The sequence below is a fragment of the Sorex araneus genome, chromosome 3, assembly GCF_027595985.1.
Source record: "Sorex araneus isolate mSorAra2 chromosome 3, mSorAra2.pri, whole genome shotgun sequence".
Taxonomy (NCBI): domain Eukaryota; kingdom Metazoa; phylum Chordata; class Mammalia; order Eulipotyphla; family Soricidae; genus Sorex; species Sorex araneus.
This window is the reverse complement of record NC_073304.1, coordinates 39805179-39877267: the sequence shown is the minus strand read 5'-3', so window position 1 is coordinate 39877267 and position 72089 is coordinate 39805179. Positions and strand designations below refer to the sequence as shown.

Sequence of the window (72089 nt, the reverse complement as noted above, 5' to 3'; positions counted from 1 at the left end):
GTCCTGCCAAACCAGCCTAAGGCAAGGTCACAGGACTCCTTAGCAAGGGAGTTAGGAAGGGACAAGTAAACTTCTTCGACAACCCTTAGCAGTCCTGAAGGGGAAAGAGTACCTTTCCTGGGTTTGCTCTACTGAATTCTGGTGATTTCTTCCCGCAAGGGGACAAGGTGAGAGACATTATAAAATACATAAACCTCTTCAGGCTGCAATGAAAAATCCCTTAATGAAGTAAAAGATCACATGGGGGAGGAAGATGAAACATGCATTTTTGTCCACCTATTCCTTGTCTTTCAGTTAAATTTATGGAATAGTCAGATATGCTTCAATAGGAAAGGAGCATTCCCAATGGAAAAGTTACCTAAAGATAGGATTAAGCAGTAAACTAAATAAAGAATCACAAACTACAAAAAAAAAAAAAATTCTACCCTAAACATATCCACTTTCTCTAGCAAACACAATTTAGCAAATTAAAGAGGAAGGTACTATTTTTGGCCTATCAAACTGGCAGCCTGTGGTCTCTCCTGCCTCGTGAGTCTTGATGGAAGCCAGGACCTCTCTCTCTCCTCAGGCAGTGAGTGCCAACACTGGAGTCTCTCAGCCCAGCGCCAGGCGTGGGCACTCCCGTCGCATGACCTGAGACTGTGTCTGTAGCTTCTCACTGCAGGGAAACCAGGAAGGAGCAGAACCCTTTCTAGCAGCAACATCGGGTTCCAGGAGCTGCCAGGGCACTGGTGCCAGCAGCGTGTCTGCTTATCCTGTGTGTAAAGTCCGGGCCTGGTGCCAGCAGGGGTAGCTATGAGTGTGGCTCTCCATGGGCCTCTGTGACTCTGGTGGAAGAGTCCTCACCGTGTGCCCCAGTTCTGACCACACAGCCTTTCTGCCTATTGACTGCCTCAGCTCCATGCTCTGGCTTTTCTGACAAATCCCTGGGCTAACCCAACACCTTGTAAATTCCTGTGGTGGGTTTTTTGCTGCTTGACTGACAGAGTAATGCAGAGACGAAGCTCCCCAACCTCATCCATTCACCTCTTCAGGACACAAGTTTAGTAATAATTCAGAATGCGCATGTTGAAGAAAAAAAAAACACTTTCTCTGAAGTCCTATTTAGAATAGGAAAGTCAGAAGCCTACAAATGTGGTTAATGGTAAAGTGCCTGCTCCTCAGTGCTGCCTGCATCCCCTGTATGGCCACCTCCACCACCAAAGCAAACAAATAAAATTAGAGTACCAAAAGCAACCTGAATGTTCTACTTTAGGGAACTGATTCAAAGGATTATAATATGTCTATGGTATAAAATATACAGTAATTAGAAGTTGTGTTCTTAAAAAAATACTGAAATGCAAAAATAAAATATATTAATTTTTTTTAAATAGGTGTTTTTTTTTTTATTGTAGGGCCTCGCAGTGCTCAGGGATGACCTTGTTCTGTGCTTAGGAGATGATGTGGTACTGAGTAGCAAGCTTGGAGTACCCACATGCAAAGCTTACACTGCAGTCCTTCAAGCTATCTCCCTGGCCCTCCAGATCTAATTTTAGAAGCTGTTTATTTTGGTTTGAGGTACACAACTAGCTGTGCTCTGGACTTACTCCTTCTGGCTCTACACTCAAGGATTACTCATGGTGAGCTCTGGGGACCACATGTGGTGCCTGGGATCAAATGTAGATCAGCCATGTAGAAAGGTAAGTACCTTACCTGCCTTATGGACTACCTCTCCAGTCCCTCAAGTCCATTTTTTTAAATAATAAAACTATTTCCTGTTTTTTTAAGAACATGGCCTTCGGTATTGCTAATGAGGTTGATTTTGTCTATTTTGGGGTGCACAGTGGCTGTTGTAGGTCCTATGCTGTCTCTGGGCCTTAATTATCTTATGAAGAAAATCAATACCCCATTTTCTGTGTACTATATACTGTGCCCTACCCAAATGCACATGTTGCAACCCTGAGCCCAAGAGGGATCACTTTCGGAAGTGAGGACTTTTTGTGGGTGGTAGGTGATGAGTGTGAAGAGCTTATGAGCAGGATGTGTGCCCTTACATGACAGACCTTAAAGAATTCATAAACTCATAAACGGCCGAGGCCATGAAGAGAGCGTGTCCAGTTTTAATCCAGGAAGCAGTTTCAAAAAGTGCTTCCCATCTGATGCCAGTTTCACCCATCTTCTGGCATCTTGATCTTGGATTTGTCAGCATCCAGAGCCACAAGAGATACATTTCTCTTGGTGGGGGAATATGTGCACTGGTGAAGGGATGGGTGTTCAATCATTGTATAACTGAGACTTAAGCCTGAATGCTTTGTAACTTTCCACATGGTGATTCAATAAAATAAATTTAAAAAAAAAAACCCTAAAGGGGCCGGAGCGATAGCACAGCGGGTAGGGCGTTTGCCTTGCACGCGGCCGACCCGGGTTCGATCCCCGGCATCCCATATGGTCCCCCAAGCACTGCCAGGAGTAATTCCTGAGTGCAAAGCCAGGAGTAACCCCTGAGCATCGCTGGGTGTGACCCAAAAAGCAAAAAAAAAAAAAAAAACCCTAAAATGAAAAAAAAAGAGATACATTTCTGTTGTTTTTAAGCTATCATGGTCTATGGAGCTTTGTTAGAGCAGCAGGAACATTTGTTTTCTAGCCACTACCCAAAGAAATATCTCAATAAAACAATGGTTTTTAACTTACAGAACTTAGATTAAAAAAAAAAAATGAAAGAAACTAAAGTAGTCTGGAATGGAACCATAGTCTCATGGGCTGAGTGCAGGCTTTGCATGCAGATCTGAGTTTGATCTCCCACCAGGAGTGAGCCGACAACACAGAGCCTAGGATAGCTCCTGAGCACCACCAGGTGTGACCTGCCCAAGTAAATTCAATAAATATACAAATAAATAGTCTGGAATTCACTTACCCACTGAAAGCTGGATTTTAGATGAGTGTATAGGCCCATTAATAGGGAAGTTGAAGGATCACAGAAGTCACACAAACAAAAACCCAGGAAACACAAATAGATCATTCTTCTCCACTGAGAACAGGTTAATTATCATTGCTTTATGCCGATGCTGCTCTTGATAGCACTTATCATAATGGCAGGATGCTTTAGAGTTTTTGAACTACTTATACTTCGCATATATTATTATTAGGTTCATATTCCTGGAGAGAAAATTAATCCCAGGAGAAATTAAATGATTTATTAAATGTCTCAGACTTATTATGTGGTAGAACTAGGCCTAGAAACCAGGTCTTCTGCTCTTTTGATTATCACTAGAGCTAGAATAGTGATGAAATTTGGATTTTGGAGTCAGACAGTTCTGGGTATGTGACCCCACTTCAGCCCTGTCTAACCAGAAACTGTCTCATTCCTCTCAGTTTCCTCAGCTCTAAGGTAGAAAGAAGAGTACCTACCTTGGAGAATCCCTGTGATAAGAGAAAATGTTTATTATAATATTAAAGCTTATATTACCATTGACCTCTTTTATTATAACCTTTCCCATCACCTTGATAAGCCTTTTTAGTTTTCTGACACTGGATGCCCTTTAAGATTCAATTGTGTCAATTGTGTTTTTTTTTAAGAATATGGGATTAGGTATTGCTAATGAGGTTGATTTTGTCTATTTTGGGGTGCACAGTGGCTGTTGTAGGTCCTATGCTCTCTCTGGACCTTAATTATCTTGTGAAGAAAATTAAGGTTGTTTTTTCTTTATTTTGGAGGCTACACCAAGCAGTGGTCAGGGGTTACTCCTGGCTCTGCACTCAGGAATCACTCCTAGTTGTACTTGGGGGCCTTATGGGATGCTGGGGATCGAACCTGGATCAGCCATTTGCAAGCAAACATCTGCTGCTATTGCCCTCGCCCCAAGAATGTATACATTGAGGGCCTAACCCCAAGGGCTCCAGATGGTGATTCAATTAGGATCTTCCATGAGATAATTGGTTTTGAAAGTGGTCACTGGAATAGGCCCTGATCCACATGACAGGTGTCCTCATAAAATAACAAAAAGGGGCCAGAGATATAGTTTAGGAGATAAAGCACTTGTCTTGGATTCAGCTGACCCTGTTTGATCCCTAGCATACTTTGTCCCCTGAGCTCTGCCAGAAGTGACTGCCCAGCAAAAATGTCAGGAGTAGCTCTAGGAGCCACTGGGTATGGCTAGACAACTCCAAATACTCTCTTACCCACAAAAATACAGGAAAGGAAGGGGTTATAGCACATGGAGCTGGAGTGCATACCTTGGATGCTCAAAGCCCTGAGTTTGATCCTTGCTTCCACTTAGCCCAGCACTCATCTGGTGTAACACTCAGTGGCCCCCAATCCAGTACCACTGAGCCAAGCAGCACCATATTGCCAGGTTAATCGCTGAACCATGAACTCTGAGCTGCTAGTCCTGAAATAACCAGGACTTCCCCCGAGCCCCTGAGCACCAAGGAGAGCACACAAAAGTGGGAAGTTTAGGGCAGATACAAACACAGGAAGAACATCTTGTAAAAATGTTAGTTATGGGTCAGAGATACTACCTAAGGTTGACCCCTGTTCAGTCTCTGGTTCCTTGTAGCCCTGTGGATTCCACATAGTGTGTCAAGCATTACAAGGGACCCCTAAGCACAGAGCTGGGAGTAGCAGCAAAGCACCACTGGGTATGGCATAAAAACAAAAAAAGTAATGTGTTTTCTAACTCCAGGGATTCAATATGAACATTTTGTCAGCAGCTTTCTTTTGCTTACCCCAGTGTGAAAAGATAAGTTTTGTTATTTTTCCCAAAATTTTTAATTAAAAAGTTATTATCATAATATTCTAACAATCTGCACACTCTCTGCATATAATTTTGCACTCTTTAGGCCTATGAAAATTTGCAGAGCGTCTACTCTACTTTCTGACTTTCAATTAAGAACTCGCATTTTACAAGTAGCAACTAGGGATAGATTTGCAAGTATTTGGAGGTCTATAGAAAAGAAGAAAGCTTAATCTCCTTTAGTTAATTTGGTTTTCAAAATCATAAACTGTGGATTCTCTATATCAAAGTATGTTGTTAAACTTTTCAAAAATGTATTAAGATAAAATTACTTTTATTTATCTTAATTTTGATTTAAAAAATGTACCAAATATGTCTTGGGGTAGAAAACAAGCTGTTGTAAAAACATTTTTAAGCATCAGTAATGCATTATAAATTCTGGGAGGGAGCTGGGCCATTCAGCTGTGCTCAGAAATTACTTCTGACTCTGTGCACAAGGGTCACTCCTGACAGTACTCAAGGGCCCATATGTGGTGTTGTGGATTGAACCAGATGTGAGGTCATGGATTGAACCAGAATTGGCTGTATGTAAGGCAAATGCCTTAACTCCTTTTCAATCTTTCTGGCCCTAATACACCATAAAATTGCTAGGTGAGAGAGAAAGAAATCATGGAGTTAGATACCATTTTGTTTAATTATGGCTGCTTTAAAATTTCCCAAATTTTGTGGTTCACAGGAACAACAATTTCTTTTTTTAAAAAAATTTTATTGAATCACTGTGAGATAATTCCAAGCTTTCATGTTTGGGTTATAATCACACAATGATCAAACACCCATCCCTCCACCAGTGCACATTCCCCCCCACCAATATCCCCGGTATACCCCCCCTTTCCCATCCGCCCCCTGCCTCCATGGCAGATAATATTCCCCATACTCTCTCTCTACTTTTGGGCATTATGGCTTGCAACACAGACACTGAGAAGTCATCATGTTTGGTCCATTATCTACTTTCAGCACACATCTCCCATCCCGACTAATTCCTCTAGCCATCATTTTCTTAGTGATCCCTTCTCTATTCCATCTGCCTTCTCCCCTCCGCTCATGAAGCAGGCTTCCAGCTATGGGGCAATCCTCCTGGCCCTTGTATCTGCTGCCATTGGGTGTCAGCCTCATGTGATGTTATTCTATACTCCACAAATGAATGCAGTTCTTCTATGTCTGTCCCTCTCTTTCTGACTCATTTCACTTAGCATGATACTCTCCATGTCTATCCATTTTTAAGCAAATTTCATGACTTCATCTCTCCTAACAGCTGCATAGTATTCCATTGTATAGAGGTACCAAAGTTTCTTTATCTAGTAATCTGTTCTAGGGCACTTGGGTTGTTTCCAGATTTTGCTATTGTGAAAAATGCTGCAAAGAGGGGGCTGGATCGATAGCACAGCAGGTAGGGCGTTTGCCTTGCACGCGGTCGACCCGGGTTCAATTCCCAGCATCCCATATGGTCCCCTGAACACCGCCAGGAGTGATTCCTGAGTGCAGAGCCAGGAGTAACCCCTGTGCATCGCCAGGTGTGACCCAAAAAGCAAAAAAAAAAAGTGCTGCAATGAACATATAGAAACAGAGCAATAAGAATTTCTTATCTTGGGGCTGGAGCGATAGCACAGCGGGTAGGGCATTTGCCTTGCACGTGGCCGACCTGGGTTCGATTCCCAGCATCCCAAATGGTCCCCCAGCACCGCCAGGAGTAATTCCTGAGTGCAGAGCCAGGAGTAACACCCTGTGCACAGCTGGGTATGACCCAAAAAGCCAAAAAAAAATTTCTTATCTTATTGTTTCTGGTCAGTTTTCTGGATAGAATTTTGCTAGGTCCTTGGACTGATGATCTCTCATGGGCTGCAATTAAGATATTGGCCAGGGCTACATCACATCAAGGCTCAAGTGGAGATGAATCCCCTCCCAAGTTCATTTACATGGTTATTGGCAAAGTTCAGTTTTCCCTAGTTGTTGGTCCAAGAGCCTCAGTTGTTCACTTGCAGTTGTTAGAAAGAAGGCTGTCCCTAGTTCCTTGCCAGAAGGACTTTTCTACGGAGAAGACAGCATATGTCATGCCAGCTTGCTTCATCCGCACAAAGAACAGAGGGTAAGAGAGAGTTCTAGCAAGACAGACACTAAGCCTTTTGCAACCTAATCTTGGAAGTAAATCTTATCACTTTTTCCACATGGTGTTTATTTTTAAAAAAATTTTAAGTCACCAGGTCCAGGCTATACTCAAAAGGAAGGTCCTAAGCTACGATTGAATACCAGGAGGTGGGTGTGATGGTCATCTTAGGCTGTCTGCTCCAGGCACCATGACATCTGGGTTGGTTTTGTTTTTTGTTTTTTGTTTTTTTTGGTTTTTGTTTTTTTAAGATTCTGGCTGTCTGTCATACTGGGTTGTCATTATCACTGTAGGAAGGATGCAATGAGCCTTTTGACCCTGTCATTTTCAATGTGTTTTTAGATGCTGATAAAGTCTTTGATGACTCCCAACTGTGTGCATAATGTCCTGTCTCCCTGATTGCTGTCTTCCAGTCTGAATTCTATAGTTTCATCAGTGCAATCTTTCCAAAAATGCTTCTCTAATCCTATCATTTTCCTGCTTTCTCTTGCCATGGCTCATCAATGTCCTTCAGTAAAACTTTGACTTGGACTTCCAGGACCTCAGTTCCTAAGCCAAGACCTATCTTACCCTCCTGATTACTTACTACTTTACCCTCCCTTCCACACAAAATAACCAGATCCTATTGAATTATTTGAAATAACTCAAGACCTTCATAGTTTCTTATCCAATCGTATAAAATGTTATTTCTGCTCAAAACTTAGCCTCCCTTCCCACCCCTTTATTCCACCATCAATTTCTTCCTCCCTGTAATTTGTAGTCATACGTGACTGTTTCTGTCATGAGACTTTGTATCATAATTGTAAGCTTATGTGATGGACTATTCTATTCTCAGGAGAATCTGCACATTTACTATTACAGTTCATGCTTCCAAAGTAACTTGTTCTTCTCCATCTTACCACACTGCATTATATTCGCTCATTTATTTATTAGTTACTCCTCTGCAGCAGTGTGATGAACTTAATTGTAAAAATGAAATTAGGATGTTAGATGCAACTTTCTTTTTAAAGAATGAAAAATAAAAAGTCATAGTCAGGACTGGGAGATTTGATTCCTGGCACCACGTTGTACCCTGAGCATTGCCCTGGAGGGCCCCAGTCTCACCAGAGTGCTCCCAGCATCCTTGGGCCCTTGACCAAATCACAGGCCTGGTTAGCTGAGAATTGCCTGCAGGGCCCTCCTACCTTCTGAGTATCTCTCAGAAAGCCCCAGAAACAAACAAACAAAAAAAAACAAATCAGAGTGCATCTCTCTAGAAAGGATGTTGACAAGCTTCATTCTCCTTTCATGTATATATTGACAGCTAGAGAGGTAGTGCATATGAAATACTAACTGCCAGATTAAAAATAAAATGTATTTATAGGTAAAATGGAATAATTATCCTTTTTCTCAATTTCTCTCACCCTCTTACTCTCTACACATGTGCATACATGTTTGTACTAGATTATGATGGGGAAAGCCTGAAAAGCACGGCACTACAGTATACACTCCAGCACTGCATTACAGTATAAACTTTATTGGTCTGGGACCATTATCTGTCTTGTTCTTCATTATCTCTTGGCCCTACTATAGAGTATTAGTAAATATTCATAACCATCTCATTATACAAACAAAAGAATAAAAACCACATACAAAAGACTAATCCTTGGAATTTTACATTTCTATTTGAATTTTAAATTTTTTTATATGTCTGTTTGGAGAGATAGTATAGTGGGTAGGGCACTTGTCTTGCATACAGCTGATCTGAGTTCGATACCTGGAACCACATAACACAGCCAGAAGTGATCCCTGAGCACAGAGCCAAGAGTAAACCCTGAGTGCAACCAGGTGTGGCCTCAAATCAAACAAAAATATTTTTTATAGGTCTTCTTATAGATAGAACAGACTTTATCATTTGCTTAACCCAAGGTAAAATGAAAATGTGGCGTTGGTGTTGAAATTTTTTCAGTATAGCATTAAACTTTGTAGAGTGTCTTTCTAGGCACAAACACGGCATTGCAGTTTGCATGTCCATGATATATAACTACTTAAGCTAGATTTGAAAGTCAAAATGCCTAATTTAATTGGGATATGAAGATGCTTATAGATTGATACATGTAATGACAAGCAGCAATTGCAAATGTAGCCTCCTGGCCTACATAATGGTGCCAAGGAATCAGATTTGGCTCTGTGCTCCTCTTCAAGACAAGACCCTGACCCCAATTGTCACCTTCTCTTACTCCTAGCTGTTCATTTTAAATGCACCATATTAAGAACAAGTGACAATAAATGGGCTCCTTTCTGCTGTTTTTGTTGCTTTGGTTGGGGGCTATACTCATGTTTGGCTCAAGCACTTTAAGAAGCTTCCCACTTGCAAGCAAGTGCTTTATGTTTATTGGGGAAAGGTGGGTTTGGAGTTTACTTCCAGTGGTACCAGGGAACAAAGCTGGGTCAGCCACATGCAGCATAAGCACCGTAAGCCCTGTACCGTCTCTGTGACCTTGGAAGTTTTTAGGGAAGGCTCAGTGAGACCTGCCATTAAGATGCCGAGAGGGACTTTTGACTGAAAGGGAGTATTGTTGTAGCACTGTCGTCCAGATTCATCTATTTGCTCAAGTGGAGACACCAGTAACGTCTCCATTGTAAGACTTGTTGTTACTGTTTTTGGCATATCAAATATACCACGGGTAGCTTCTCCAAGAGGGACAGAGGAATCGAAACCGGGTCAGCCGCGTGCAAGGCAAACGCCCTATCTGCTGTGCTATCGCTCTAGTCCAGGGCCTAAATCTCTGTGACATCTCAACAGAAGGTTTAAAGCAACACTTCTTATTTATTTTTTAGACTTTGTTTTCCTCAATATTCTTGTTCTGTTGAAGGAAGCCACTTTTTTAGGTTTCACTGTCTACAGAAACTGGGGATACATAATTTTTATTTTAAATCCAGAAGGTCCTTTAGGGTCTTTTAAATTTCACATACTTCAAAACAAATATCTTTTCTCTCTCCTTTGACATTTTATTAAGGCACCTTAAAGTGAAAATTCCTGCCCATAACAGCTTCCAACAAAAGTGATCAAGAAGAATCTGTATAATCCAAATTAGATCAAATAACAAGACGCTTTTCATAGGTATTTAAATACCCTTGTGTGACATTGCCGTCAGGAATCTCAGTGCAGAGCAACAGTTTTATATGTGGTCAGTCCCATGTGTTTCTGTATTTTTACTTTTGCTTTTGAATTGAGACAGGGCTGACATGTGATGATGAGTTTAGTGATGACAGTCTAAATAGTCTGACCGCCTTCAAGCCAATGTTTATGGGTGGTACATAATCCAGATATGATACACATGACTCACCAGGCCTTATAAATCACTTGTATTTTGTATCAGGCCAAGATTTTTCTTTTGACATTATATGTTTCAAGTACCCACATTGTTCCCTTTAACCTTTCCATGTGTTTTGTTGTAATTGACACCACAAAAGAGTTTTGTATATCCTGCATACTGGACAAAGGTCAAGTAATTCTACTGCTCACCATTAGATGCATATATGATTCTTTGAAAATTTATATGTATATATTTTGTTAGCTATTTCTTTCAATAGCTTAAAATTGTAACTAATGTAATTTGAACACTATTTCTAAAAGACATTTTAAAAAGAATTGATATGACCTATAGTAGGGTCTGGTAAATAGATGATTTACAAGTTATTTACATCCATTTCTAGGTTAACTATCTCTGACACACAGTAGATTCGGGGTTTTTTTTGTTTGTTTGTTTGTTTGTTTTTTTTGGTTTGGCTTTTGGGCCACACTTGGCAATGCTCAGGGGTTACTCCTGGTGGTGCACAGGGAACCATATGGGATGCCCAGGACCAAACCCAAGACAGCCATGTGCAAGACAAGCAGCCTCCTGCTGTACTATCACTCTGATCCCTGATACATGGTAGGTTCTGATTAGTACTTGGTACGATATCTGCTGAATGTGGCACTATTCATAGAAATTACGTTCAACACATCAATGAATAAATCTAAATTCTTAGTTAAAATATAACAGACATAATAATTTTATTATAATTTTTTTGTTACCTATGATACATTAGTGATAAGATTAAACATAAACTTTGTCATTGTCCTTTTCCAAAGGTCTATTCTAGGATTACTTTGAAGATACCAATATATGGCTATTAAATTAGGTTGATAAAAATGCTGTAGCAGGGATGGAGCAATAGCACAGCGGGCAGGGCATTTGTCTTGCATGTGGCTGACCCGGGTTTGATTCCCAGCATCCCATATGGTCCTCTGAACACTGCCAGGGGTAGTGCAGAGCCAAGAGTGACCCCTGTGCATCGCCAGGTGTGACCCAAAAAGCAGAAAAAAAAAATACTGTAGCAACTAAGAAAGTGAAAATAAAACATGTAGCTACATATTTCTTTCCATGAACAAAACTGAACCAAGGCACAATTATAGAAGTAGAATTTATCTTTTGGTACTAAAGTGATAGTGCAGTGGGTACAGTGCTTACCTTGCATGTGGTCAACCTGGATACAATATGACATACCCTGTATAGTTCCCCATGCCCTGCTAGGAGTCACCCTTGAGCACAGAGCCAGGAGTTAGCCCTGAGTACAGCTGGGTGTGGGCCAGAAACAAAAACATATACAAAAAAAAAGAAGTAGAATCCATCTTCAGTGTTATTAATTTTTTATCTAGATCCTTTCTCTCTCCTTTCTCTCTCTCTCTCTCTCTCTCTCTCTCTCTCTCTCTCTCTCTCTCTCTCTCTCTCTCTCTCTTTCTCTGTTTGTTTGTTTTATTTTTGCCACCCTTAGCAGTGTTCAGGGCTTAATCCTGGTTCTGTGCTCAGGGATCACTCTTGACAGTACTTGGGGAGCCATACGTGGTATTGGGGATTAAACTACAGTCAGATGCATGCAAAACAAGAATCTTAACCCCCACAGCCAGAAAGTTAGTACAGTGGGTAGGGTGCTACCTGATTCAACCTCCAGCACCCCATATGTTCCCCTGAACCCCACACCAGGAGTGCATAAGCCAGAATTAAGCCCTGAACTCTGCCGGGTGTGGCCCGCAAACAAACAAAATCATACAATGTTTGGGGCCTGAGTGATAGTACAGCATGTAGGTGCTTGCCTTACATACAGCTGACCCGAGTTTGATCCCTGGCTCCCCATATAATTTCCCAATCCCCTCCAGGAGCGATTCCTAAGCACAGAGCCAGAAGTAAGCCCCGAGCACACCCGGGTGTGGTCCCAAAACCAAAAAGAAAAGAAAATAATTTTAACCCATGCGTTATCATCGCTCAGCCCTCTAAATCTTTTTTTGAATTTATTTAACTATCTCATCAGTGCAGGTCCAGGCAATTTCACTGTGTAAGAGAGCGAGATGTCAATGTCTGCTGCTATTAAGAATGCCCTAATGATCATTCTGCCTGGATAGCAAAAGGCAGAGATTTAGTTTTCAGATTACAGATGCATACTGGAGAGACAGCACATCGGGGATGGTAGTAATGATAGTAATGATGTTCTTGGAGAATATTTTTGAGATTAAGTATTCGCCTGAAATTGAACTATTTACATTAGCTACATATTACCTACTCCTAACATTTCCTACACTTATTTTTTCTATATTTTACTAAACTTATGGAGAAAGGTTACTTGAGATCTTTACAAAAATATCTAAGAGTGGGTCTCAGAAAATGACATCATGAGTCCCAATAAGAGCTCTCTAAAAGACCACATTCCTACCACCAAAATGCAGTCACTTGATGCCATTTAAAGCTGAAGGCTAATTTCGATTCCTCTTTAAGGATTTATGAAACTAACATGAAAGAATTTGCCTACTTCCACTTTTGCTTTGGTAAAATCTCTTCTCCTTATTGCTGTAAGCGCAAAACATAAATCAGATTACGTCACTCCCCTACATAAAAACCTCCAGTGGTTTTCATCAAATAGAAATAGAATCCCCAACCCCTGCTGCAACCTATAGGCAGCTTACCTCCACAGCACTTCCGGCCTTCACTGTGCCCAGGACATCTTTTTTTGGAGGAAGTAGGGGATCTGCAGGAGGAGGGGCCACACTTGGTAGTGCTCAGAAGGTACTCCAGACTTGGTTCTCTGGGGTCACTCCTGCTGGGGCTCAGAGGACCATGTGGTACTGGGGATCAAACAAGGGCCTCCTGTATACAGCAGGAGCATTTAGCTCCTTGACTTATCTCTCAAACTTAGAATATCCATTTCCCAATATGCTATGCTCATTCCTATCCCAAAATCTATGATCTGGCTTGAGATCAGATTTTACCCCTCTCAATGCGTGGTGGGCATTTTCCTGTCATTCAGGTCTGCCCAGCTACCACTTCTTTAAAGAGTTATTCTTTGACCCTGGTCAAAAGCAACCTCTCCTCTACCACTCTCCCTGCCTGATCATGTTATATTTTTTCTAGAGACTTTCCAGTTTTAGCCTCTCTCTCTCTCTCTCTCTCTCTCTCTCTCTCTCTCTCTCTCTCTCTCTCTCTCTCTCCTTTCTAGACTCTCTCTCTCTCTCCCCTTTCCTAATGGCCTTGTTTTATGTTCTAGGGCTCCAAATAATCTGGTGAAAACTGCTACTTTTTACCACAAAACCCCCAGCATGGAGAACGGTGCCTGGCAGATTCCAGGTGCTCTATACTTACTTATTGAATAAAATACATGGTGACTTGAGTCTTTTATATATAAGACATATGATTTAAATAAATAAAATATATAAGTTAAATATAAATGTATATAAATTTTATATATACATTTATATGATATACATTCAAACATATAAAACACAGTCCTTGCGAAGCACCATCTGAAGAACCATCTTGAATTTAGGATCAGAACCAAATTGTCACTTTGGATTACAAATGGCAAGAAGGAGAAATTCACCAAAAAAGGAGGGGGGTTAGGATGGGTTAGCAGGTGAGGGGCAGAGCACTGCAGATGCAGATTCTTGTCTGAGGTGCACAGACATTCCACAGGTTCTTACTAAACCAAGGACTGATGTTAAGACGAGCTTTAAAGGCACAATTTTGTCCTGTGGTTGGGAACTCAATTGTGAACTTATACCTGATCTTGGGAGAGACAAAATGTCAGTTTGATGGTGTAATTCACTTATAATATGTTCTTATACTAAAAAAACTTGGCATGATCTGCCTAAAGGAATATAGAGGGTCATGAGATAGTCAGGGTTAAGGTGGCTCAAGCTCTGTACTATATGACCTTCAAAGCATTGCTGTGTGTGACCCTGGAAGCTTCTGACTATCACTGGGGTGACTTAGGTGATCCCCAAATCTCAGGGCCCTGGTATTGAACTGGCAAGCATTGCTGGGAGGCAGGGCCTCAGAACTCCCAGAATACTGCTTCAGAGGCCCTTTTTAAAAAAAAAAAACAAAAACATACATCTTCTTGTGTATGAAATATCAACTGAAATATGAAGCAGTGTAGTAGGTGTTTTTATGTACAGGATCATCTATCTCTACAGGGTGTTAATTATCACATTCCAGAAGAGAAAACGAAAGCTAGAGAGGTTTACCAATACATCTACAGCTAGACAAATGAGAGATGTGCTTTGAACTCAAATCAATCACTGAGGTCAAAGGATGTCTTCTTTGGCTTTATCTTTTGTTCTTTGGTGGGAGGTGTGGGCCACACTCAACTGTGGTCAGGGCTTACTCCTGACTCAGGGCTCAGAAATCACTCCAAGTGGTGCTGGGGAAGCATATGAGATACCAGAGATGAATCCATGTGCAAAACAAGTACCCTAACCCCTATACTATTTTTCCAACCCATACTCCAACAGTTCAACATTTTTAATTGATCATTGTTCTGAATATCTTTAGATGAGACCAATATGATCTTCACATTTCCATCACTTTCTAATTGCACTATTCCTAATCCCATTATAGTAACTGCCTCAGCCTTACCAAAGAAACTTGGATTTTCAGTTCCTGATGCAAAACTGAATTCTTCTCACTCATTATCTGCTGCTATTTCTACAGAGACCTCAGCCATGTTTGGATTCATGGCAGGATGACAGGCCCTTTGAGGATCCATGAGGTCAGAATCCATGGATGTTGTGTTAGTTATTGTCTTGCTATGTGTACTCTTTTTATTTATTTTTAATTTTTTAATTTAATTTTTTTTTCTTTTTGGGTCACACCTGGCAATGCACAGGGGTTACTCCTGGCTCATGCACTCAGGAATCACTCGTGGCGGTGCTCAGGGGACCATATGGGATTCTGGGAATCGAACCTGGGTCGACCGAGTGCAAGGCAAACGCCCTACCCGCTGTGCTATCGCTCCAGCCCCGTGTACTCTTTTTAAAGGAGTGTGCCAAAAAGAAAAGTGAGTGCGTAAGGAGAAGGGAAGAGAGAAGTTTTTCTTGTTTAAAGAGAGCGGGAAAATGGAGGAGGAACCCATTGAAAGCAAAACTCTAGGTACATGGAAGTTGCAAAACACTTTCATGTGTAGGGGGCTGGAGCAATAGCACAGCAGGTAGGGTGTTTGCCTTGCACGTGGCCGACCCGGGTTCGATTCCCAGCATCCCATATGGTCCCCTGAGCACCGCCAGGAGTAACTCCTGCGTACAAAAGCCAGGAGTAACCCCTGTGCATTGCTGGGTGTGACCCAAAAAGCAAAAACAAAAACAAACAAACAACAACAACAACAAAAAAAAACAGTTTCCTGTGTAGCATTCAGTCTAATTCCTTTCTCATCCTACCAAGACACCCAGAGTAAGGACACCTTAGTCAAAACGGTTCTTTTTCTCTTTGATGGGCAGATGCAGTAGAAAAGCAGAGTAAAAACAGAAACCCAGAAGGCCTCGGCAGTTTCTGCAACACATAAAGTGGGAACTTTGCAAGTAGTTGGTGATTCTAGGTCTGCCAAAAAAGATTCTCACCCTACCCACCCCATCCTCTGGCCTCAGTTTCTTTGTTTGCAAAATGGAAATATATTATCTTCTTGCAAAGTTATTGAGAGAATAAAGTAATACCCAGAAATGGCCTGATATAGAGACTGGATAATTTTATAATAAGTTTGTTCCCTTTTCTTTAAATTAAACCCAAATTATCTTCTCTGTAATTCCTGACTATTTCTAGTTCTACTCTGCAGAACACAAAGGGATTCTATCACCTTTTTCACGTGATAAAACTCGTCTAAACTCTTAAGAAAATATATATTCACATCTCTGTATTTATTGCTCTCAAGTCTAAAATAACTTCATTTTTCAGTTATTGCTTTTACTATCCATGTGAGAAAGAATCAACATTGTAAGTGCCAAATAAATTCCTCACATACTTAAAAAATAAGATCAGTACATTTCTGATGGGCAGTTTTTCTATAGGCAAATGATCTCATTTGGTGATTAATGAGCCTTACTGAATACTCACTAAGTGACAGGGATGTCCCAGCTCTCCTGCTATATTTGGGGCTTTTAGCTACAAATATCTGAACACAAAAAGAAAAGTGGTTTAAACAATGAGGAACATTAATTATCTGCTTCTAAATATAAGACTGCAAGCTGGGCAATTGCAGGATGGCTCAGAGGTTCAGTAACGTGAAGGGCTTGACTTCTTGTTCTCATCTTCCTTCTGCAAAAGATGGTCCAGAAGTTCCAGCCTCGCATACAGATATACCAACATAACACTGAAGAAGGTGGGTTTTATTTCACTTTTGATCAGGCAGGGAACTTTTCACAGATCTCCACTGTCCCCGACCCAACCCTAAAATTTTTCCTCAGGTCCTAATGTTCAGAATTGTATCACCCGAGCCACTGGCTTCCCAACCGGTCACATCATGATACAAATAGTTGTTTTTAATGAGACAGGGAAACCTGAGTGAGGTTGCTTATAACCAGACAGAACCATCCCAGGATTTCAGGAGACACTTCTATTGTCTCTAGGCCTTAATGAATCAATATGTTGTGACGTCTGTTACCCTTTTAAGACACACTAGTATGCATTGGCACAAAGATCTGGACAGTCTGATCTGCTCTAAAAAGAAAACAGCATAGATCCATCCACATTCAAACTCTGGTGAGATGGGCCCGGGGCACCTCATTTTGGCCACAAGCAAGGTAAGCGCCTTCCCCACTGTATTACCATGCCAGCTCCCTGAGGCTAATGATTTAAATGACTAGCTTAAGGTCACAGAGTCAGTAAGTGGCCACACACACAAGTGTGTTAGTCAATGCTTAACAACCAGCTCTCTAAAGGTAGTTCTGCTATGCCTGCTGGCTAATATTTTCACCTAAGACAAAGTGAAACAACAGAGATGTAGAGGGGAACTTACTCATGAATAATAACAAGGACTTTGCTAAATTGGGAATTTTTGTGCTATTCATCATGTGACAGCTATAGACAAAAGTTACATAGAGAGATATAGTGAAATAATTTGGAAGTGAATGAGTTTTCACCATACATTATCTTTAGCATTTGTTTAATTGAATGGTCCTACAATTTTATTCTTTTAATAACAACGGTGTCTAATAGCTGCCAAGAGCCCTGAAAATGTCAAGAGACTTTTTATAAGCTAGTACAAGCCAGCTACACACACCACCATTGATTCGAAGTTCTTTCCACTCATGACTTTCCTTGCTGCCTTTCCAACTGGCTTGTAAAAACTAGTGATGATCTGTAGAACACAGGGCAAACCTGGGTATTATTTGTGGGTCAGTGGCCCTGGGAGTTGCTGCCTCTCTGATACTTGGTTTCTATAAAGGGTGATAACAATTATCCCTTACCTACCAGTAGGGTAGTTGAGAACTAAATCGGTTGGTCCAAGCAACAGTGCTTTGTAAACTACAGGAACAGGTATGGATAAAAGCCTGTATTACAATGCTCATTTCCCCACTGGTGTTCAACCAGGTTACTATAAAGATGCAAAATGTGCCACAGCTCTCAAAGGTTTGGTTTAGTTTGAGACTTCAAATAGACAAGTAAGCATTCAAAAAATAAATAAATAAATAAAACTCCATTGTTCTCAAGAAGTCCATATTTTTACTAGCCTTTATTCATTAAAACATCTCAAGATATGTGGGACTGGAGCAATAGTACAGTGGGTAAAGCACTTGCCTTGCATAGGGTGGACCCAGGTTCTATCCCTGGCACCCCGTATGGTCCCCCAAGCCTGTCCAGAGTGATCCCTGACCCCAGAGCCAGAAGTTAGTCCTGACTACTATTGGGTGTGACCCAAAAACAAAGAAAAGCAACGCTTCTCCTTTAAAATGTCTTTAAAGAATAACTTTCAGGGCAGGAGAGATTATACAGTAGGATGTGTGCCTTCTCAAACTGTGCTCAATCCCCGGTACCTGTTATGGTCCTTGCAGCACTGCCAGGAGTGATCCCTGAATGCAGAACCAAAAGTAAGCCATGAGCACTGTCAGGTGTGGCCCAACAACCTCCCCCCCCCCACCAACAACAAAATAACAGCTCTGTTTTGAGAGAAATATAGGGAGAAATATATATCTTTCCAAAGCTTATTATTTACCCCCTCTTAGCTGCTATTAAATTATCTGAAGGGACCTCTCTTCCTGAGTTTGTGGAATGTCAACTTTTTAATATAAGTCCTTTGATTTTTTTCCTTTTGATTTTTGAAGTTGCTTTTCCTTTTTGGGCCAGACCAATTCACTGTTGTATTAGTTGTGGCCCCATATAGTTTCCCATCATAAACTGAATCAAGTTCCCCAGATATTCAAAATTGAAACTCTTGTGACTACATTTTACCTTGTTTGCTGACCTTTTTGGTCTGTAGATAACTGTCTTTTTTTTGGTTCTGTTTTGTTTTGTTTGCGGCCACCCCTACTGATGCTCATGGTTTACTCCTGGCCCTGCACTTTGGAATTACTCCTGGCAGGCTTGGGGAACCATATGGGGTGCTGGGATTGAACACATATTGGCTGTGTACAAGGCAAGCACCCTACTGGCTTTACTATAACTCTGGCCCCTGTGGATAACCCTTTTTTGATAACTTTCCTGCATCTTGATAACTGTCTCCAGCTCCTAGACATGGTCTGCATCAGACCTTTTGCCCAGGCTAATCCTTCAATCTAGAATGGGCCTTAATTCTTGGGAAAATTGATTTATCAGCTCAGATGTTGTTTCTTAGAAAGGTCATTTCTGAATTCTCATTTCAAGTCCCTTCCCAAATCCATTTCCTTCAGAGCACTAACCACAATCTGCGATCTCCTTATTTCTTTGTCAGTCTCCTTCATTATGTAAACAACTTGGGGTTTGGGACCTTATCCATGAATGTCATTTGCCCCCAGCATCCAACAGTATCTGCTACAGAGTTTTTTGGACAAACTCATCTGGCAACATCCACACTAGTGACTTAGGATTGTGGCCCTATATACTTCACAGCAGGCAACAGTCTAAAGTCTTCTCAAGGTCTGTCTGACCCATGTTACTGGGACCCATACATCTCAGGATGCCTCTGGGGTCAGGAGGAGTCACAATAGCAACCCTAGTTCACTGGGCCTCCTCTGCCCCACCCCACTCCACTCAGTGATGTCACACAGGCCAGGGTTCTCTGATCCTTCTCATTCTGTGGCTGTCCTGAAAACAGCTAAGTTTTCACGACCCACTATGGAGGGTGGGTGGAGGGAGGGGACACCTCCCACCCCGTTAAAATAAGTTTAGGGACACTATAAGTGCTCATAAGTACGGCTTCAGGAGAAAGTAAGTAGCAGAAGCTGTAATTTGGACTAAGCTAAGGAAAGAAGAAGAAAAAAATGGGGAAAAGAAGGGTAAAGGAATTAAAAAGACAACAGAAGAAAGGGAGAAGAGTGATAAGAAAAGGCAAAGAGAGAAGAGGAGGATACGCGAAGATGTTTTCTATGAGAAAAAAACACGGACCAGGTAGTAAAGGAGGAGATGGAGTTGCATTTATTTTTTGTTTGGCTTTGTAACTTTTGGGGTAGTAACTGGCTTCTGTGTGAAAGGATGGAGGACCTCAGGTGAGAGGGATTCTCAGGTATTCTCCCTGAGGGGTCACTGAAGTGGCTGAGATTAATTTTGGGGGACCCAGGTGAGGTTATCTCCAGAGGTAAGTCTATTCAAGGCTCCCTTGAAGGAGCATGAGGAACATGAGTCCCTAAACCATGATTGTGGAATGAAAAGGGGGGAACATACTGCTGACTAGATTGTTTTCCTGTCAACCCCAAGCATCCCTATTAGGCAAATAGCATACAAAATTAGTACTTCAGTGCCATGCTTTTAGAAAACCTTGTTCTTTGGTAACTAAAATGAAAATAAATGCTCCAGAGTAGAGCAGAAGGGAATACCTCACAGAAGGTTCACAAACATAAGGCCCTGTACTGAAAGGAAGGAAAATGTTCAACCCTCTTTCTTCCAATATCCTTTTCTACCTTCTAAATATTTGTGTTTTCCCCTTGGAATAATGTTTTGGAAGAATTTGGTTTGATATGTAGTGGACAAAATATTTACTAAATTAATAAGAGACAATTAAGACTTTATTTTGTTTTGTTTTGTTTTGTTTTTGTTTGGGGCCACACCCAGTGATGCTCAGGGCTTTTGACTTTGCTCAGGGATTACTCCTGGCAAGGATCAATTCCTGGTTGGCCACCTGCAAGGGAAACAACCTTCCCACTATACTCTTTCCCTAGATGTGATCTTTGTTTCATGAACTTTGTTTAAACTTTAAAATGTGAATCTTCAAATCTGTGAGTTTCTTAGTGCAAGCTGAATTCAGAAATAAATAGAAACGTGCTCAGTTTCATCAGCACTCTGAAAACTCCTGAGATATTCTTTGTGGCCATAGTTTCTGTTCTTCTGCCTTTGCTATTACAATCCAGATTCTCCTAAAAGTTTAGAGCAAAGAACAAAGGTGTGAAAGCCTAAAGGAAGCTAGCAGAAAGACAGGCAGGACCACACTCTCTGGGTCTATTCTTGCCCTCCATGGCCTAGGTTGGGCCTTGTGAATCAGGAAATTTGCTATGTGAGGGAGCTCCAAATAGTGGTTGCCACATGGCTTTTTATTTCAGAATAGTTTTGAGTCCACTAGCATGCCAATCATGCTGTTACTTGTCTGAAGTATTAAGGACTCCCATAAGGCAGAGTTTCAAAGATCTTTGATCTAATTTCTTTTTTCTTTTTGGCAAGTGTGTATAAAGTAATTAGAAAATGTGCCCTCTGTTGATACAAGAACCAAATGCATAAGTGAATTTTATTTTTACTTTGTTCACCTGGAAACGATCCATCCTGTTCTTACTCTAAGAAATTCTAACTCCATAGACAATTGGGTTGTGATTTTTTGGATTCCTTGAAGAATTGGCCTGCCAGCGATCATTTGGGAATTCTCTTTGATCCAGTTGTTGGGACCCAGCCCTAAAAGCAAAGGGAAACAGATCCTTTCCTAAGTCTTGTTGGAAAAAAATTGGATATCACTTTTACTTCTAAAATGTTGCTAAGTGTCAGGGAAAAAAAGATTGGTTTTGATCTAAGAGTTCCGGTAACAAAGTGGCTTTAGGAGATACAAAGTAGCAGGATATAAGTTGCTACAGTAAGTTTCAGATAAAACAGAGAGGCCTCAAGACAAATTTACCTTTTTATCAGACAGAACACAGTTTAATATTTGCAGGTGTTTAAAAAGTTTCTGCCTCCTACAATGAAATATTTGGGTTTCTTTCTTTTTTTTATATGCCAGAACATCTTTTCTAAACAGGGGAATTGTCTTTCAACCTGTGACTGAGAATGTGGTGTAGGTCAAATCCATGAATAGGTTAAGCTTCTGACAAGAGAGCAAAGACACCCCAGCCAATGGGAGCCCGTGCTGGTGATGTACTGTTCCCCGGTTCTGATTCATTGGACGCCTAGGGTTTGTCATTTTATCCCGGCGTCTGCAAACAGCGTGGGTCGAGTTTTCCGTAGTCTAGCTAGCTAAACTGGATTTTGACCGCCTGCACGTGCAGTTTCAATTAGAGTTAGCTGATCCCTAACTCTTAATAGAAGCAGCTGTTCTGTTTCTGATTATCCCCCAGTTTTTTGGGGAAAAAAAATTCTTTCAACTTCACTGGAGGTCGGCGGAGGTCCCCAGTGACAGAATCACGTGACTCTAACACGTCCAAATAAATACAATGTAGAATTCCTTGAGTTCCTCTCTGAAAGCCTGGTAGAAACCCAAAAGCTTGAGCCCTGTTTATGTCTAAGTTGAACTTGTGTGTGGGTGGGTGGTGTAAGAGAGCTGCTGACCCTTGCGGCATGAGGTGTGTAGCTGGGGCTTCTGCGTGGGCCTCCCGGTCACTTCTAGAAAATGAGGGGATCTGGGGGGAAGGAATCTGGCGTCTTGGGGATCCACCGAGCTTTGAACCTAACAGCCAGGCCGCGATAAGGCTAGGGCTGGCCTGACAGAGGTCAGACATCCAGGATGGTCCTTTGGGTTCTGTGCTCTGTGTCTCCGCAGGAGAAGAGTGTGCATATAGGTGGAAGTGTCAGGCAGGAGGCCCTGGGGGCGGGGAGCTTCTGCCTTCTCGGTCGACTGTCGCTCTCCGAGGGGCCTTCAATTTTCAGGGCTCCTAACAGTCGTACGTTTGGTCTAGACGCCGGCGCCGGGGGCAGCAGACCCGGGTCTGGTTCCGATCCGGCATTTGGATGGTCCCTTTGGCCACGGTCTAGGCCCACCCCCGTCTTTCACCCCCCCTCGCCCCCGGCCGCGAGGCAACTGCGGCAAGAGTAGAAGGGTAGGGCAGTGACGTCATCCGCGGCCGCCCCTCCCCCGCCCTCCCACCCTCGCCGCAGTTCCTGTTCAGCGACATCCGGGTCTCTCCAGCTGCTTCTCGGCGCCGCAGCTGTAGCGGCGGCAGAGCCGGCCCGGCCGGGCGGGGCGGGGCGGGCCGCGCGGCGGGGGGAGGGGCGGCCGAGCGCCCTCGTGAGCGCGCCTGCGCGGGGCCGCGCTCGAGGCGGCGGTGGCGCTAGGGGCGGGAGCGCGCGCCGGGGAGCGAGGGAGCAAGTGGTCTCGGCGGCGGCCCGGCCCGCGGCTTTGGGTGGCTCGGGCGGCTGGGGCGGGGGGGTGGGGGGGCCGCCAGGCAGGTGGGGCGCGAAAGCGATGAATCTTCGGCTCTTCCTCCTCCTCCTCCGGGACCCGCTCTCCGCCTCCCGCTCCAACGCCCGGATGATCTGAGCCGCGAGGGCGCCGAGAGCCGGGGGCCCGGACGCAGCCCGGCTCCTCCCCTCCTCCGCCCCCTCCCCGACCTGACCGGGTCGGCCGCCGCGGTGCTGACCCCCCACCCCCCCCTTCCCGCCCCTTCCCCGGCCGCCGTCGCCTCCGCTGCCTCGGCCGACCAGGGACCTGCCAGCCCGCGGCTGCTCCGGGTAAGCGCGACGCTCGGGCCGGGGCGGGCGGGCGGGCGGGCGCGGGCCTGCGCGGCGGCGGCGGCGGCGGCGGCCTGGCCTGGGGCCTGGGGCCTGTAAACAAGCCGGGCGTCTGCCCGGGCGCTCCCGGGAGGAGACGCGACAACTCCACCCCCTTGGCCCGGCCTCCTCCCCGGAGCCGGGCGGCGGGCGGCGAGGGGTTAACGTGCCGCGAGGGCGGCGGGGGCGGGGTGTCGGTGGCCGCGACGCGGGGAGGGGGCGCGACCCTCGGCGCCCCGGCGGCGTCCGGGCGGGGTGTTGGTGGCGGCGGCGACGAGGGCGAGAGCCCGGCGGGGCCGAAAGCGCCCGGCGGAACTTTTCCCCGGCGGGGAGGGGGCGGCGCGGTGGCCCGTTGTCCCCCCCCACCCCCCACCCGTCGGGCCGCGCCGCCTGGGCCGCCGGGGGGCTCCGACCTTTGAGGGAGGAGGAGCCCTCGGGGGTGGGGGTGGCGGGGAGAGGCCGCCTGCGACCCGAGCTTCGCCTCCAAAGCACCCCCCACACCCCAGTACTTGGAGAATCTGCCTCGGGTGTTGGGGGTGTGGGCGGCAGGGGTGTGGGGGTGCAGAGCTGAGAGGCGCCTGGGAAACTCAGGACTGCGATGCTTCCAGTTCATTCATTATTAAGGCACGGAAGGGAGATCCTCGAAGTAAATTACACGGATTTCTTCTAGTCTTTTGAACCGAGCCAGTGGTTTGGGGTGAAAGTTCTCGATGTTAGAGTTGGACTGAGGTCTGAATGTGTTCTGATGGGGGGGGGGCGAGGGTCGGGGTGTGTGTCTGTGTGTTTGGGGTGAAAGTTCTCGATGTTAGAGTTGGACTGAGGTCTGAATGTGTTCTGATGGGATGTGTGTGTGTTTGTGTGTGTGTGTGTGTGTTGAGTGTATGTTGTGTGTGGTGTGTTTTAAAGACAGCCGTGTGTGTGTTTGGGGGGGAGGTTAAAGACAGCTTTCTACCCACCGCAATTTTAGGTACCTGGTGAGAATTAAATCCCTCAAGGTAGTTTCCCCATCTCTTTCCTAAAGCCCCGCCACATGACACTTAAAAATACAGAAAGGTCACACTTGAGTCGTCTGGCTCAGAAATATTCTCTGGCTCTCCCCACCATCCCTCCACCAGTTTTCTGCTCATTGGAATAATGAGTCGAATGTGTTCAGAAAGTCTTTGGAAGGGTATGTGAGAGTGTTGAAATCTTCGGAAGATAACTATTTCGCGCCCCCCCCCCCCCCGCTCAATGATGTTGACCCCGAAAGAAAATTAGAAATACAAAAAATATGTCCTGAAGGAAAGGACCTAACTAGCACTTTGGGATTTGAAACAGAACCCCCCGGCCCCCAACATGCAAAGAATTCTGGCGTCAAAGGATTTATTTTTTTAAAAAAATATTGAGCCTGAGGGCTTCCAGAATTTCTTGGAGTCTAGCAGAGATACCCCCTCCCCATTGAAAATGGAACAATTTCACTTTCATACTTTTATCGTGAAGCCTTTCCCAAAGAATCTCTTTTTGTAGCTCTTAATAGAGTAGAAAATTGACCAGGAAGATACCCCATATCACCCTCTTCTAATCATAAATGTTACTTTTTTTGATGAAGTGGTTCCTCGACCAATAAATAATTTCAAGTACAAAGTAATGTTCCTTGCCTGATATTATAATTCTTAAGCATAACTCACATATATCTAATTAAACATTCAATCCTGTAGGGATGATTGCTTTTAACTTGCAAATTGAAACTAATGAACTGTACCTCAAAGTTGCTTATGCTTGATATTTTTTATTTTAAATCATTAAACGTTTTTCAGATCAGCGAAGTAATTATGGAAGAGGTATATTAACTCTGGTAGAGTTTTTGCTAGCATCCTCAAGTATATATTTGAGAAATTAAAAAGTTGAATGCCGGAGTCATCACAATTTAATTTTACATGCACATAGTGAATTCATACACATAATAAACAATGAAGGTAACATTATATTTTAGTTTCAAGGATTGAAATGATGACTGTAATCACAGGATAACCTGTTAAAGGGAACATTGCTCTAAGAGACAAGAATTGTTTAGTCATGGCTCTACTCCAGAATACCTGTGATCACAAGCTAGTCTTTGAATCGAAGTTTCACTTTACAAATCAGTAAAGCCAAACGAGTAGATTACTTTATCAAATTACTGTCCAGTTGTGTTTTTTTTTTAAGTCACTTTTACTATCTATTCAGTGTGTTCTGACTAAATGCCCTGTACGTGCTAGAATACTTATTTCAGTATTCTGTAATTATTTTTCTAAATTGATAATTCCAAGTATTCCTGATAGTAGGTTAGTATTTTCTTTTTTTGTTTGTCTTTGAGGCTACCTTAACAGTGCTCAGGGTTTGTTCTCCTTGCTCTGTGTTCAGGGCTCACTCTTGTCTCTGTGCTCAGGGGTCACTGACTCCTTACAGTGTTGGGGGATCTAACCATAGTCGAGCACCTTAACTCCTAAACTCTCTCTGTGATCTTTTCTTTTGAGCTTGGGAAATCTAGGCAAACTCTTGGGAGGAAGAAGGATGGCCATTCCGCAGGAGACAGAGTGATTGAGACTACAGGTTTGAACAAGCTCACGACCCTTGGTAGTTTGTGAAAGGCATTATATGAACATATTATGAAAGTTTTTCTGTTCAAGCTGGGTCTTGCTTGTGAAAGGCATTATACGAATATATTAGGAACTTTTTCTTATTTGTCATTTCAAGCTGGGTCTTGTTTATCTTGTTAATAAATGTTCATTTGAAAATCAGTTCCCTAATATCTTTATAAAGAATATCTATAGCAACGTCTTGTCACATGGTACATATTGCTGTACTTAGCCAAAATTCTCTGCTTTGAGTTTGTCCACCTGGACTATTTATTAAAATGGCTAATAGAATGTGTAGCTGATTTAACTATGAATTCTTATTTAATGGTTTAAGACTAAAGAGTGACATGCCCACAGGGAGCTTGTTATTCCTGAAATATTTCCCCTTGAGAACTGGATTAATTTCTTAAGGTGTATGTCTGTGATGATGTAGAAATAATTACAAGGTGATATTTTGATGATCCCTTCGAATGTTTATCTAACTCTTAACTGGGTACCTGATTCTGAGTGGTACTCTTGATTACTTTTCATCCTTAATCAAATCAGAGAAACCAGGCAGTTCTGTTAGAAATTGGCTCAAGTAAATTAAGTTCTGGGCTGGGGAGATAGCACAAACGCAGGGTGGAATGCATGTTTTACCTGCAGGAGCCCTGAATTAGGTCCCTGCTGCTTCTCACTCATGGTCTCCTGAGCATTTTCAGGAGAAATCCTCGGTACGGAGCTGGAGCAGCCCCTGCATACAGCCAGTTGTGCACCTTCCCCCAAAAAAGTTGAATAATAAGCAAGTTGTGACCCTCTGAAATACATGGATCTTAGAGAGGCGTGAGGGTGATATTGTGAGGCAACTAAGCCCAAGTTTACATCTTAAACCTTGGGTGGTAACTTCAGGCCAGAATATGTTGTCTTCTCAAATAATGTTGATGCCAAAATTTCATTTTTGTTTTGTTTTGGCCCACACTTTGCAGTGCTCAAGGACAACTCTCAGCTAATGCCAGGGCATTAGTCTAAGGGTCAATCTTAAGTGCTCAGGAGATTAAGGGGAGGAGATCATGTGGTTTTGGGTCTTGAACCAGGGCTTCCCCCATACAAAACATCCACTGAGCCTGTTGAGCTATCTTGCTGGTCTCTTGACAATTAATTTTTTAATTTAGCTGCTTTAATTTATTATTAGAATTTATAGGGTGTGTAAATTGTAAGAAACTTGACTTAATCTGTATCGGAATAAAAAGGTTGATTATATATTATTTATTTTTTTATTTTACTTTCTAATATTTCCCATTGCACAATTAAAGTGACAATTTTATTATGAGTCTTCAGAAAATATTGTTGATTTTGACTCTTGCATATCCTAACTATATATATATATAGTTATAATATAACTATATATATATACTGCCCAGAAAATCTCTTTATCGTGTTTTCTTTAGCTGAGGTAGGTAGGTAGCAGCAAAATAATATAAAGATTAAGAAATGTGAGCTTTTATATGGATTTATGTAACAGGTCAAGGCTTTAGAATTTTTGTATGAAACTGAGGGGAAGGGGAAAGATATTAATATATTAGACTATTGACAACTCCGGATTCTATCCTCAGTACCACATATGATCCCCTGAGCACTGCCAGGGCTGGCCCCCAAATAAAAAAATAAATATAACCTAAAGGGACAGTATCACTCTAGACAAGAAGCTGAATAATAAAGGTCATATTGTATCAACTTTTAATTTATCCACAATCCTCAACATTATATGTTGATTGCTGGAGGTAGAGAGCTGAAGTACATGTTTTGCCTGCATAAGTCTGTGTTCAACCACCAGGACCTCATGTTTCTCAAGCAAGGGGAGCCTCTGAGCACTGCTGGGTGTGACCCAAAAACTAAAATAAAAAAATTTTCTTTCTTCCACAAATAAGATTGTCTCAAAGAATCTAATCAAAGAATTTATTATGCCAGGATCATATATGTGCATACAAAACTATTACTGTTGTTATTGTTGATTTTGTTTGAGTTTGGGGGCTTGGGGATCCTTGAAAGCTATCCCTGGTTCACTCCTCAGAGGACCATGTGGTACCAGGAATTGCCTCCAGGCCTCCAACATACAGAGCCTATTGCGCTGTCTTTCTGACCCCTCAACATTATTTAAAAAATATTCCTAATTGGAGCTGGGGATATAACTCAAAGGTTTGGAGCCTGTGCTTTGCGTTTAGGAGATTGGGGTTTGGCCCCTGGCACTACTTAATTCCCTGAGCACTAAGCAGAAGTAACTCTAAGGGCTAAGATAGCTCTAAAACAGGAAAAAAAAAATCCTGAGTTGATATTTCCCAATTAATGAGTCTTCTTTTTTATAAGGATAAAATTTTGTGATGCTGGGTGTTCACATAACTGATTTAGAATCCTAGAAGTAAGAGACCTTATCCATGTGTGTAATTGTCTTCCAGTATAAATCTTTTCTAAAATATTCACAACAGATTTATGAAGTTCTAAGTTATTTTTTGTTGGTGTTTTGTTTTGTTTTGGGCCACGTCCAGTGGTGCAAGTGCTGGGGAACAAAGCATGCACTTAGTTCATTGAGCTCTCTCTACAGCCTCTGAGTTTATTGTTTTATACCCAAAGTTTCTGAAGTCAGTAGATTGTGTCTTTAGTGACCATTATCCAGATTGAGGAATGAAATCAGTATTCTCGATTGATATTCTTAAAGGCAGGATAGGGGAATTGTTTCTTTGTATTTTTAGTCAATAGAGCTACATTGAAAGCTCCAGAGGAGAAAAGGTAGTAAGAATGACAAATAGGATGATCTTAGGCAAGCAACTTCATTTCTCTGAACCTGTTTTATCTGTCAAATCTGTCTTTGTCCAGTGGAAAAGTCAAGATAGTTTTGGATTTGTGTTTTGTTTTTTTTTTAATTGTTTTGGGTCACACCTGGTGGTGCTCTGGGCTTACTCCTGACTCTGCTCATTGCTGGTGGGGCTTGGGAGACCATTTAGGTTACCAGGGATCAAAACCAGATTGGCTGTATGCAAGACGAGTGCCCTACCAACTGTGCTGTTGCTCTGGCCCTCTTGAGATAGTTTTGAAGAATAGATGAGGTAATTTGTTATCTTATGATTTATTATGTCATATATCATATATAATGTACTTGATGTTTTCTACTTTGAGAAAATAAGATAAGTGGTAATTGCTGTTACTAAGTACTGGGTGTGAAATTTTACGATTCTTAGGGGAATAGAGATATTAGAGGGTATGAAAGGTTATGTTGTTGTTGGGTTTTTTTTCTTGAGAAAGTTGTTTTTGAGTATAGTTTTAGGAAAAACCTGGAAGCCAAACTACGAGTCGGTAAGTATAGAAGGAAGAGAAAGTTGATTATGAGTAGACTTGACTACTTGACTGTAAAACTGGAAAGAAGTCATGTGTTTGGAGTTAATGATTAGGTGGGAGTAGATGGGTAAATAGAGGATAAAGAGTAAAAGTAATAAAGCAAAGGTGAATGTTCAGACTAGAATGATCTGTAAGTGAGAAAGGACAAGGGTTGGTGTTTTGAAGAGTTACAGTTCGTGGTTAGAATGGGTGAGAAGATACTGCAACAGGAAAAGATACAAGAGTAAGGAAGCTAAATTATTCTAATGAACGCTCTTTTTGTAAAAAAAAAAGTCTTTATAAAAGGCAGTAAGGGTAGGTCTGGATTATTTAAGGTGATTTCATATGTGGGTTTGGGTAATTTAAGTTTTAAAATTGTATTGGAATTTGTCAGAAATTATTACCTCAAACAATGTTACTAACATTTGAGCTAGTCTTCCCACTTGTATCTTACACTCTTTTCCCCTCCCATTTTATAAACAATCTCAAATTTCTTCTTAATACGCTGTTTCTATTATCATTAATCTGCCTAGTCTGGATATGGATTTCCTTTTGTGTCCAAAGTTTAGAAATTTTGGTTTGGCTTTTGATTCGTTTCCAATATTGGACTTCATTGCTGATCTATTTTAACCAAACTGGTACACTTTCCATCTTTGGAACACACCCTGTACTTTTCTCTCTTGGATGTTTGTTCATGCTAATTTACAGTTTGGAATTCTTGCCCTTTCCATTGCCAGCTTTTGTTTTTACTTTATCAAAGCTGGATGCTGATATTTCCTCCTCCAAACCTTTCCCTGATCATCAGTGTTTAATTTCTCTGTTCTCCGTATTTTATAACAGTATCTATTGTATCTGTATGACTTTAATCATATACTTTACTTCTAGGTATTTGTTTTAATTATGATTGTGTATTCAACTTAATTATAAACCTTTGAAGGAGGAGTACAATAACTTTTTATTATACCCAAAGCCTAGCATAGTGCCTTGTGGCTAATAGGCATTCAGGTTTTTTTTGCTTTTTTTTTTTTTTTTTTTTATAAGTTTTAGGCAGAAATCTACCCAGCAGTGGGAGTGCTGTGGGAGGTGGTGATAGACATTAAGTATTTGGTAGTAAACATTTCTGACTTCCTATGTTCTATTTTGACTGAAACTGGATGTTTCAGTATGAAGTTCATAAAAATTTGAAATGTGGTAGAGTTATTATGTTGGTATAGAAAATTAGGCTGACTGAGTCTTTGCTTTTAAGCCTAAAGATTTCATTTTAATTCACTGTTTTGGCTTTGTGAGATGACAGAATATTCTTAATCATGTATCTTTTTCTACGGTTGAATTTAAAAATGTTATGAATTAGACATTCTTTTAGGCAAAAGGGAATTGCAAAATCATAATTAGGCAGTATATTTGTTAAAGAAGGAGATAACTATGAATTGATTTAATTAGAGCCAAACATATCTAGTATCTGAATAATTTGTTTTTATGTAAATCTCTGTGCCTGACTTTATTTGGGGGTATCTCCTAGCAGTGCTTGGGAAACTGTGGTGCCTGGGCTTGACCCAAGGGCTCTCTCATGCAGAGCATGTCCTCCAGCCCTACGAGATCTTCCTGGCCCCAGATTTCATGAGGAAGAAGGGTAGTGGTGGAAGTCAAATCCAGGGCCTTGCACATTCAAGGCAAATTGTCTACTAAGCTATACCCCTGGTCCCCAAATTTTATTTCTTTTTTTTTTTTTTTTTGGTTTTTGGGTCACACCCGGCGATGCACAGGGGTTACTCCTGGCTCTTCACTCAGGAATTACCCCTGGCGGTGCTCAGGGGACCATATGGGATGCTGGGATTAGAACCCGGGTCGGCCGCGTGCAAGGCAAACGCCCTACCCGCTGTGCTATCGCTCCAGCCCCCAAATTTTATTTCTATATTTAAATTGTTTTCCATTGGCTTATAGTATGGAATTTCAGGGATTTAGCTTTATACCTGCCAGAGCGATAGCACAGCAGATTGGGTGTTTGCCTTGCACGAGGCCGATCCAGGTTTGATTCCTCCACCCCTCTCGGAGAGCCAGCAAGCTACCCAGAGTATCTTGCCTGCACCGCAGAGCCTGGCAAGCTACCCGTGGCATATTTGGCATGCCAAAAACAGTAACAAGTCTCACAATGGAGAGGTTACTGGTGCCCTCTAACTCCCATCACCAAAATTTCAGTGCTATAATACCATTAAAACCTTTCTATTTATTCCTTCCACTCCCCTCTTTTCCTCTAGTAATGCTCATCCTTTCTTTGTGTCTCTAGGACTTGGCTTTTTTTTTTTTTTTTTTGGTTTTTGTTTCTGGTTGGTTGTTTTGTTTTTGAGGTCGGGTGGGCAGTTCTGTGCTTTAGTTATCGATAGCCCACGTTTAAGAAACCACAGTTAAGAATAATTGTCTTTCACTTCCTTATTTAGTATAATCACCTCTGGATCCATCCAATTTGTTCTTAAGGGCACAGTGTCATCTCTTTGTTTCAGGGACACATTGGGTAGTGCTCAGGGAATCCTGCAGTGCGAGGGATTGAACCTGGACCTCTTGCATGCAGAGCATGTGCTCCATGATCTCTCTGGCCCCAGAATTTTCTCTTGAGTTTTAAAATTCATATTTACTAAGTAGCAACCCAGGGGCATATGTCATTTCATCAGTGTTTTATTCAAATGAAAGTCTTAACATGTTTAAGAAGTTAATCTTGTAATAGAGGTTATACTATAAGTAAAACATTTCAATAATATTTATTACAAGTAATTTATTGAAAGCAGGAACCAGATTTTCTTTTAAACCAGTATTCAGTATATGATTGCTTAATCTTCTGCTCATTTTCTAATGAACACACGAAAAACAGAACCAAAGGTTAATCAGAAATAAAGCAGAATTTGAAAGCACATAGGTCATGTATAATCGAGTTTAAATGTAGTTCGGTGCATTATATTTATTTGTAATATGCCTCACACAGGGATGTAGAGAAATGGATTTTTGTTTCACTTTGGTTTTTGAGTCATGCTATCTGTGGCCCAATTTTATTTAAACACTGGACTGGAGAGATAGTGCAGCAGGTAAGGTGCTTGCCTTGCTTGCAGCTGACCTGGGTTTAATCCAATCCAGAATCCTATATGGTCAACCAAGCCTGCCAGGAGTGATCCGTGAACACAGCTAGGAGAAAGCCTGAGAACTTCCAAGTGTGGCCCCCAAATCAATGCCCCCTCACAAAGGAGAAGGAGAACATATTATTTAAGAACTATCTTTTTTTGGTGGAACGGCACCCAGGAGGGGGACACAAGTTCGAGGTTTTCTTCTGGCTCTGTTCTCAGATGTCACTATTGGCAGACTCTGGGGACTATATGGGGTGCTAGGGATCAAATCTGGGGTCGCTGCATGTAGGGTAAGTAGCTTACCACAGCACTATCTCTTCAGTCCTGTGTTCCAGGCCCAGAATATTGCTTAAGTTAAGGGGATGGAGTTGGGGGTGGTGGGCAAAAGATTGAAGACTGCGACTTCTGAGAATGTTTTTCTAAAATAATAGCAAGTTTTTTTTATAAAGATGAGAATTAATGGATAGCTGAAGAAAGACTGCTACTTTAAAATTTAAAGTGGCAGAAATTAGTGCACATTTGTAAACAATAAAAATAATAGAAATATAAAGTATGAAAATATGTAGAACTATTGATCCTCTGGAACAGTAACCTTGAATTGATAGAGGAAATTAAATTAGTGCTAGACGGATAATGAGGGGTGGGATGGATCAGGGCACTGACCTTGTATGTGTTGACCCCAATTTAATTCCTGGCACTACATGTCGTCCCCTGAGCACTGCCAGTCGTCACTCCTGAGCCCAGAGCCAGGAATAGCCCCTGAGTTCTCCCAAGTATGTCCCATCTCCCCTCCCCTCCACGCTCCTGCCCAAAAAAAAAAAAGAATGAGATCTAGTACCATAGTGAAAGAGATTGTCTTGCCAGGAACGATAGACAATTTAAAAATAAAAACTATTATATGTCTTCAAAGTACAGAACATAAAGTTTTACTGCATTTAAATGAGTGTTTGGGCTTGTTTGCACAAGTCATTTTCTTTAACATAATGGGTTAAAAATTGTGCCAGATTTGGTACTAGGGTCATGAGATGCAGCTTAACCTTTGTCACCAAATTCAATAAATGAAAACATTATTAAGGGTAAGCAAGGAGTAGCTGTATTTTGTTTAGTTTTGCAAACTCTTGCAAAATTTACCAGGGTTTAGAAAGACATTTTCCTAATATGCTGTCATGCTTTAGAATGTAAATAGGTACTAAGTAAAATCTTACAAAGCATTTTTTGATCTTAAAGTATTGATCTTAGAATTGACAGCTCTTTTTCTGTGACCAACCCTCTGCTTAACCATGTGTTATTCCTTATCTGTCATCTTCATTTTTTCCTGTCTACTTGAGTACTTTCTGATACTACAAACAAATATTTCCAATAACTCTTCAACAATCTATTGTGATCTTGTATTGTTTTGTTACAATTACTAGAAGAAGGAGCAAATGGATAACTCATTTTACATAGTAAACTACATATATGACATCATAAATTGATTTCCTAACACCTAAGAATTATTCTTTTATGTCTCGATTACATTATACTTTGTTCCTCACATAGAAATGACTTTAAAAATGGACTTAGTCATGAAAGTTGAATGAAGAAATAAGTAAATAGCTCAGGTAAACAATTTATTACATCTAATCTCTAATCAAAGCTACATCTTTTTTTATTTCTTTCAATATATCTTATGTGGAACTTTTCAGAATGATAGTATATAATGATATTTAAAGTCTTTAGTGAACAATCTGAATATAAAGTATTTGGTTGATAAATTGCAGATTTGCTCTAAAGTCCAATATTTTATTTAAAGAAATTGGTGGAAGGTGGGGGCCATACTATTGACTGCTCAGGCCATACTATTGACTGCTCGGTGGCACTTTGGGGACCATATGTGTTTCTGGAAATCAGATAATTGGCAGCATTGAAGGCAGACACCTCAACTCCTGTACTATCTACCTGGCCCAGAAGTCAATATTTTATTAAAAAACAGTAATATTTGTATAGAGACTTTTTAAAAAATAGGACTGTTTGGCCAGAGAGCTCAAAGGGCTGGAATGCGAGCATTGTACACTGGAGCCTGGGTTCAATGCCCAGCACCCTTTGTTCTCCAAGCACTGAGCTGGGAGTAGCCCCCTGTACTCACCTCCATAATGCAAGTGTGGCCCCCAAACCAAACATGAGAACTATGAAATTTATAGAATAACAAAGTGGAAATGACTGAATATTTTACAGTTCACCTTCTATGAAACTTTTTCTTCAGTTGAAAATAATTCCTAACTGAAAAGGGAGAAGTAAAAATGATGGCTGCATATTATTCACTTGTTAAATACTGTGAACTAAAATAAATGACATGATTCTTTCCCTAGTGGATAAAAATGAAAAATGCCAAATACATGCATGATAAGAGAAATATAGGATTCTGTGAGTTTATGACTAATGGTTTCCTGAATTAGTAAACTACTGGGTAAGAGAAATGACAGAGACTTAAGAAACTCACTTTGAGTCATGTCATTTGAGGTGTGGTAATCCAGTAATGGGGAGTGATCATCTTCCCTCCCTCCCTCCCTCTGTCCCTCCTTCTCTCCCTCTCTTCTTCCCCAAAGAATCTAGTGTGGCTGGAAGAATAGAGCATTTTTTCTATCCCTGGCACATCTGAATACTGCCAGGAGTAATCCTTGAGTATCACTCTCCCTGCCCCAATACCCCACAAAAAAAATCCCACAAATAATCTAATGCTCCTTAGCTGTCATTCCCCTATCTCTTCTTCCATAACCCTTGCTAATTGCATCTACTTCATTTCTATAGATTTAACTTTTGGATATCATATATAAATGGAATCCATAAAAATTTTGATCAGTGATTTATAAATATAAACAAACTATTGAGTCTCTCCAAGTACCTTATATATATCATGAGATAGGCAGCAATAAATAATTTAGCCCCCTTTTTTTTTTAGCTTAAATAATGACTGTTCATTCCTTCTCTGATGAGGAATAGTTAATCAGTAATTGGAAGACTATTCAAATTTAAATAAGTGCAGGAGTCTTGCTGATTTACAAATTCAAAGAATTGTATCATCAGTCCGAAGCTTAGAAGTGTTTAGAAGAACTACAAATTGCTCGGCCTCCCAGCCTTTCTCTAAAATGTAGCTATTTCTTGGTACCTCTTAATCTTATATAAATTCACCTAGTACTTCTTTTTGCAGCTAATTTAACTGAACTCTTCTTCATTCCCCTACACACAAGAATGAGGAAGAGGTCAGAGCAAGAAAAGGGCAGTAGAAGAAGGAAATGTTTAAGGAGGGGAAGTTGTAAGTGGTATAAAATTTGCAGTCCAACTTATTTGTGGGCAGAATAAATATAATGTGAAAATTGTTCAGGAGTGACTTAAGACCAGGGAAAGAAACAGAAGGCATATATGTCATAGTGTAATAGAAGATAAGAAGGTAGTTGATATATATTTTTTTAAGTTTTAGTTCTAAATCTTGCATTTATATTTTACCATTCATATCAATAAAGCAAGAATGGTAATTTCATTTTCTGACAGTTTTATATTGATTCTTTTATTTCTTCTCCCATCCTCCTTCCCTTTATTGTTGATGTTGCAAAGAAGGGGTGGGAGAAGAGGAAGAGAGACTAAGTAAGTAAGTACACATACTTAGCTGAGGTTCTCACACATTTTGCCCTGGTGCTCAATGGGGCCACACATTAAGCTGTAGCACTTACACACTTAGGCACAGTGCACGATGAGATCTGTACTCATTAAGTTGCAGTCCTAGCTAGGGATTACTTCCACTGTTTCTACATGTTAAGGCACATGTTCTGGTTGTTTGTCCTGGTACTCTACAGTGCTTGTAAAATATTCACCGGAGGTTGCATTTTCTTTCTTTTTTTCCCCCCAATTTTATCGAATTACCGTGAGATAGTTACAAGCTTTAATGTTTGGGTTACAATCTCACAATGATCAAGCACCCATCCCTCCACCAGTGCACATTCCCCACCACCGATATCCCAGGTACACCCCCCCTTTCCCACCCTTCCCCTGCCTCCATGGCTGACAATATTCCCCATACTCTCTCTGTAGTTTGGGGCATTATGGCTTGCAGCACACATCTCCCATCCCGACTAATTCCTCTAGCCATCATTTTCTTAGTGATCCCTTCTCTATTCCATCTGCCTTCTCCCCTCCGCTCATGAAGCAGTCTTCCAGCTATGGGGCAATCCTCTGGCCCTTGTATCTACTGTCCTTGGGTGTCAGCCTCATGTGATGTTATTCTATACTCCACAAATGAGTACAGTCTTTCTATGTCTGTTCCTCTCTTTCTGACTCATTTCACTTAGCATGATACTCTCCATGTCTATCCATTTTTAAGCAAATTTCATGACTTCATCTCTCCTAACAGCTGCATAGTACTCCATTGTGTAGATGTACCAATGTTTCTTTAACCAGTCATCTGTTTTAGGGCACTCAGGTTTCCAGATTTTGGCTATTGTGAACAGTGCTGCAATGAATATGTAGGTACAGATGTCATTTCAACTGTGCTTTTTAGAGGTTGCATTTTCTGACTGGCACTCACGTCAGTTTTAGTTGTGTTCGCTGGGGCATGCACTTAAGTTAAGGCACTTTTACATGTGACTGCAATGTGTCTAGAAATCACTGTGGCACAGGGATCACCAACAGCAGGTTTGCTCTTGATGCATGTAAGACATTGAGAATTTGAACTCTTGACTAGGTACTTACAAGACAGTTATTGTAAGCCCTTGTATTATTCCGCTGGGCCCTCTGGCAGTTTTTAAAAAGATCCCTTTTGGGGGCTGGAGGGAGTACAGTGGGTAGGTTACTTGCCTTACCTGGGTTCAATCCTTGGCACCATATATGGTCCTCCAGGCCACCAGAAATGATCACTGATTGTAGGGCCAGGAGTAGGCCCTGACCACTGCCATGTGTAGCCCAAAATCCAAAATAAAATATAATTTAAAAGTTTTTCAAATACAAAGTTTCCTTTTATGTTTCCTGTTACCATTGTTCACTGAGTAACCAGAGGCAAGTTCTAAACAGAACAGAATGACAGTCTGCTGTAAGGTTGTAGTGATAGTTACGTTGTTTTCTAACATTTTAAAGCTTAGATATTTTAAGTGTGGTACAGATGTTAGTATTGTTTTACCATTTTGATGTTGTGAGTACATTTCTCTGGTATGCCTAGGCATATATATGCATATGTGTATGTGTATATATGTTATGATTATATGTATATATATGTTATGTGTATGTATATGTAAATGCTTATTGAAATATGATGTATCAATCTGAAGGCTAATCTTTAATTTCAAAAAATTCCTTAACCTTGTCATCTTTGAATACTGATTTTCCAATATTCCTTCTTAATCTCTGTTAAATTACAGACACTTCACCATCATTTTCTATTTTACAAATTTACTTTGAATTTGTTTAATATTCCTTCTTAATCTGTTAAATTATAGACACTTCACCATCATTTTCTATTTTAAAAATTCACTTTGAATTTATTTAATTTCATGGTAGTGGATATTTTTCTCATACTCAAGTTCTCTCATGGACATTCTTATAGCCATCTATCCTGGTTTAATACCTGTTTTAAAATTCCTGTTTTGATGTCTTTTAATTTTATTTAAAAATTTTTTTTCTCACTTAAACATCATAGTTTACAAAGTTGTACATGATGCATTTGTTACATGCATTCAATATTCCAGCACAAATCCCACAAGCACTGTCACCTTCCCTTCATCATTGTCTCCATTTCCCCAATCAGTCCACAAGGAAACTCAAAATAATTTATTAATTGTTCAACACTTCTTCCCATTTTTTGGTTTGGGTTGTATGTCATCTAATTATTGAGTTTGTGATATCCTAATAAAATTTATATGGCAGAGCTTAGCAAACTACCCGTGACGTATTTGATATGCCAAAAACAGTAACAACAACATGCCTAGAGAAAGCAGACACCATTGGGCTACACAAGCACGCAACAGGGACAAAAGAAGACGCTACTGGCGCCTGCTTGAGCAAATTGATGAACAACAGGATGACAGTGATACAGTGATTGTTACTTAAATGACTAATGGAATTATAAAAAAAGTACTTGAATAAAAGAAAATTTGTGAAAATTGTTATATCTCACCATGGGAACATTAAGTCTTTGTTAGAGTGTTTACTAAGCTGTTGTTGCTAGTTTAGCCTTCTGTGTTAATGTTCTTATTAATCAAGTTTAGTTGGATTCTAAGGTACATTTCCATCCAATCTGGTTTGCTCTCACTGGAATGTTAGTATTGTAGAGTTTTGGAGATGTTGCAAGTGGAAGTGGCATGCTTCAGAAAATCCAGAATATTTAACTGGGCAGTGAACTACTAGCGTGGTGGCAGTTGTGGGATGTGAGTGTGGCTGCCAGGGCTTCCAGGATTGTGGGGAGTGGGAAAGGCTGCTCATCCCTACTCCTAAAAGGCCCTAGAGTTCTCAGTCAAAACACCAGAGTACCTGAAATTTTCAGCAGTTTGGCATCACTGAGGAGCTCAGTCGTTGTGGTAGAGTCCAGCTGTGGGCATGGCAGCAGCTAGTAGGGTGTGAGTGCGACTTCCTGGGGCTTTGCAGGGCAGGGACGTGGCCACCTTTCAAAAGGACCCCAGCATTCTCAGCTGGGGACCCGGGTATCTAAGAGATTTTTGCTATAACTTGATCTCTTCCTAGATTTAATCATGAGTCTGTAAAGCTGGGCCAGTAGATGAGCTTACATGGTGGTGGTTCTGGGATGTTGGTGTCATCACCAGCCATTTAACTTTAGGAGGATCCTAAACATACATATTTTAAATTGTTTCCAAGTTATATTTTTTTCTAGATGGAATAACAATTCTTGATCTTTTTTGCCATCTATTCTTCAGTGTTTTGAAGTTTAGTTTCCGAGTTTCATATTGAATAGTTTTTTTGTTTTCTTTTTTATCCTTACCAGTGTTTTAACTTTTGCCTACATCTTGACCCTGGACACTTGTGCCTACATTTCAGACCCCAGTCTGAAACCATGTCTTACTGAACCCTCAAGCTTGACAACATGACTGTCTTTCCAAGAATGAGACACAGAGATCTGTAGTTCTGCTCTGCTCAGCTGTAGTCCCAGGCATTAACTTGTTAGTTAGTTATTCCTCGTTCCTCTTACAGACTTGAGTTCCAGTGGGTACATTCTATCCTAGCCTTGGCATGGGGGCATTTTTATTCCTTAGTAGTAATGCTATAGAATGTGAATCTCTGTCCATCTCTGTTACCTTGGCTCAGGAGGCTTCACAGTTTTTCACAAATTATTTTGCCTTTTGTTTGGGGGGGGGGGCGGAGGGATCGCATTGGAGATGCACAAGGGTTACTCCTGGCTCACGCACTCAGGAATTACTCCTGCCAGTGCTCGGGACCATGAGGGATGCTGGGAATTGAACCTGGGTCGGCCATGTGCAAGGCAAAACACCCTGCCCACTGTGCTATCACTCCAGCTCCTCACAAGTTATTTTGTAATTTGTATTTTGTATTTCAATAATTTTGTCTTTTAACACTGGGGCGATAGCATAGTGGGTAGGGTGTCTGCCTTGCATGTAGCCGACCCGAGTTCCATTCCTCCGGCCCTCTCGGAGAGCCTGGCAAGCTACCCATATAGCATATTCAATATGCCAAAAACAGTAACAAGAAGTCTCACAATGGAGACATTACTGGTGCCCGCTCGAGCAAATCAATGAACAATAGGATGACAGTGCTACAGTGCTATCTTTAACAAATGATTTAGTTTTAATTTTGTTTTGTAATTTTATTTTTTAATACAACAGACATTTCAAATTATTAATACTTTTAATTTAACACTTTGGAAATCAACATTTAAAATTAATATATGTTGTACATATCATTAGGTACTATTTTACTCTTTCTTCCTACAATTATATATATTTTTCTCTTTTACTAATTGTGTGGACTGGAGCGATAGCACAGCGGGTAGGGCATTTATTTGCTTTGCACAGGCCGACCCAGGTGTGATTCCTCTATCCCTCTGGGAGAGCCTAGCCTGGCAAGCTACCGAGAGTATTCCGCCCACATGGCAGAGCCTGGCAAGCTACCCGTGGCTTATTCAATATGCCAAAATACAGTAGCCACAAGTTTCACAATTGGAGACGTTACTGGTGCGCACTCGAGCAAATCAATGAACAATGGGGTGACTGCTACAGTGCAGTGCTACTAATTGTGGACTTCCTAGTCTCTGATAAAGTAATGTCAAAAAAATTGTTTTGCTAAGTGATACTGATGATTGCTTTATTTGTATTCTTTCTTAAGTTGAATTATTTGTGGTTTTTGTATGTGTGTGTGTGTGTGTGCATTTGCCTTTCCTGTTGAGTTATCACTCCAGTCCAATGCATAATTATTTCTATAGCTAACTTGACTTTCAAGTTTTAGACATTTTTCTCAATTTGACTACTAGAGTGTACCTATTAGATTCATTTTCTTTCATATAACATTGGAGACTGATGGGCCATACCCTATGTGCTCAGGGGCTGTTCCTGTCCCTGCTCCCTGAAAGTGCCTGGGAGACCATTTGCAGCCTGAGTTAGCCACATACAAAGCAAGAGCCTTAAACCTCTGTATTAATCTCTCTGGCCTCTCATAATAACATATTTTACCTTAATCTATCATGATATGTTTATTCAGTTCTTGGATTTTCTGTTTGTGTTTGACTGTTCTTAATTCTTGAATTAAGTGTTATATACTGGCTTTATTTTTAGGGTCATTGGAAATAGTTAAGTCACACTTGATAGTGCTCAGGGCCTACTCTAGGTTCTGTGCTCAGTATAACTCCTGGTGGCACTCGGGGGACTAGAGGTGGTGCTAGAATTTGAACTGGGTTAGGTCACATGCAGAGAAAGTGTCTTAATTCCTGTACTTTTTTACTTTTTCACTGAGAGGGACTTTTCCTGAGTAATGTTGGACAAATCTCGACTTTGCTGAGGTTTTTCAAATTTTGTTTCTAAATATTCTATAGTTATTTTGAAACATAGCAATTTCCATATGATCTGTTGTTGCATATTACAATCACATAATAAGGGTTTTTTCCTTTTTTTTCCCCCTTCGAGTGGGTGGAAGTGTATTAGGTAACCCCAGGGATTTCATTTTACAGTATTATCCAGTAATGGTAGACATTAAAATAAAGTTTTGTTTTAATCTTATTATTTTTCAAAATTAGTTAAGCACAGACCTTTCTGTAGTGGAACACTTAGCAGTTTCTTAATATCTTAATACCTCTTAATATTTCACAGTCATTGATATTTTCATGTTATAATTGGGAAACAAATAATGCTTAATTTGGGTTGCAGATTGATATGAGGCAGTAGACATTCTTCAGTTGGATATTCTAATTCTGTGAAAATGTTTTGATTTATCGTTAGTTTATGATATTGGGGATTTTCAGGGATTTACCTTCATATCCTCATAGGTGTATACTTTTCACAGTTTTAACCACCAAAATTCCAATGCCATCGAAACATCCCAAAACCTTTCAGTCCATTTCTTGCACTCCCCTCCCCTTTCACTTCCTTATTTCGTTCAGCATAGTTGCATCAAGATCCATCCACTTTGTCCTAAAAGGGGCAATTTAAAATGAGAGTAGTGTTTTATTTGGTACATATATTATAGCTTCTTTATCCAGTTGTCTGTTAATGGGCATTTAGGTAGAGTCCATGCTTTGCTTATAAATACAGGAGTATAAATATCCTTTTAAAATTGTATTTTTATATCCTTTGAATAATTACCAGCTAGTCAGTTTGCTGGATCATATGGAGAACCCCCTTTTTTTTTTCCTTAAAAAACTTTTTTGTTCGGGGATCTCACCTGGCTCTGTTCAGGGACCATTCCTGGGGTACTCTGGGGACTATATACAGTGTGAGGGATCAAATGGGTTGGCCGTATACAAGGCAAGCACCTTAACTCTCAGGTGCTGTCTCTCCAGCCGGAATTCTCCTTTAAGGAATCAATATACTGTTTTTGGTATAGATAGGTTTCTCCAATTTACATCCTACCAGTAGTATATCAGAGTTCTGTATTTTTTGTATCCTGGCCAATACTTGTGTCTGATTTTTGGATACAGGCCATTTTCATAGTGTGAGATGATACTTCATTATGTTTTTTTGACTTGTACTTCTCTAATAATAACCATTTTAAGCATTTAAAAATATGCCTGCGAATCATCTGTTTCTCATTTGGAGAATTGTCTTGTCTATTTATGTCTTGTCCATTTTTTTTATTGGATTGCAACATTTTTTGTTGTGTGAGTTCTCTATTAACCCATTGTTGGTTATATGATAAATATCTTCCACAACAAAATAGGCACCCTGTTTGCTACTGTGATAGTTTCATGTCCTGTGTCAAAACTCTTTAACTTGAATTTTGTTTTATGAATTTTGCCGTTGGGGTTGGATATTCAGATACATCCCTTATATTAAAGTCTTGGAGTATATCACCTATATTTTTCTAATATGGTATCAATAAGTCTTTAAAAACATTTTTAATTGGCTTATATAGTGATCATGTTTTAATTAAATCTGATGTGGGCACTGCAATTTGTTTTACAATATTTTATAATATAATTTTATATAATTATGTTTTTTTGCTATATTGAACATTAAGTAAATGCATAAATAGCAGCCATTAGCATTGAAAAATCTGTGCCTGTTAGAACATAGGTAACATTGATATGGATATAGGTGATTCATCTGATGAATCTTTAATTGCAAACTAGGGAGGAATTAAGATTAGTGATACTCTCCTTTTCAGATGAGAATTTTATTAATATATAATGATTACAAGGAAGGTGACTATTAGAAAATGAATCTTATAAATATACCATCGAGGAAGAATGTTTTCAATCTGATTCAGATAATGATCATAGTGAAGAATAGCAGAAAATAAGAAAAAGGACAGTGATTAGCCGGAGAGATAGTACAGAGTGTAAGGAGCTTAACTTTACCCATAGCTAATGTGAATTCAATCCCTTCCATCCCACATGGTACCTGCTAAATTCACCAGAAGTCTCCCTGAATGCAAGCAAGGAGGAAACCCTGAGCACAGCAGGATGTTGCCCCAAAGCAAAAAATAAGAGTTAAAAATAGAGGAGTTTTTTTTGGGGGGGGGGTTGTTTGGAGAAGTACCCAGTGATGCTTAGGGATTATTCCTGGCTCTGTGCTCTGGGATCTTTCTTGGTGGTGTTCTGGGGATTATGTGGGATGTCAGGGATTGACACTGAGCCAGCCACATGCAATTGCTTCCTTTGTACTTCCTCTCTGACCCCAGTATGGAGAAGTTTTTGACTGAAAATACTGACAGAAATAGCTTTTGTCTTTTTCTTTCTTTTCCATTGAATCACCGTGAGATGCAGTTACAAAGTTTCAGTCATACAGTGATTAAATACCAATCTCTCCATCAGTGCGCATTTTCCATCACCAATGTCCCCAGTATCCCTTCCGCCTCCCCCACCCCATCCAACTGCCTGTCTCTGTAGCAGGCACCTTCCTTCTTTCTTTACTTTTGGGCATCTGGGTTTGCAATACAGATACTGAGAGGCCATCATATTTGGTCCTCAGACTATTTTCAGCACACATCTCCCATCCTGAGCGATCCCTCCAACCATCATTGATTTAGTAGTCCCTTCTTCGTCCCAACTGCCTTCTCCCCCAGCTCATGAGGCAGACTTCCACACTGTGGAGCCATCCTCCTGGCCCTTGTCTCTACTGTCCTTGGATGGTAGTCTCATGTTATTTTATATTCCACAAGTGAATGCAGTCATTCTATGTCTGTCCCTCTCTTTCTGACTCATTTCACTTAGCATGATACTCTCCATGTTCATCCACTTATAAGCAAATTTCATGACTTCATCTTTCCTAACAGAGAAAGAGCCCTTTTTTATTGTACAAATTATTCTTGACAAATTATGTATTACAAATGATCATTGCTTGTTACAATGGGAGAAATGAACACTATCATTGTCATATTACAAGATCAAAAATTAAGTTTTATTGGCCCGAAAAAGAAATGTATATAAACAGTCATTAAAAAGTGCCCTGAAGTCTCGTTGCTTTTTGTCTACTCTTAATACTTAGTTTTTTTTTTAAATTTTGTTTTGTTTTTACCAGTATCATAGCTAGAATCCAAGACTGGCTGAATAAAATTTGTCACACCCTGTTTTTATTATTATTTTGTTGTTATTATTTATGCTCTCCTTTCAAATTAAAGTTGCAACTCTTTTTATTTCTTGGGAGCAGGTCTTGGGACCACACCAGCTGTGCTCAGGGCCTGTTTTTGGTTCGGTGTTCAGGAATGAACCCAGTGATACTCAGGACCGTATGCAGCATTTGAGATTTGAACTAGAGTTGGTTTGATACAAGGCAAGCAAGCACCTTAACCCCTGTACAATCTCTCTGTTCCCACTTTTTATTTAGCAGCATGGACCACATCCAGCAGTGTTCAGTGATTACACATAGCTCTGTGCTCAGGGGTCATTTGTAGCAGTGCTCAGGGGACCATATTTTGTTCTAAGGAGTGAATCAGAGTCAGCTGTAAGCAAGGCACACCTTAACCCCTGTGTTATCTCTATTATCCCTATAGGTATCTCGATATGGCCCTTGATTTTTTTTTTTTTTTGGTTATAATGGTTAGTATATTTTGCCCATGGTATAGCCCCTTGTACAGTGGCATCTTTATTACTGAATTTTTGTTTTGATTAATCTTTTGATCGTGTATGTCTTGAATTTTTTAGTAATTCTACATGGATGATGTGCTTTTCTTAGAGCTGGAAAATGTTATAATACCTTTCTGTTGTTTACCATTACACACTAATGTTAATTTCTTAGAATATAATACTTTAGCTATCTACAGTTTAGCTATTCATTATTGCCTATCATCTGGGCTAATTTTTTTTTTAACTTTTATATTTTGTTTTTTGGAAATTTTTATACTTAAGTTGTATTTTATTCACCAAAATTGTGCTTTATTATTGGTTGCCAGTTTCTAGTTAAATTCCTTTAATCAAGTTAAAATGTTCCTTTAGTTTAGAATTAAATTATTTGTCTTCCATTATTTTCTTTTTATTGTATACTTGAACCTGCATTGTTGTTGTGTTTATTTTCTTCATCTACTCACTTTTGGGAACTGGAGATGTGGCTCAATAATTGAGCATATTCTTTATATGTTAGAGACATATAGTCTCCATACTGCATAGCCTTGAGCCCACCAGAAATGGTTCCAGTTGAAAATATAAAACCCAAAAGTCCACCCACTTTTTTATTATTATTATCTATACCAAACCATTTTTTGTCTTATTTTCTTTCATCCCTTCTAGATTGTTTTCTGTAGGTTTTTTTTTTAACTCATTGCTATTCATGTTATTTTATTTTTGTTTGGAGACCATATCTGGTAGTGCTCAGGGGTTACTCCTGGCTGTGCAATCAGAAATCATTCCTGGTGGTGCTCTTGGACCATATGAGATGCTGGAGGTGGAACACAGGTCAGCCTTGTGCAAAGCAACCACCCTACCCACTGTATATATCTCTCCGGCCCCTCATGCTGTTTTAAATAAGAGCTGTTTTTCTCTTTTAATTTTCTTTCCTTGGCTCTGTTAATATTTTTAATATTCTTATTTCATAGTTTTTATGCATTTATTCTTTTATAGTTCAGAAAGTCACAAGTCTAAAATCAGTACCACAACTGTTTTAAGGTAGCACTGTAGCACTGTTGTCCTGTTTTTATCAATTTGCTCAGTGTGCACCAGTAACATCTCAATTGTGAGACTTGCTGTTACTGATTTTGGCATATTGAATATGCACCGGGTAGCTTGCCGGGCTCTGCCTTGCAGGCGGGATACTCTTGGTAGCCTGCCGGGCTCTCCGAGAGGGACACAAAAATTGAACCCGGGTCAGCCGCATGCAAGGCAAATACCCTACCCACTGTACTATCGCTCCAGTCCATAATCAAGGTATCAGTAGGAATGTGTTCTCTAGAACCTCAAGGGAAGAATACATTCCTTGCTTTTTTCAACTCTGGTGGCTATTGACATTCTTTAGATTGTAGCCACATCATTCTCATCATTAAGATTAGCCTCTTCAAATCTATTCTGTCTTCACATCACATTCTCTTAAGCCTGGCACATCACTTCCTTTCCTTTCATAAAAACAATTATTTTTTAGAGGCCTGGATACCAGATTCAGAATCATCACTCCACAAGATTATTAATTTAATCACATTTGTTACTCCTTTCCAAATAGGGGTAACATTTATAGGATAGGGGATCCCTGAAGCCATTATTCAGCCTAATTTATAACTTGTTAAGCTTTTGTTACTTTGGGCCAAGGTGATCAGTTAGTGGAAAATTTGATAGAGAAAATCCTTTGGAGTTGTATGTTATTACTATCACAAATATTGGTCTTTTTACTAAATGATGTAAATATTTTTACTCTATCCCACCCCTGCCAATTTTGTTCTTAGTACTTAAATTTTGTGTCTTGCTTTTTCATTTATCCTCCACGTGAGTGACATCATACAGTTGTTTGTCTTCATTGTACTTAGCATAATATCCTTTAGGCCCCTGCATGTTGCAAATGGCAGGATTTCATCCTTTTCTATTGCAGAATTGGTATTAGTTACATGTATATACTACATTCTCTCCAGCCAGCCATCTAATAATGGGCTCTGCAGTTCTTTCCAGTATATAGCTGTTAACGTATAATGCTCTGATGTGATGAGGGTGCAAATCTCTTCAAATTAGTGCTTTATATCCTTTTGTTGTTTTTTGGTTGGTTTTTTTTTTTTTTGCTTTTTTGGGTCACACCTGGCGATGCACAGGGGTTACTCCTGGCTCTGCACTCAGGAATTACCCCTGGCGGTGCTCAGGGGACCATATGGGATGCTGGGAATCGAACCCGGGTCGGCCGCGTGCAAGGCAAATCCCCTACCCGCTGTGCTATCTCTCCAGCCCCCTATATCCTTTTGTTACAAGAAGTAAGTTAACTATAGTATAGGATATTTCATTTTCGCTTAAGAATCTCCACACTTTTCCATAATGTCTGTTCCAACTGATATTCCTACCAACAGTCTGCCTCTCTCCACATCCTCTTCAGCACATTGTATCTTGATTTTGGAATAATTGCCATTTTCATAGGCAGGGGATGACATCTCATTGTAGTGATTTACATTTGTATTATAAATAATGAATACTTTAAATATAACTATAATCATCTTTGCAGAAGTTCTATTCAGATTGTTTATTTTTTATTCTTTTTACTTGGTTTGTTGTTGATGTATAAGCTCTTTATAGTTTTTGGATATTAATCACTGGATATATGACTTGTAAATATATCCTCCCACTCATTGGGCTGCCTTTTTGGGGCGGTTGGAGGGTATTGGTTTAGGGTTCATATTTGGCAGTGTGCAAGGGCCAGCTGGTTGAAGGAAGTTTTTGCTTTGTTTTATAACAGTTTTTACTACTTACTTGCCTTGTGTATTGTTTTTATGTTTTGTGTTTACTTTGACAGCACATATTCTTAAAAGCTTATGTTTTCAGATACCCATTATTTTATTTACAAATGTACAGGAGAACTTGAAACCTGCTTTTGATTCTTAGTCTTTACCTAGTTTTGTGATTTGGACAAATCATTGTATTTCTCTTTCTTATTATAAAATAGGATTAGAGAGATTGTTTCTTTTTGGTGCTGATTAATTCTACAAATTGCCAAAATAAAATTTGTAAATATGAATTTTTTTAAGAAATAAAATTTTCATACCCAAATAGGAGAAAAATTACCTAGAGAAGCCATTTTCCTTCAAATAAAAGGTTTGTTCACCTGCTTATTTATCATTACATAGATATGCCTTGAATTACATTATAAAATTTGTGACTCACTCTGTTTCCAAGCTTGGGAAGTTAAAAAGCAGCAAAATTAGGGACCAGAAATGTGCTAGCATAGGAACTGATGCTCTTGCCTTGCACTTAACTCACCGCCCGTTTGATCCCTGGCACTGCATATAGTCCCCTGAGCAATACCAGGCATGTCCCAAACCACTTCTTGCCCAAAAAAGGTAACTAAATCCTTTGAATCTAAAGAGTTCTTTTTTACTGGAATTGGGGGAAAGAGAAGATAGGTGATGCTCAGTGTTCTCAAAGTTTACTCCTGGCTCTGTTGTACTCAGGAGTCACTTCTGGCCAGGTTCTGGAAGCAGTTGCTTGCAAGACAAGTGCTTTATCTTCAGTACTATATCTTAACTATCTCTCCAGCCCCAAGTGGGTTCCCCCACCCTTTTTTTTTTTTTGCTAACCTCCAGCTATGCAATATATTGCTAAATATCCTGTCATTCAGTAAACGTGTAGTCCTGAGGTCAGCCAGCCATTTGTTTTCATTTTTGGCTAAGTATATTTATATGTAAGCATTAGTGGGCAGTGTGGGATATATTAAAAATTTGGTAGTAGTAGAAAGTTATGTTCCACATTCTACTGCATATAACTTAAATGCTGCCGTGGTTCATGGTTCTATCCAGTGTTCTATTTTTTCCCTTTTTTCATTTTCCCCCAACCTTTGAATTTCTTTTCTTTCTCCAATCTACTATGTATTTCCCTCTCCGGTTTTTATAACCAAAATTTTCTTTGTGCTTACCAAAGTCTTTCAGTTACCAGCGTCTGTTCTCCAAACAGCTGTTTAGCAGTGTTCTTTGAGTAGATCTTTTGATCCTTACCTTCTGTATCTAATTAGTATTTTTTCTCAGTGAAAGAGGGACTTTCATTTAGAAGACTTGACATCTATTGCTAATTTTTAAAAAATTGTTTACGTGTGTCTGTTTTGTTCTATGTATCTAGAGCCTAGAGTAATTCTAATCAGATTGTGTGTTCATAGATAGTGAAAATTTTGTATGGGTTTCTTTTCTGTTTTGCTAAAGGACTCTGCTTGATTATCAGTTAGGTCATTTTCCATGCTTTGGTATCTCAACAAAATATAGAGAAGGTTGGCTTTTTGTTTTGTGTTGCTTTTGTGGTGGGGGTGGAGATGAGTGAATAGATAGGGTAATTCTGAGCTGATTAAACCAGATGATAAAATACAATCATTTTTTGCTATGATTGTATTATCCATTGGCTTAGGCAATGGAACTTTACTGACTTCCTTGCCTTTAGAAGTTTTCAATTTAGAAATTGGTTGGGTTTTGTTTTGTTTTGTTTTGTTTTTTTAAAGAAAAAAGCTTATCAAATTTTCTGATTATATCAGAAGTGAATTGAGTCTTGTGATTGTCATGGTACTTTGTTTTGAAAAGGTCAGCTGATAATGCTAGTGGGGACCTAACATAGACTCAGTGTAGATTAAGAAGTCTTAACTGAGGTGAATTTTTCATTCACGAACAAGTTAAATCCCCTTCATTTACTATTTAATTTATATAACATTTAATATAATTTGACCAAAATACCATGCCATGGGAAATTAGTTAGCTTAGTGTTTATAAGTAATTTCTGATTGATACTATATTTACATAAGCATCTGCTTTATTATGTAGTCAGAGTAGATTTCACCAGGACTTTGTATAGAGGTAAGATTTTGTTTTATTATACCACACCTGTCAGTATTCATGGGCTATTGCTGTGTCAGTGCTTAGGAATGACCCCTGGCAGTGCTCAGGGGACCGTATGCTGCCAGCAGGGCAAGGGCCTTACCTTTCTCCAGTCCTAAGGTAAGATTTCTGTCACTGTCACTGTCATCCTGTTGCTCATTGATTTGTTCAAGCAGGCACCAGTAACGTCTCTCACTGAGAGACTTATTGTTACTGTTTTTGGCATATCCAATACACACGGGTAGCTTGCCAGGCTCTGCCATGCGGGCTCCATACTCTCAGTAGCTTGCCCGGCTCTCCGAAAGGGGCGAAGGAATCGAACACGGGTTGCCATGTGATAGGCGAAAGCCCAACTGCTGTGCTATTGCTCCAGCCCAAGATTTCTGAATTTTCAAAAATAGATTTCCTATTTTCAGAAAGTGAAAGTTCCAATACAAATTTATTAATTTGCCTTTGACTACATTTTTATATTTATGAAGTTGAACTTAATTTTTTACCATAAGGTTGGCTTGGTTTGTTGCATTTTTACTTTTCTAATATATATTTTCCAAAAGTTTTGAATTTGTTTTTAGAACCATGACCCTTTTGTCTTTAAATAATTAAATATTTGGTAGTTTTACATATACACCTGGAAAATAAGTCCTGGATTTTTCTCTAGGATTATAAAATCTTAGGTTAGGCCAGTACCAGAATCTATATCTGACAAGATCTGGAAACTTAGTTTCCGTTTTCTTGGTGCTTAATTTTTGCCATTCTGTATTGCTACTTTGCATCCATTTTCCCCATTTAAGCCTTTGCAGCAACATTCAGTGCTAAGTATAGTATGCCTATTATGCAGATCAAGAATGCTAGATGAATATGTGTCTGTTAAGTGTAATACTCTTGCCCCTGTAGCCTTGCTAAAGGAATTAAGATACAGAGATAATGCAGCTTGTTTTTAATCTTCAGCAAAGTTACTTACCCTCACTATGGCTCAATCACATTCTTTCTACATAGACAAACCAACTCATCTTTTTCATAAGATAAACCGAAGCCTGGTTTCAACCCTGTCCTGGAAATCTGACTTATTAATCTTTTTTTTTAAATGTTCTACAAATAATTCTTTTGTAACAAACATCATGGGACTATTGCCTTGATGTAATTAATGGTGCTTTAAAGTAAGGCAGCTTTGAGTTACAGAGTTCTGATTCCTCTAAACTTATCAGTTGAGTGACTTTAGCCAAGTGCTTTAGTTTCTCTAAGGTTCTATAAATTGGAGATAAGACTGTTACATACTTTAGATTGTTGAGGAGAATAAATGAGGTGATGCTTGTAAAATACTTAGCCAAGTACCATTTGATATTAGTGTCACTGTTAGACTTTGTCCAATAAAAACTCTGATCATTAGTAATGTGTATCATTGTGGTGTCAGAAAACTAGTCTGGTGTGTACTGTCATAAAGAAATAATTTTCATTACCTTCCATTTGTAATTATAATAAGGGTAGAGGTGAGGGCAGGATTTTGTTTAATTATGCTAATTAGCCAGGTCTCTCTCCTTGTATATTAGTTTGTTTGTAATAGGAAAAAGAAGGAGAGTGGGGAGTTTGCTGGGAAGCTCTTTGCTAGTGTTTTTTCTTCCACTCGCTCTAAGCTGCTTCTCAGAGTTTTTAGTATCACTGGAGTCGTCTATCCCCTAAACTCAGATCTGCGTCTTGATTTACCAAAATACTTTATTCATAATTTATATCTTCTCCATAAAATCTAATTTCTGGTTGCTTTCAGATCATTTGATAAATTGGGGTTGTCTCTAAATTCTTAAGCTATTACTTGAGTAGTAATCAACATAAATCCTAATCTAATTTATTTGGACTTTTTCTAGGCCAAAATTTTTACCTTCTTTTTATTAGGAAAGATAAGATTAGCTAAGCTTTTCCACAAGACTGTCCCTATACCCTTGTGCCCTTAATTATTTAAACCAAACGATCATAGAGTATAATAATTGATACCATTAGAGTAATAGAATAGCAGTAGATTAATTTTGTTAATAGTGAACTTTGTTAAACACATATAGTTTCCTGGACAATTGAAAATCTAGATCACATATAAGACCTGTGAATGACATGTCTTATGACAGCCAGAATCTGGAAACAACCCAGGTGCCCCAAAACAGACGACTGGTTAAAGAAACTTTGGTACATCTACAAAATGGAATATTATGCAGCTCCTAGGAGAGATGTAGTCATGAAATTTGCTTGTAAGTGGGTGGTCACAGAGAATATCATGCTAAGTGAAATGAGTCAGAAAGAGAGGAACAGACATAGAAGGACTGCATTCACTTGTGGAATGTACAATAATATGACTAACACCCAAGGACAGTAGACACAAGGGCCAGGAATATTGCCCCATAGTTGGAAGACTGCTTCATGAGCTGGGGGAGAAGAAATAGAGAAGTGATCACTATCAGTGATGGTTGGAAGGATCATTCGGGATTGGAGATGTATGCTGAAAGTAGATAAAGGACCAAACATGATAGCCTCTCAGTATCTGTATTGCAAACCATAATGCCCAAAAGTAGAGGGAGAGTATGGGGGAAATTGTCTGCCATAAAAGCAGGGGGAGGGTTAGGAATGGTACTATATAGGGGACATTGCTGGTAGAAAATGTGCACTGGTGGAGGGATGGGTGATCGATCATTGTATGACTGAAACTCAAACATGAAAGTTTTGAAACTATATCTCACAGTGATTCAGTAAAAAGACATGAGAGCAGACAGTGTTTGGATAATTATAAATCATTCTGGTAACTAATTTTATAATGTACTGAATTTATCAAGTACCGAAAAGCCTTATGACAAGGTAGAATTTGAACTAGATTTTGAAAGATGGGAGTACTTTTCTTCTGGAGAGAGTAGAGGCAAGGGATTGAATCCAGTTAAGGTTCAGTTTTAAGTCATAGGCTTAAAAATAAAGACTTGAAGAAGTATATTAATTTGGATGTATTTTAAATTTAATATATTTCAAATTTTTTCAGAGGTTTGAAATTATAATTGAGAAATTTGGAATTTGAATGTTTGTTAAAATATTTGAATTGGGCTAAGGAAATAGCTCAAAGGGCTGAAAGCATACCTTGCATGCCGGAATCATGGATTTGATCTCCAACAAATGTTCCCTGGAATACTGAGCCTGGGAATAGTCCAAAGACAATAGTAGTAGTAGTAGCAGTAGCAGTAGCAGTAGCAGTAGTAGTAATCACTGTAGCACTGTCATCCCATTGTTCATCGATTTGCTCGAGTGGGTGCCAGTAATGGCAGAGCCTGGCAAGCTACCCGTGATGTATTTGATAACCATGTTCCTGGAGCAAGCCGACTCCATTGGGCTACACTAGCACGCGACAGGGACAAATGAAGATGTTTCTGGCACCTGCTCGAGTAGTAATAATAATAATAATAATAATAATAGAATTAGTAGACTTTTCACATGTCTTATGATGAATGTATTTAGTCTTTTTAAATGCTATATATGTACAGCTTATTTTGTGATTACCTAAAAGAGCCATGTGTTTGATATCTCTATAAATGCTTTGCAAAGCTCATGTAAACCACTGTCAAGTCTCCTTTTCTACCACAAGTCATATGGTGCCTTGGGTAGAGTGTCTCTCAGCCACCTTCATTCTTATGCTTTAGTTTCTCTGCTCATTGTCCATTTTGAGGTAAAACTCTTCAGCCTTCTTCTTCCCTACCCCAGTTCTTTCTTATTAATATCCAGATTCCAAATCATCAATAAATGTCTGCTTATCACAAGAGTTGTGAATTTGTAAAGATTTTGTTGTATTCCTTATTTTTTAAAAGGTTGTTGGAATACTTTTTATTTATATGACAATTATTTACTTTCCTGTTTCTCTTCCTTTGCAGGCGGAGAGGTACAAGACATAATGGGAGCATTTTTAGACAAGCCAAAGATGGAAAAGCATAATGCCCAGGGGCAGGGTAATGGGTTGCGTTATGGGCTAAGCAGCATGCAAGGCTGGCGAGTTGAAATGGAGGATGCACATACAGCTGTGATTGGTTTGCCAAGTGGACTTGAAACATGGTCATTCTTTGCTGTATATGATGGGCATGCTGGTTCTCAGGTTGCCAAATACTGCTGTGAGCATCTATTAGATCACATCACCAATAACCAGGATTTTAAAGGATCTACAGGCGCTCCTTCTGTGGAAAATGTAAAGAATGGAATCAGAACAGGTTTTCTGGAGATTGATGAACACATGAGAGTTATGTCAGAGAAGAAACATGGTGCAGATAGAAGTGGGTCAACAGCAGTGGGTGTCTTAATTTCTCCTCATCATACTTATTTCATTAACTGTGGAGACTCAAGAGGTTTACTCTGTAGGAACAGGAAAGTTCACTTCTTCACACAAGATCACAAACCAAGTAATCCGCTGGAAAAAGAACGAATTCAGAACGCAGGTGGTTCTGTAATGATTCAGCGTGTGAATGGCTCTCTGGCTGTCTCACGGGCTCTTGGGGACTTTGATTACAAATGTGTTCATGGAAAAGGTCCTACAGAGCAGCTTGTCTCACCAGAGCCTGAAGTCTATGATATTGAAAGATCTGAAGAAGATGATCAGTTCATTATCCTTGCATGTGATGGTATTTGGGATGTTATGGGAAATGAAGAGCTCTGTGATTTTGTAAGATCCAGACTTGAAGTCACTGATGACCTTGAAAAAGTTTGCAATGAAGTAGTCGACACTTGTTTGTATAAGGTAGCTAAGCCTTTTCTTTTTCTCCTTTTCTTTTTTTGATGATTTTGTTATCTTAATGACTATTCTAGTATTATAGAACCTATAATTCTTAGAAAGAAATTTTTGGCACAATCACTAGACATTTTTCCCGTATTTATGAAAATATAAGAACACTTTTAAGAAATTAACTGCCCAAGTACCATATATTCCAGAATTATTATCTGAATGTTTAGTCTTTTAGTAGTCTGAATTATCTGAATTATTTTAAAAACATTATTATCTGAATGTTTAGCTTAGTCTTTTAGTAGTCATAGCTACATGAATTTTTTAATATTGCAATTTAAATATTGTAGATTATCAAAGGTAAAAAGAATTAAATGGTAAAATGATACAATAAAGGAAAAATCAGCATAATGTATACTATTCCAGTATTTTATTTTACCATATGATATGCTACATGTATGGAAGTACTTTGAGACTCTGATCAAATGAATCTGTAGCACTGTGTGTATGCTTACCCAACCCCCAAAAAGAATAGAGTAATGATTTGGTATGATGTAATAGAAAGAATCTGGATATGGAGTCAGAAGAATTCTGTATGATACCATATGTGACTTAAGGTGAGCCATTTAAACTCTCTAGAAAATTTGTTTCTTTAATAGTTACAAAAAAAAAAAGGTAAGCGATTCTGTTATTCTGTCTCATGGTGGTGTTGGAGTGATCAAATGGGTCATGTTATAAAAATAGGTGAACTAGCTTAACCCTTTTTTAAAAAATATTTTTTTAATTAATGAGGGAGATGAAGCAAAAAAAAACGCTCTGTCAATTAGAGAGATCTAGAATCCAAATTTACTTGTATCACTTTTGCACTTTAAAAAATGAATTATTCAATTTCTCCCAGCAATTGTAAGGTTATATTTTTTGGGTGAGAGATGGGGGGCATACCCTTCCATGCTCAGGGCTCTGAGTTCAGGAATCACTACTGGCAGTGCTCGCGAGACCATAGTGGGTACTGGGGGATCAAACCTGGGTCAGCTGCATGCAAGACAAGCACCTTACCCACTAGTAGCATCTCTCCTGTCCCTGAAAGGATGTACTTTTATAAGGTTAACATTGTCATTTCAAAAAATGGGGTCAGGTATATGGGATGGGGCAAGCAGGGATATGGAGAAATAGCTCAGGAAGATTATTGAAGAGCACTCCACAAGTGTACGTTCCTTTACCCTGGGGCCATGTTGAGTCTGATGTTAACTGAGGCTTCCTGGTGTGGTTGTACTGCTGAGTTATTTGGGACAGGTATAATGCTGAGAGAATTAGAATTGCAAAAGACTGGGCTGGAGCCACAGTACAACAGGTAGTGCACTAGCCTTACATATGGCCAACTTGGGCTCTATCCTTGGCACCACAATAAAGCTCCCTGAGCCTGCCAGGAGTGCTCTCTGAGCACAGAGCCAGGAATAATTCCTGAGCACTGCTGGGTGTGGCCTAAAAATGGAAAAATGGGTGAGGGGGCATATAAAGTACTTAGTGGAGAGAAATGCCTGTGAAAAGATAGGCCTGCTTCTTCAGTAGCAGCACTACGACAAATTCTAAAATTAGAGCTCTTGACTTAGTGTTCTTTCCCTTTTTTTCCTGGTGGGCACAGTCTTTCTGACCTCGAGTTAGCGTTCTTTCTACAACATCGTTCTGTTTTGTCAGGAATGCACATTTAACTTTTTTTTAAAACAAAAGTTGATATTCTAATACCTCATAAGCTATCTGATTTTTTTTAAACATTTAGAAATAGAAAGTCTAAGGTATTTTTTTATAGTTTTATATTTACACTACTAACTTTATTTAAAATTTTTTTTTGCTCAGGGGCTACTCCTGGTATGGTGCTTGGGATTCTCTCCTTGTAGGTCTCAGGAGACCTTGAGGTACCAGGGATCAAACTTAGGCTTCCCGCATGCAAAGCATCTACACCAGCCCATTAAACTATCTTTCTGCCTTTTACTTAAATCTTAAATTCTGATCATATTTGGAAGCCAGGTTAATTTAACATCCAACACAAATAATTTAATGTGACATCCAGCACATTTTTAAAGTCAATATAAGGGCCAGTAGATAATATGGAGATAGGTAAGGTGCTTGCCTTATGCATGCGGTCAACTAGGGTTTCCTGCCACACCAGATTGGTTCCCCAGCCCCTGCCAAGAATGATCCCTGAGCTCAGAGCTGGAAATAAGCCCTGAGCACTGCCAGGTATAGTCCAAAACAAAAGTCAGTATAGCAACAACTTAATAGTGCATACCATTAATTTCTGAATTTGGAGAATGCTGAACAATGATGTATATGCTTACTGTCTCTTGGCATTCATGAAAGTAACATCAGTTTATTAGATTTATTCTGTAGCAATTGACAAGTACTGGATACTGAAATTAAAAGTTGTTTTCTTGTTAGATTTATATTTTAGTAATTATGGTTTAAGTTTTGCTTTATCTTTTTTGTATTCTGCTCTTTTACCAATTATTCAATATGTTATCATTTGCCATATTTTATAGATTTTCCCCCAGTATTGTTACATTTGGGCTGGAGCGATAGCACAGCAGTTGGGCTTTCGCCTTTCACATGGCAACCCATGTTCGATTCCTCTGCCCCTCTCAGAGAGCCCAGCAAGCTAAGAGTACGGAGCCCGCACGGCAGAGCCTGGCAAGCTACCCATGTGTATTGGATATGCCAAAAACAGTAACAATAAGTCTCTCAATGAGACACGTTACTGGTGCCTGCTTGAACAAATCGATGAGCAACGGGATGACAGTGACAGTGATTGTTACATTAAATTCTTTAGGTTATTTTAAAAAGAATAATGTATTGTTCTGAGAGGTAGTACTAGGGTTAAAGCACTTGTCTTGCATTCTGTGCTGATTCCAGTTGAAACTTCCAGCACTGAGCACAGAACTAGGACTAGCCCCTGAATGCTGCCTGATGTTACCAATTCCCCACCTCCTAAATCAATAATGATATTGGGACTAGAGAGTTGGTACAGCAAGTAGGAAGTTTGCCTTGCACACACCTGACCCTGGCTCGATCCCAGCCATCCCATGTTGTTCCTCACCCTGCCAGGAGTAAGCCGTGAGCACATCTGAGTGTGCTTCTCCCTACCTCTCTTGCTCCTCCCCCCAAAAAGTAAATGATATAGTGAAAGTTTTTTTCCTCATTGGCAGAAAATGCTTTTGTTGTAAACAGTAACTGTAATGGGAGAGTTTGGGGCAGACAGCATCAGATATTTTAAATTGTATCACTTTGAATGTTTAGATTATTTAGATTTTCATTTAAAAAAATCAACATGTTATGGCTGAAGAAATAGCTCAGTGACCTGAGTTCATACAGAAAAGTTCAGATTTAATCTCCAGGGGTGCTTTCCCACACCCCAGCACAACCCTGGAAGTAGCCCCTTCACACCGACAGGTGCAGCCAAAAGTGTACTAGGGATGGATTCCTGGATTCCAACACCACCTCTGAGACTGATCTGCCCACACCCAACAGGGAATAGCCCCATTCCCCTGTCCCAGCATCTCTAAGTGTGACCCAAAAAACAACTAAGCAGACAAAAAAACTGTTATGACTAATAATTATTTTACTATAATAAAGTTATAAGCTGATTTATAAACTGTATAATCTTTTATTTCTAATTTCATGCTTATAGGAAACAAACTGACTCATAACACTTAAATTATAGATTTGCCAAGTATTAATGTAACTAGATCGAAGCCTATCCTAAGAAATACCGCTAGAATTTTCTATTTTGTAAATGAAGATGTATATGTTAGGTATCACTTCAAGTTAAGTAGGTCAATAGTAAATGTTTAGAAATAAGTTGTTCTGGGGGCTGAAGTAATAGCACAGCACGTAGGGCGTTTGCCTTGCACGCGGCCGACCTGAGTTCGATTCCCAGCATCCCATATGGTCCCCCAAGCACCACCAGGAGTAATTCTTGAGTGCAGAGCCAGGAGTAATCCTTGATCATCACCGGGTGTGACCCAAAAAGAAAAAAAGGAAAAAAAGAAAAATGAGTTCTGTAAAGTTTTGAAAAATGCTTGTTTGCAATGTTATTTAAACTGATGTTTCTCTTCCTATCTTTTGGAATGTTGGTTACATTGTGCACTGTATTTTCCTCTTAAAATCAATGCATATTTTCATGGGGAAAAAGTTGTATTAGGCGTGCAAGATAGGTTTTCAAGTCTTAAAGAGCAAAATAAAACCCAAAATATTTTCTCTAACTTTTTTCTTCCCAGGGAAGTCGAGACAACATGAGTGTGATATTGATCTGTTTTCCAAATGCTCCTAAAGTATCACCGGAAGCAGTGAAGAAGGAGGCAGAGTTGGACAAGTACCTGGAAAGCAGAGTAGAAGGTGGATCATTTAACAAAAAATAAGTAGCTTTATTAAAGCAAAACCTCAACACAATCAAACTTTAACATTCTAGCTTTAGTTTTTTACATGCCTTTGACATTTAGTATTTAGTGTGCAAAAGTGTGCAAAAGGGCATTTCTGTAGTAGCTGTTTAGTTGTATGTGATTGTCTTATACATTAGAACTAGTGCAGTCCTGTACTTTCTGTTCAGGATATGTTTGTTTAAAAAAGCTAAAAGTGTCTGTATGCTTTAAAATCCTTGATGAATTCATTTCATTAGCTTGAGTACTTTTATGCCAGGAAAACTTTACTTGTGGTTTAATTATAAGCAGATCATTTATGATGGTGATAATTTGAGTACCATCTTTCTATGTAAAGAAAGATATATGTATGTATAAATTTAAAACACTTCTTTGAAAAATATCTTTCAGATCACAGTCTGGTTATTAAAAATTTTCATGTGCCACAACTTTTTAAAATACATTTTAAACTCAAGGCTCTTGCCTTAGCATAAATTTTCTCACCTAAACAACGTAGATATGAATAGAAGCTATACTTGGTTTCTACCTGGCAGGAATGTTTTGTTTTGTTTTCTTTTTGGGTCACACCTGGCAATGCACAGGGGTTACTCCTGGCTCTGCACTCAGGAATCACCCCTGGCAGTTCTCAGAGGACCATATGGGATGCTGGGATTTGAACCCAAGTCGGCCGCGTGCAAGGCAAATGCCCTACCCGCTGTACTATTGCTCCAGCCCCTCTACCTGGCAGGAATATTAAAGCTGAAAAAGATCAAGAAGTTAGCAATTCAGAAGTATATTTGTCTTAATTTGCAAATTATTTTAAGAAAAATAGATATTTGTAAGTCGTGTATAATGCTTTCAGATACTTCACAAAATCTAAGTGATCTTTGATGCAGCTATTCATCCTCTCCAGAAAATTCGAGCTTACTGCGTATATGCAGTAAGCATGTAGATTACACAGTTTCTTTAAGCAGAGAAACTTGACATGCCTATTTAGTGTTAAAATATATTTGGGACTCCTACTGTTATTAATATCACATTAAAGACCTCTAATAGCATGTAAGCACTGTACATTATTGTATTTGTTGTGCTTGCATTATAAAATTAATACGCACTTTAATTTTACTTTCTCTTTTCTGCTATTTGTTATTAATTTAAATTTAATATTAGAATCATGATTTGTTTTTATTTTTAGTGCTATCTATAGCTGCTATTTTGTTTTTATTTCTTTCCCTCACTGGTTAGTGATACCTACATAGCTTGTATATGTACTGTTTAATTATTTCATTCTTTGAACATACTACTCAATTTGTTTCCTTCATGTTACCAAAGGACTTGGAATTTTCCTATTTTAATAAATCGTTGCAGTCTAAATTACAAGTATATATAACATTTTTGGCTCTACCAAGATATATCACATTGTTGGCTAATGGAGCAATAGGAAACAAAAGATTCTATATTGGGATAAGTTGATATTTTTAATTTATTGGTACTTAAAAGTTACTTGGGCATAAATGCTTTACTGACTTAAAGAAATAAAGAGTAAGTACATGAATTTTATTTACTTGGAAGTGGAATCAAGTTTTAGAAATGCTATTTTCCTCTTTAATGTGCACTTTTTAAGTTTTTAGAGCAATTCTAAATAATGACTTTAAGATACATAATTTCATGTTACAGTATTAAGTTTTACATTTACTATTATAAAGCAGGAATTTCCTATTGAACAGTTTACATCAATACTCAGTATTTTTGATATGCTGTTGTTATGCTTGTGCTATCCAGTTGGAAATTTGTCATAAATTTGATATTTTTTGAGGTAGGTTTGATGAGACTGAAATCACAATAGATATTACATTAATTAAAAAATTGCTGCTATATTTAAAAATAGAAAGAATGTAACTATTTGTATTGTGAAATTGTTACATGTCTTAAACAGTAAAAATACTACATTCAGCTTCTTAAACAAGTACCAAATACCTTTTTCTTCTTTTTCTTGTGTAAATACATGCCTACACTAAATTGATGTGATCTACTAAACCACATTTTATTTGCTCTAAATGCTATTTGATTTCACTCAGTAAAAAAAGCCTCGCTGTGTAGCTCTGCTCTTTTGTTCTGTGCCCTTCTAATATTTGACTCTAGGGTTGTGAAAAGCTTATATTTTAAACCATATCATTTTAAAGTTGTGGTCCTTCTAAGCCAATTTAATATTACACTATTGTTTATATATTAAAATCTTTGCTAGTTACTGCCCAAACTAAGTTTGCTACTTTGGAAATAGAATCTTTTATATTTTATGCAGAGGAGTGAAGAAGATCAGAATATGTGTAAAAGGACGTCTAAACAAATTAAAAGACTGTATCCTACAAATGTATTTCTTTATGGCCAGAGAGATAGTACAGAGGGTAAGGCACTTGCCTTGCACATGCTGACCCTGATTCAATCCTTGGCGCCTCATGTTGTTCCCTGAGCACAGCCAAGGGTAGCCCAAGCTGCCTCCAGCATCTCCAAAAAATAGTAATAATAAAGGGTTAGGTACATATGTCTCAGAGGGATGGGACACATGCCTGGTGAGTACAAGGCCTAAAACTTACATCCTGAGCACTACTGTAGCCCTGCCCAGGAGCCTACCAAAGGCAGTATTAACCAGAGTGTACCTTATCTCTCTTCACCACTGTCCACTGCACAGCACTGCTGTGGGTGGCCCCTCTACAAATAAATAAAAATAAGCAAGAATAGTATAGTTTATGATCATCTTCCCATGTGGAACAGGAGATACTGTTTATAAAGCCTTATATTATTTTTCTTAAAGAATTTGTCTTCCTGTAATTTTCACAGTTAAAATATCCTAATTTATATTTTAACAAAAGAGATGTAAAAAACATCAAATATAGAGGATTCAAAGTAATGTTTTTAAGACCTGAAACTATCATTGAATGAATTTATCATCAGTGTTTATTTCTATTGTATTTAGTTACTTATCTAGTCATTGTATTGGCTTAGCAGAGACTGTATGTTAAGTGTATTACAAGTTTAGATTGTGAAATTGTGCAGTTTAGGTAAACATCGAATCCCTTTATTTTTGTACAGCACATTTCCAGCTTTAGAATCATGTAGAATAAATATACTAGATGTTAAAAATTTAACAATAAAGGAACTTGGCAAACTAAATCTGAGATCCTTGCTTTTTGTTCAGATTTAAAACTGGTTTTGTTTTTGTTTTTGTTTCCAAAGGGCAAAGAAAAGATGGTAAAATTCAGCTAATTCTGAAAGATCAGTTTAAGCCATTTACAGAAATATGGGTAGCAATCTGTTTTTTAGTATGTGGCTTTAATGATGAATTAATATTTTGAGACTTTTAAAGAAAAAAAGCTCTTCGTATACATTGTTATTTTCAAAGGTATTTACAAAGTGAGAACTAAAATGATAAAAGTTTTCTTGTCCCAATGATTATAAAATTTTTTACTAATATTTAAACTAAAACTGGAACATATAAATATCTTTGGCATGATCTTGCGTTTTAGAATATTCTAAACTTCAAGTGAAAACTTGTAGTACTTAAAATGAGTAGTTGAATGTTCTTTAAGTTGTTTATATTTGTTGGTATTCATTCTGTGATATAGCATTATACATCTGCATAGCAAAACTGCAGATCATATTATGCCCACTTAATAACTGGGTATTTTGAAATTAGTGATTTTAAATGTAGTTGTATGGTTTATCGTGAAACATACCTTTCTCTATCCCTTAGGCCTTGTTCAAGTAATCCATTAAGAAAATGGTGTTATGTATCTATTTAGATGAGAGTGGTGTTCAAGTACATTATCTAATCTGTATATTACTTAGGTATCATTTTGCAATATTAATATAGTTGTAAAAATTATTTGGGCTGGTCAATGATCAATTAATTCCCTATACTCAAAGGTTTTCCTTTATTTTGAAATTATTTCTCTTAAAATTTTGTGAAGTGTATTTTTAGGAAAAGTTCAGAAAATGTGTTCCCAGTCTTAAGAAAGGAATTAATCTCCCTCTGAAATAACTAGTTGGCATCTTATAGAATATTCTCATTTGTACACAAATATTCTTGATTGATAGAATGTAATGCTTTTTCCACTTTTTTGTTTCATTGATTTTTATTCTTTGAAGTTGATCTGGAAAATATCTCATTTTTATGTCATTTTATGCATTTGTTTATTATAACTTTTCAAATGTCAACTAGTTTTTCTTAAACCAGCTTAGAAAAATCTCTGTGATAAATACCATCTTTAAAAACCTAGGCTATCTTTGTTTCGGTATTTTTTAAATTTAAGTTTGGATAGCACTTACAAAAAAAGTACTTCTGATTCCCAGAAATCATAAAGAAGCAGGGGGAAGGCGTCCCTGACTTAGTCCATGTGATGCGCACATTAGCCAGTGAGAACATCCCCAGCCTCCCACCAGGGGGTGAATTGGCAAGCAAGTAAGTTATACTCTACATACTCTTATCTCATAGGTGTCCTTTAGTCACATGTTTGTTTGTGTACTTTATAAAATGATGCAGTATTGTTTATTTCTAATGTGTAACCTGTTTGTGATTTTCAGTATTTTGTTTCAAATAGGTATCAGATTATCATTGTAACTAATTATACAATTATACAGTCTTTTGTATACCAAAGACTGTCTTTAAGGAAGGAGGCTTGAGTAGCACTGACTTCTTCAGAGTCATATAAAAATATGAAAATCAAGCAGAAAAAAAAATTTTTTAACCAATCTACCTAGTGCTACAAAATTCTGCCATACTTATTTTCATCATTATTATTATTATTTGATCTGATCAATTCTTGGATAACTTAACACTCAGAAACAAACATCTTCTTTCCCCATCTGGGAATTTTTTTACCTCTCTGATTTCCTAGTTTTCTTCTTTGGTAACTCCTGCTTTGTTAGTTTGGAATGTGAGAGAAGATAGGAATATGCATTTACTCCCCCCCCTCCTTAAATTATCAAATTTCTAAAACTAAAGCGGATGCTTTAAACAATTTTATATACAAGGCTTAAAACATTTTTTGTCTCAGGTAACTATAATTGATCTACAAAGATATTGTCTGATGTTGTTGATTCTTTACTGTGTTCTACAAATGTAACCATATTTTTTGATTATGAATGGCTAAGGATGATTTTATTTTTTGATTATGAATGGCTAAGGATGATTTAAAAAGTTTTTCTAGTATGAACTTCTATGAAATTATGTTGCTTCAAATTAATTTTGGAAGCAGCAAGACTCAGTTAAAATTCCACTATGGGGCCCAGAAAAAGAATACAGGAATTAAGGCATTTGTATTCAGACCACCTGGTTTGAATGGCCACACTGCTCATGAGCCCCTGAACACCTCCAGGAGTGACTCACATTTAAAAATAAAATTTTTGTTGTGGATTTGTTTAACTAAATATTATGCCAGAAACTAATTCCTGATTTATATGTCATACTTCACATGTCACTTTTAATAGAGCTTTTTAAAAGAAACATTATGAAAAGTAAAAAATTAAATGGTGAATATAAATTGTTTTACCATAATATATTGAAGTTACTTAGCATTAAAACCAATAGTGAACTTCTAACCAGAATGTGTTAGTATTTTGTCTTAAGAAATGTGCCATTGGGCCAGAAAGATACCACCGGGGTTTAAGGCATTTGTCTTGCATGCTGCTGACCTTAGTTCACTTTTCAATATAGCATGATCCCCAGAGCACAAAGCAGGTAGTAGTCCCTAAACACTGGCAGCTATAATCCAAACCCTCCACCACCAAAATATACAAAATTAATGCATGCACAGTTGTTGCTAATTCATAACCCATGTACACCATTTCAAGTAAAAGTATATAATAGACTTTAGAAAAATCAAAAACCAGGCCAGAGGAGCTGGAGCAATAACACAGCGGGTAGGGCGTTTGCCTTGCAACTCAGCCGACCCGGGTTCGATTCCTAGCATTCCATATGGTCTCCCAAGCACAGCCAGGAGTAATTCCTAAGTGCAGAGCCAGGAGTAACCCCTGAGCATCGCTGGGTGTGACCCAAAAAAGAAGAAAAAAAAAAAACTGGCCAGAAGAGTATATTGGGTAAGGTGCTTGCCTTGCATGTGGCCAACCCAGGTATAATCTCTGGGACTTAGTTTGGTCCCCAGAGCCCCACCAGGAGTAATCCCTGAGCACAGATTGAAGAGTAAGCCTTAAGCACTACCAGGTGTGGCCCAAAACACAAAGAAGAAGAAAGTCCATGTAGACCAGAGAGTACAGGAGATATAAGGTGCTTCCCTTGCATGCAGTTGGGCTGTGAATTTGGTTTGAATCCCTGGCACCTCCATGCACTTCTGTATGTGACTCCCAGGAAAACAAAAACAAAATAAACAAATCCATGACTTTCCATCTTCTACTAATTGGGTTAGTGGAGTATTATATTTTAATGTAAATTCACTTCTACTTTCACAACTGGGGTTCAAAATCTCAAAATTCAACTTGCTTATTGACAGAAAAAGAGCTTTTTAAAGTGTAAGAAATTTTTGGTGGCTAATGAACACTTGACTATGAATTACCAATTTTGTGCTCTGAAGAATTAACTTTCTGTATTTTCTGTTAAATTTAGGCGGAATGTAATTGAAGCCGTTTATAATAGACTGAATCCTTATAAAAATGATGACACTGTAAGTAGTATTTTAGTTCCTCTTGATTTCCCATCCCCTCCACTCTAAATGCATATCCTTCCTACCTGTTTTTGCAGAGATGTTCACTGCACCCACTCTTTTACACAAACCCTTGGTTGATTGCTCTGAACTCTGCACTACAGTTCTAGTGATTGAGGACATAATCATCGTGAGTGACCACCTCTCAAAAAGAAGAAAGTTCTTTGAATTAATTCTGATTTTTAAAGCCTCTACAAGCAATCAACTTCAGAAGGTTTGCTTTTTGAAGTTAGGAAGAATAACTGAATTTTGTAAGCAACTGCAACAATTTCAGTATGCCTATTTCCACTACATAGTTTTTATGGTTGGAAAAATTTTCCCCAAGATCCCTGAGTAAATACTTCATTTAAATGAGAGAATTCTATTCAGATTTAAAAAAAACTTAATTTGAATAGTGTCGTATACTTAAAAATTAAGTTTCTTGTTGTAGCCTGATAACTTAAAATCATTTGGGCATAGCTCTTTCATATACATTTTTTATATTGCATTATAAATCTTCCTCGAATCTTATATTGAGGTCTTGATCTTGTCTTACATCATAAAAGTTTTTTGTGAAATTTGAGTTTTCTTGAAGAAAAACATTCTTTCCTGTAGTTTTACTGATTTAGAAATATATTTTGTTACCTCATGATTTTGTATTTATATTTTATTCCAAAACAGAGAATGATTAAAAATTCTTTGAATAGATTATTGATACTTCATATACATGAACACACATACTACATATTTTATAAAACGTTACAAAAGTCAACTCTAAAAAAATCATATAATTCTACATTTCCAAAAAGTTAAGTATTTTGACACCTCTGAACTTTAACTTAGTTCCTTGTTTTATTTTGTTTACTTTTGTAAAGGACTCTGCATCAGCCGATGACATGTGGTAAAACTGCTCATCTAGCCATGGAGTTTGCCTTCACCTCCAAGGGAGTGTACAGCTCAGCTTCATTGAACCTTTTAAATATCCATTCTCAACTTTAAAGAAGGGCATGTGACCGGTGAGAGTGATCACACCAGAGAACTTCAGCAGTGCAACAGCTAGCCCAGAACTGATTTTTTTTTTTGTAAATTTGAGACTTATGTAAACGTGATTTCAAACCATAATTCATGTTGTAAATCAGACTCCAGCAATTTTTGTTGTATGATTTTGTTTTTTTTTTTGTAAAGTGTAATTGTCCTTGTACAAAATGCTCATATTTAATTATGAACTGCTTTAAATCACTATCAAAGTTACAAGAACTATTTGGCTTGTTGTGTGATGCAACAGATAAATAGCCCTTCAAGTCATGTGTCCGGACTTGGGTGGTACAGGGAGAGCAGCAGCCATGTATGTCAGCAAGACACTCAAATGTGTTGGTGATTATGGAGAATAATTCCAAAATATTTACAAAGCTGAATACCCAGAGTTACTAAAAACTATTTAATGTTCATGGCAGTGGGATTGGCATTGTTAATAAAGCTGATCCCTTTATTTAACTGTCTTTTAGGTTGTTCTCTCCTTGTTTGCCGTGAGTATTGCAGGTAATACAGTATATTCATAAGAATACCAATCTTGGGGCTAGAATGCCTTGATACCCTACACCTCCTTTACAAGTTCTTACATTTAATTACTAATTGATAAGCAGCAGCTTCCTACAATCTAGTAGGAGACTGCCATATTTTTGCTATCATGATTGGCTGGGCCTGCTGCTGTTCCTAGTAAGATATTCTGAATTCCATTTTATCAATAAAGCTTGATTTAACAAACAAGATATTTAATCATGTATGTGTAATTCCTCCTTTTACCCTCCTCCCTTTCAGACACCATGCCATTGTAAATGAGAAGTTTCTCATGGGGAAAGATGTTAGTCTCTTTTATAATTGGAAAGTACTGTTACTCAAGGCATAGATGAAACTGTTTCCTTCCATTCATTACACTGAAAGATTCAAGTCTCTGTTGTTCTTTAATATATATTTTTTAAATTGGTTTCTTTGTTTTTTCATTAAGATGTGTATCAGCTTGAATTTACCTATTGTTTACTTAAAATAGTTGTCAAAGTTGTGACAATCTAAAACAATGGTAAGGGTGTATGTGTGTGTTTTGAGTGTGTGTTTTTCTATGATTTTTTAATTGGCCCATGTCTTTAGAATTCAAGTAATTAAGATGTATTTGTGATTTGAAACAGCATGTTGATAATATTTAGCTGTTGGCCTTTAAAATAACTTTCAAAGCTTAAGGAATTGTAGATATAAAAGAACCTAATTTAATTTAGGCATAAATTCCTCTGAATAAGCATGTGAAAGTAAGCTTTTAAATCTGTCACATTGAAAAGACTACTGTTCTGTGCCCATCTGTATTTTTTTGTCTTTTTAGGTTAAATATTGTATTTACCATCATGTAATTTAATTACTCACTAGACAGATTGCCCTCTAGAAAATTAAGTGTAAGATTAAATACAACATTGAATACAGAATCAAAGTTTTGTGTATAAAAGGTAGTGTAATCAATTTTGTTATATTTGTTTCTTCCCTAACTTAGAAATACACGTATTTGTATATATAGCCTTAAATCTCATGTAAAGTTAGGGAAGTAGTGGAAAAAGTAATGTGAAGTGTCTCAGATTTAAGTAGTTACCAGCAAAATTTTTCATTATCCCCTTTATTTGTGAGGTGACTAAATGTAACTTAATTGTATTTAATTTATATCTTAATCCAGCATGAATGAAGAAAAAACAAGTACTATTTATATTTAGGAGTCCATAACAGTTGGAATTACAGAACTAATTCCATATTTGCAAATAAATGCTTAATGTCTAAATCTGTGGTAGAGTGCAAAGTATGATAATGTTCTAAGTTATAGCTTTACAAGCATCTGAACATGTATTTAGTGAATACCAGTGCTTTTAGTAGATTTATTACAGAGGTAATAGTACTGAAAACTAAATCCCTACTATAATAAGCAGGTCCTTAATTTTTAAGTAGACTGAAATTTTTAGCCTGGAAATTTCAAAACCTCGAATTAGATTTTGAAAATCTTGAATCACAAAACTTAAATCACAAGTGAAATATGTAATATGTAATGGAAAGCTATATTTCAAACTACAACAGCATATTTGAAGTCTTTTTTGAAACTTTTTTAGAGATTAAAATATTCCTATTAATTATTCATACTGAATTTAGGCTTGGAAATTAAAGGAAATTGTTACAGTACGATTTAAGAAGACTAAACCTTTTCCACATGAGTCAGCATTGCCATACTAGGTACAACTTTTCATTGTAAAAACAAATAATAATACAGCAAGGCAAGTCTCTATGTTAACAGTAAAACTCTTGTGTTCTTGATCCTAAGGGTAATGGTGGTGGTGGGGAGCCAGTCATACTTTTAAAGGCACTTTTGCACTTCTATTGTGCACTTCATTTTATACCACTTAAATTGTTGACCTCACCCCCTTTTGTGTGCTATTTAGCATCTCAGGGCAATGCCTCAACATTTTTTGATGTTTGTTATTTGGAGGGGAAAGTTCTTGTATGATGATACTATACTATTCAAAATATACATTCATTTCAATGTTTTAATAGGGAGAAGCTAATTTGCTGCTTTTAATAGGAAATTCAGTTTGTATAGCAGATTCTTGTTACCCTAATATTAAAATTTTTCACCAATCTTATTTTAGCAAGGTCAGATCTCTTTAGTTTCTACTTTCTTAGGCATATGCTTTTAAAGATAACAAGCAGTTTTCAACATTAGCATTAACTTAAAAAATCAAAGCAGTAATCTTATTTATCTTTAGAACTATTTCAAACATTTTTAATGATAATGCATTAACTTGCTTATAGAGTACTATGCAATTACTGTACTGCTCCAGCCACTTAATTTTTTTTTACTAACTTTATAATATAAGATTAAAGAATAAGTTATATAATTTAGATAATCTGATTTATATTAGTACTTTTAGTGATTTCACTATATATATTAATCCAGATAATATCTCTACTTTTCCATATCTGCAAAACAGTGTTCTGGGCAAGGTACCTTGAAACTACAATGGCTAGGTTCCTACTCTCGAGTTTACATTTCAAGTTGAACTTACGATGCAGTTTATGTTATAACTGAATTACTTATCAAAAATGTTTTTATTGCTCACCTGTTTTCTGTCTGCCCGATTCTTTACTGTGTAAAGCAGGTCTGTGCCCTAAAAGAACTCATGTGCTTCCTTTATTCACTTTGAAAATTATTTTCCTCTATTCTCCCCAGTTAAAACTATTATTCAAAATAAAACTTTGCTCAATGTAAGAATAAAGTTGAACTGATGCAACTTAGATCTATTTAGTATGCTCAGATTGCCTATTACAAATGACCTTTACTCTTACTTCTGACAGCATCAGTCAATGAAATTGGTAATGAATAATTTCAAATTCTCAGCCCCGGAAACATTATGTGGAGTTTAGATATAGGCATTTAAACTAGCTCTGTGTGTGTGTGTGTGTGTGTGTGTGTGTGTGTGTGTGTGTGTGTGTGTGTGTGTGTGTGTGTGTGTGAGAGAGAGAGAGAGAGAGAGAAAAATAATTTTCAAAAAGGTGGGAGTGTGGTCATTTTGTGAAGCTTTTGTAAAAATTTTAAAAAGCGCATTATTAAAAACAGGATACTATGATTATTGATGAAATAAGGTGTACATGTATATAAAACATTTAGAAGTTCTTTTCCTGAAAATACTGCCAGTGTTTCTATCCAGTCTTAGCCATATGATTATGTTTTACTTTTTTAAAAGTAAGTTCACTGCCCATCTTTACTGGACAAATCTGTATGGGAGTTCAATTTGCATTTTCTAGTAGAATTGATAAAATTGGGTACTAGTTCTCTTTTTCCAATTTGGCATTTCATGGCATATTAAAAAGTTGAAAGATTTATGCCGTTAATGCTTTGATTGGTATTTATGTTAGGATTTGGCATTAGAAAATATTATATAAATGTATCAGTATATAAATGTTTCCTGAGGTCTTTCTTTGAAGGAATCTTAGATTTTCATCTGCTTTTGCTTGCAGATACTGTGAAATTACCATTTTTAATTGAGTGATTGAGTCTTCCTATTCGTTTTTCTTTTAGGCATTTGGAAGATGGTATTCAACTTTTTATACAACTGATTTTATTCTCTTCATTAATGTGCCACGAATTTGGGGGTTTTAATTTGTTTTAATTTGTTTTAAATTATACATTGCCTAAGTATATGCTTGAAATATTTATAAGAATACAATTTTTAAATATATAATACTGTATTGTATTGGCAGAATTATCTCAGTTAAATGTTAATTATTATTGACAGTGCTATATAGAAATGATGAAAAGAATTTGTTTGACTGTCAAATGAACATTTCTACTTTTGTCCACCTACATACAAATTTTGTCTTACCTGCATTTTTATTAAGCAACTGGCTTCTGCTCTCATATTTTATTACCAGCAGGTAGGAATTACCAATTTTTGAAACTAGATGTAATTTATTTACACTTTTACTAGATGGGGAGAAAGGCTTTGTTTAAATTGATATAGCAAAGGTAACAAAGTGACTTTTTTTCCCCTAGTTTTTGATCTTCCAGTTCTGTGGTCTTTAACCAGCAGTGTCAGGGATTGAACCTGGGCTTTTTATATGTGAGGCATGTACTGCACTCTCTCTCCAAACCCTCAAATATTTTTTCTTTTATCCTGCACAAAATGTTTCATTCCCTGTACTGCCTTCTTGGTGCTCTCTCTTTCTCTTCCTCCCCCTCTCCCTCTCTCCTCCCCTTCCCTCTCCTTTTTCCCTCTTTCCCTCTCCCCTCTTTCTCTCTCCTCCACACACACACACACACACACACACACACACACACACACACACACACACACACACAAATAGGCCAGTTCCATTTTCTTGAGTAAGAACGCTTACTGCATAACCTCATCAAAGTCAGATTAGTACTGTGTAAAACTGGGCAAAAACTTACATTTGAAGTAGTAGAAGGGGGGGCCAGTATGGAAGACTGCTGAATGCTCTTAATTATTTAGAAAACCATAAAGATTTTTAAAGACCCTACTATATATGGTTAACTGTCAGTGTATCACATAAGCCAGCAGGAACTAACATTTTCTTGTGATAATCTGAATTTTGTAGCAAAGGGGATGATAAAATTACTGCTTCAGCACAACAGTTGAGAAAAATAAATGCAGTGTTTCTTCACAAAATTCAAACTTTCATTTTCTTTATTACTCCAAAACCTAGTTTTCTCCTAATAGCTTTATCATTGGACTAAATGTTCAGAAAATTAGTTCATAGAATTTTTACTTTCTTTTTAGATAATCCTTCAGATACAATAAA

General features: G+C 38.6%; 1 protein-coding gene across 1 annotated transcript; it reads left to right on the top strand.

Moving 5' to 3' along the window:
• The first annotated feature begins 22763 nt into the window (after window positions 1-22763).
• On the top strand, window positions 22764-71613 carry PPM1A (protein phosphatase, Mg2+/Mn2+ dependent 1A). The gene is made up of 6 exons (XM_055130166.1): window positions 22764-23210; window positions 53805-54658; window positions 58912-59029; window positions 63400-63508; window positions 65669-65726; window positions 66620-71613. Exons 2-6 carry the CDS (start codon window positions 53825-53827, stop codon window positions 66647-66649), a joined length of 1149 nt encoding a protein of 382 aa, XP_054986141.1. The 5' UTR covers window positions 22764-23210; window positions 53805-53824; the 3' UTR covers window positions 66650-71613.
• Window positions 71614-72089: the final 476 nt, after the last annotated feature.

Coding starts and splice junctions, on each gene's coding strand:
- PPM1A (XM_055130166.1), top strand. CDS start 53,825: ATGGGAGCATTTTTAGACAAGCCAAAGATGGAAAAGCATAATGCCCAG. Junction 59,030..63,399: donor CCTGGAAAGCAGAGTAGAAG/GTGGATCATTTA, acceptor TCTGATTCCCAG/AAATCATAAAGAAGCAGGGG. Junction 63,509..65,668: donor GGGGGTGAATTGGCAAGCAA/GTAAGTTATACT, acceptor TGTTAAATTTAG/GCGGAATGTAATTGAAGCCG.